The sequence below is a fragment of the Aricia agestis genome, chromosome 1, assembly GCF_905147365.1.
Source record: "Aricia agestis chromosome 1, ilAriAges1.1, whole genome shotgun sequence".
NCBI classification, from domain to species: Eukaryota; Metazoa; Arthropoda; class Insecta; order Lepidoptera; family Lycaenidae; genus Aricia; species Aricia agestis.
In genome coordinates, this window is record NC_056406.1 from 22,490,799 (window position 1) to 22,541,628 (window position 50,830).

General features: G+C 35.3%; 1 protein-coding gene across 1 annotated transcript; it reads right to left on the reverse strand.

Moving 5' to 3' along the window:
* Nucleotides 1-1,862: 1,862 nt before the first annotated feature.
* Nucleotides 1,863-35,681, reverse strand: LOC121725888 (homeobox protein aristaless-like). The gene is made up of 6 exons (XM_042113054.1): nucleotides 35,537-35,681; nucleotides 21,703-21,860; nucleotides 21,532-21,577; nucleotides 16,654-16,829; nucleotides 16,027-16,395; nucleotides 1,863-1,873 (listed from the first exon to the last, which is right to left on the reverse strand). The coding sequence occupies exons 2-5, from the start codon at nucleotides 21,858-21,860 to the stop codon at nucleotides 16,047-16,049; spliced, it is 729 nt and encodes a 242-aa protein (XP_041968988.1). The 5' UTR covers nucleotides 35,537-35,681; the 3' UTR covers nucleotides 1,863-1,873; nucleotides 16,027-16,046.
* Nucleotides 35,682-50,830: the final 15,149 nt, after the last annotated feature.

Below are 50,830 nucleotides of genomic sequence, written 5' to 3' on the forward strand. Positions count from 1 at the left end.
CTAATAAATTGAATGAAACCTCTGTTAGTTTTCTTGATTTTAATTAATGTATACCGCATACATTACGATAGTACATCTACACAGCGCTAATTAAAGTGTAACAAACGGGGGCTACTTTGCATAATCTGCTAATACGCGTTATAAAATTCAATTTAAACAAGGCGTTCGGTGGGGAAATTGTACGTTGAGTTGGCGCGGACGGGCTACAAGTGGCCGCGATTTAAGCTGTTGTCGCTTTTTAGAGTGAGTGTGTGTGCGTTTGTTCACAGAGTGCTCTCAAGATTTTTAATATGAAGGGCACCATAAGGATACTTAACATGCACTGACGACGTAGTACAATTTTATATACGTAAAATAACTAAACAAAAAAATCCGCTAAATTGCTAACCTCTTCAGAAACGCTACCTGAAAAATGCATTCGATTCAGCCACTTAGTAAAATTTTATACATTTATATTATATTGCTTGCCGTGTACCTTACCTGTTAACAATAGGGAAGATGCGATATTATTATTCTTGTGTTATTTTTAAAAAACTCCATGTCGAATAGACCGCAAGTATATTGAAAAATTAAAACACTGGAATTTACTTCAAAAAATGCGGATTAAAATTGACAATCTAAATTTTGGCGCCAAAACGGATCTATAGTCTGTATAACATCACTACTGTCCTGCCCCGCATTCCATTTAGCGTTAAAAACGATCAAAACGCTCGAAACAGGAGGCATTTTGAGCGCTTTGATCGTTTTTAACGCTAAATGAAACGCGGGGATAGCAGATATGATGTCACTGAATGTTGATTAGTGTTTTGAAATCCGTTCTGTTTCAAGTTACTTTTAATTCGTAATTTTTGTAAAAAAAACCACAATATTTTATAAAATATAAACCTTGCAGTCTTTAACATTTTGATAGCAAAATTTTCATAAATAATTAAATATTATATTATTTGCATGTTCCCTATTAAAAACATCTGTCAACAGTTTGTTGCTCGTGTGCGCTGTCATTATAATAATACACATTTCTGGTTGTACTGCGCAGTTTCGCTGTTGGCGCGCATGTCGTGTATTTAACGTTATGAAGCTAATTACGATTTATTTAATTTGATATTTTCATATTACTAATGGAGTTAACTGTTTTTGCGAAACTTTCGCGTTTGTTGCCATGCCAATTTGAAATTATTTTTAAACTAGATTACGCCCGCAACTCCGTTGCGCCAAAATTCGTTTATCACGCGGGAACCGTACATTTTTCCGGGATCGAAATTATCCTATGTCTTTTCCCGGGACTCAAAGTAGCTCCATACTAAATTTCATCAAAATCGGTTCAATAGTTTGGGTGTGAAGAGGTAATAGACAGACAGACACACTTCACATTTATAAAATTAGTAAGTACACGTGTAAAACAGTTACCACAAAGATTTTACATTGTGTTTGGTTTGAGTCCATTTTAATATCCCAAAGGTTTGTAATTATAACCTAGGTGAGCTACGGCCTACGAGTTACTTTTTTTTTGTAATATACCTCATTTTTAGGGTTCCGTATCCAAAGGGTAAAAACGGGACCCTATTACTAAGACTTCGATGTCTGTCCATCAGTCTTTCCGTGTGTCTGTCTCCAGGCTGCATCTCAAGAACCGCTATAGCTAGACTTCTGAAATTTTCACAGATTGTGTATATCTGTCGCTGCTATAAGAACAAATTTTAAAAACAAAATAAACTAAACAATTAAGGATGGCTCCCATACAAAAAACACAATTTTTGCCTATTTTTGCTCTATTATGGTACGGAACCCTTCGTGCGCGAGTCCAACTTGCACTTGGCTGATTATAATTATTTTTGAAGTATTAGCTCATCAACGATGAGAATAATTTATAATCCTTACAGTGATTTCGTAGAGGCTCTACGAAAGAGTTCAACGCGCGATAATACAGTTCTCATATTATTATCTGAAAACAATATTATTGAAACTAATTTTTAGGGTTCCATACCCAAAGGGTAAAAACGGGACCCTATTACTGAGACTTCGATGTCTGTCCATCAGTCTATCCGTCTGTCTGTCTCCAGGCTGTATCTCAAGAACCGCTATAGCTAGACTTCTGAAATTTTCACTGAGTGTATATTTCTGGTAACAAATACTTACTAAAAACTAAATAAAGTTATTTTTTTTTCCCATACAACAAACGTGATTTTTTGTCCTTTTTGGCTCGTGATCCATAATGGCAACATGCAGACACTTGTAATTTTCACAAAATCTTTACTTATACTTACATTTAATAAAAAAATTAATTAAAATAAATAATAAAGGGGGCTCACATACAAAAAAACACTATTTTTCCCTACTTTCGCTTCATAAAGGTACGGAACCTTTCGTGCGCGAGTCCTTGCACGCACTTGGCCGTTTTTTTTAAGTTACGATGATCTAAATAAATTTTACCGTAAACAAGAGCCTAATAAAATTAAAATTCACTTTGAAAACAATCTGTTATCGCTTATCGGGCTCAGACCAGACGCCATTATTGTCCAGACGTTCCAAATTCAAACAAATTCGAATCATGTTCTTTTTAAACGTCACTTTGTTCCTGGCGCGTGCCTGCTAATGGAAAGCCTTACCCTATCTGTAAAAAAAAAATAACGCGCGCACGGCATAATCTCGCTTTACGAAATTTAACATTAACGCGTAACTATAAGGTTGCATTTTGCTTGAAACCGTGAATCCATAAGATAAATCGATTTAGGATAACCTTATCAATATTTTTTGCTGGTTATAAACTTTTATCGAGTTTTCGAGTTTATGGAATTGAAACATTAAGTCACGGTCTAGTTTTTTAGCTATTAGTATTCATATAAATATAACTCGAACATAAATTGATTTTAATTACCCATAATTACGACTTGACGATCGATTTCTGTAAATTGTAACTAATATTTTATGTTGGTTTTATTTGTCCTTGTCAATAAATAACATAAGGTGGATGTTACGATATCGGCACATTAATATTACTTAAACACATTTAATACCTATTAAATTAAAATCATCGATGTACTTTTATATTACTTTATAAGTCCAAAAAAGGAAGATCATGTGGATTGAGCATTAAAAAAATTGCCAGGAAATACTAGTACGAGCTACTATAAAAATACCTATATTATAGTGAATCAGATAGTTTAAATGAGCAAAGCATTGCAGTATCATGATGCTACAGGTACAAAACCTCTATCCGTGCTTGATTTACAGAAACCCTTGTTACTCTACTGCGTGGTTACCTTCGCATCGTCGCGTCGCCGCATCGGTTGCGTTGCGTCTTCTTAAACTATTTTTTAAATACTAAGCAAGATTTTTAGCGACAAATGACAAAAACTTTCGAAGAAAGCTGTTAAATGGTATTCAGTAGACACTAGACCAGTGTTTTGCAACCGACTTTTTTTTTGACGCGACCCCGGCTCTGGTATGAAAAATAAATACTTATCACGCACCTTTTGTTTTTTATCATGCGTGTAGGTTTAATATGAATTTATTATATTTTATTTATTTAATAATTTTTTCAGTAGTTCTCTGTTCTCTCGATCTCTGACATCACCCTACAGAAGCTTCGCGACCCATAGGTTGAGAAACACTGCACTAGACAATCAAAGAAAGTGTACTTCAGCTGGGCGACCTTTGGCGACACAATAATATGTGGGGCACACTGATGAATTTTAATTTTTAATAGCTAAATTGCATGTCTATCGCACGTGTATCTTGAATGTAATTAATTATATTATACGTTTATCTCGTCAGCCTTATTTAAATTTTTATCTTGATGAAAGTATTTAAAAATAGAAACATGCTTATTGTCAAGACAGTTTGACTATGTCATTTTATCAACCCTGTGGCACAATAGATATAACTACTGCGGGCTGTGTGGCATTTGTGCATGACTCAGTGTAGAAAGAAATTAAAAAAAAACTTGAATAAAAAAATTAAAATATTGTCATAGAAATAATGTTAAAATTTATACCATTGAATTTACAATTGTAATAAACGGACCAGTGGCCGTAGCCAAAGACCCTTTTCGTTATTGAAAACGATGACGAAATTCGTTATAAATGTATGGGATTTCACATTAGTCTTCGAAAGCGAAATGTCATTTAGCGATGACTTATGTCAAACGGCATACATTTTGATAACGAATTTCATCATCGTTTTTAACGAAAGGCTTTTGGCTACGGCCACTGATCTGTATAATATTTCAATGCCAAAAAAATTTATTCATCGTTTATAACAAAAGATACTTTGTCTAAGGGGGCTGAATACGAAATAGGTACTTTATATTATAAAATACCTACGTCCTTATTATAAATTTATAATACCTGTGATTATAAAATTATTAAAAGTTCAAAATATAAAAAACGCAAGAAAAAGTACTCAAAAATAATTTTTAGCGCTGCAGTCCGCAGAAATCATTCGTATGACGCATGAAACAAATTTATGTTTAATTTTATTACTATACAGATACATTGTTAATACAATAGAGCTCGTTATCTAACTATATTCCTGCAATCATTTTATTGCATTTAATTGCCTCGCATTAACATAATAAACTCGTTAACGAAAACATTCAATATTTTAGTTAATATTTTGTAATTAGCGTTTAATCTATATAATAATTGGTATAATATTATAACATTATATCTACGTGCTACTAGTTGTAACTAGTTTTATATTTTGGATTCAGTCAATCGACTTCCTATTATTTCGACAGCTTTGTTGATTATGACGTTATTTAAGTAAAAAGTTGTATCCTGTTAATAATAATATAATTATTATAATAATTAACAAAGAATTCGAGAGTGTGGATGAATCGAAAGTATAAAGGTACAAGTTGGAACCGAGCGACACGACAACTGCAACGACGTGTCGTCGCGACAAGTCGTCGCAGTCATCGTCGGTTTCTATGTATTTCTATGAAATAATACGGTTCGTCGTCGGTTTGTATGTATTTCTATGAAATACCCTCCGCAGCTGGCGACAAGAAGCTAGCGACAATTTTCATAAAAATACATAAGAACTAGTAGTGTCGCGACGACATGCCGTCTGTTACCGTTGCATGTAGCGGGCTTCCAAATTGTACCTTAATTTTGATAGACATTGATATAAAGGTCAAATCACATTGCACCGTCGCGAGATGTTGCGCTGTATTTTGAAATGAGCCATTTAAATTTCGAACAGCGGTCTGTCAATTCAATGTATAAAGCAGGCGCCAGATATAGCTTCACTTGTTTGAACACTTATTTGATTGCTATGTGTGGCACGAGACTTTGAACAAAGATTTGCACTTTGCCATGCGGAGTCGGTTTTTTAGCGCACATCAAAGCGTTCAAAGTTGACTGTGTTCAAATGTTTGCGTAGCCTGCCACACTTGCGCAAACTCCATTTGCCAAGCAGTGTTGAGCAGAACGGTTGTCTGTGTCTATGCGCGTAAACACGTCCCAGATTTTCGAAATGGACTGAATTTTTGAATTTTCGAAATGGACAAGTGTGTCATTGAATTTGTAGAGTTGCTACAAGTTGCTGCTGTTGCTCACGCCTTCTTCTCAGACGTTTCCTCAAAATTTTTAAAAGCACTTAAATAATATAGGTATATCGCATCCACAAATCCGTCGTCCATCTTGTTTGTCGTTCTTGCAACAACTGTGAAGTGAAAATGTCTGTGAAACATGTCTGGCAGGTAAAACATACAAGTGTTCAAATGTGTCAGCAAAGTCTTCAAAGTCTTTGTTCAAACATTTATCTGTGTCTGGCGCCGGCATAAAAATAAGCAATTATGGTTCAGAACTTAAGATTATAATGGCTCAATTAAGAATGCATTGAGTTTTAACGACACATCACGTTGCCATGTGAAAAAAATATGTTTTCCTCTAAAGGACCTATGCTAGATAGATATATTTTACTCTAAACAAGCACGGTGGAAGGCAGTCTTCCACCGTGCGTTTTTCGCGTAACTTTCTGCCGCGCACTGTAAAACTGTGGAACGAACTGTCACCAGCAGTATTTTCGGACCTATACGACCTGCAAACCTCGAAGAAGAGAACGTATTCCCTCTTAAAAGGCCGGCAACGCACCTGCAGCTCTTCTGAGGTTGCCGGTGTCCATGGGCGGCGGTAGTTGCTTTCCATCAGGTGACCCGTTTGCTCGTTTGCTGCCTTATTTCATAAAATAAATAAGCGATTATCAAAGTGTGCTCCGCGCAGTCATTGTATCTACTCCACAAAGCCCTCGTAGGTGCTTCGCGAACGATACATAAATTGTTTTTAGAAATGACATCAGCCTCTACCATGGAGACAATTCATTTGAAGACAATTCTTTTTTTGGGGAGGCGTCCTTCAAAATTCACTTCGCAAAAGGATTCCGCCATCAAAAAAATTTAAGAACCGCTGCTCTAAACCTAAATAAGGCAAATAACTTTAATTTACTCGGCAAATAACTATTAATTTACACGTTATACTTGTTTATATTTTTCGGGTATTGCAAAAGATATCTATAATTTATTAAAAATATTCAAAAAATATAATATTAAGTACTCAAGTAATATTATTTTACATACACGTAACACGTTTTTTTTTAAATTATACATTGTAATAAATATGCGTGCATTTTAAGTGTTTAACAGTAAAATATTGTAATTTTTTATTGTTATAATAATTTAACTCTTAAATATTGTTTTCTTGTTTTTTACTGAAATAAATACAAATGAACATTTAAAATTATATTCTTGTAGTCGTTAACAAAATAAAAATTTTAACGAAAAAATTAGGAAGTTCTTGTTAATACATTAATGGATGAAGTGGCTAACTAACAATTTGAAAACTGTCGTTTTTGTGCATAAATGGAGGCTTTAGAACCGTGAAAATAAAAAAAAAATATATTCTATGTTACATGCAATGATGCAAACACTCAAAGCAGATATGTTACCACCGCGCGCGTTGTGAAGATTCAAATACGGCCCAATTGGGCCGTCTGTTGTTTAGTCTGCATCGAGCGCAGTCACGAACGTGCCGCGTCTTGTCTTACCTAAATAAATTGAAAATGACGTCGTGCGTGTTTCGAAAATGTTCCAATTATGACTCGAAAGTAAACAAAACACATGGAATCTCTTACCACATGTCTTGTATGCAATAAATACCTCGTTTATTTACATTTTCAATTATTTTTTCCAACAATCTGGAAAAAATCGATTTTTCGTCATAGCTCAGGCAAAGAAAGAGACAGCGATACGATTCGACGTTTAAAAATAGAACTGTCTCTTTTATGTACATGGTTTTTCGTATCTTTTGTTTCACTTATCTGTCAAATTTGTCAATGTTTGCAATTTTGAATTTGAAAATTGTTCGGAAGAGATTTAAGCCGGAAAATAGTATGGACGTAACATATCTGTATAAGTAGAACATCATTGGTGACGAAGTATGTGAGTTACAAGGCTTGTTTAAATTACATTAGGTTAGGTTAAGGAAAAAAATTCTTCGCATTTTATATAAAAACTAGCTTTTGCCCGCGGCTTCGCTCGCGTTAAGAAATATTATTATATACAAACTTTCACCCTCTATTTTAACCCCTTGGGGGTAGAATTCATCAAAATCCTTTCTTAGCGGATGCCTCAGTCATAACAGCTACCTGCATGCCAAATTTCAGCCCTATCCGTCCAGTGGTTTGGGCTGTGCGTTGATAGATCACCATGTCAGTCAGTCACCTTTGAGTTTTATATATTTAGATTCAAAAGGTTTTGTATAAAGTTTATTTACAATTGACTAAAGTATATAGGTGCCATTTTGTTCAATAACTTTTTGGCATCTTGTTGGTAGGGACATGATCATTGCTATAAAAATTTTGGGGCTTGTGATGAAAAAACTGCGAGAAGTTTGACGACCTCTGTGGCTCAGTGGTGAGCGCGTTAGTAGCTCAAGCCGGGGGTCGCGGGTTCGAATCCCTCCGACGGAACAAAAAGTTTTCAATGTTCCCGGGTCTGGATGTGTATTAAATGTGTATGATATAATAAAAATCTTAAATATATGTATAGTATAAAAGTATTAAATATATTTCCGTTGTCTGGTACCTGTAACACAAGTCCATCAGGTACTTACCACGGGGCCAGACTGACGTGGTGTGAAGCGTCCATATTATTTAACAGAGCGACCAAAGCGACGTGCATCTTTGATATCAAAATTTCCGGATTGAAAACGCTTAAACCAATTTTGCGCTACTCTCACAGATACTGCATTAGGTCCATAAACATCACAAATTTTTTTCGCGGCTTGTGTTGTAATTTTATCGTTTTTTGGAATAAAATTTTAAAATGTATCGAATTTCTTCATTCGAATCACTCATTTTAATAATAAGAAAAACAAATGAAAATCCCACATGTAAGTACCTTATTTGAAATTGGAATTGTCTTCTGTAAAACTAAAACATTTTAATGATACCAAATTCAGCCAGATACATTAATTGATATAGTCCCATGAGATTTTATGCCAAGTTCATACATACTATAATTCGAAAAGACTTTTTTCCCAACCTATTAAATGAAAAAGAAAACCAGCCAAGTGCGTGTCGGGCCACGCGCAATATAGGGTTCCGTAGTACCGCAATTTTTTGACAATATATTTTCAATGAATGTTTGTGAAAAATGAAATTATTGTCAATGAATGTACATTTATAACGTGCTTTACACTACTAACGTGCTTGTCGACCTCCGTGGCTCAATGGTTAGAGTGTGTGGCAACTCAAGCCGGGAGTCGCGGGTTCGAATCCCGCCGACGGAATAAAAAGTTTTTCAATGTTCCTGGGTGTGTATTAAATATGTGTATGATATAATAAAAATCTTTAATATATGTAAGTATAGTATAAAAGTATTAAATATATTTCCGTTGTCTGGTACCCGTAACACAAGTCCTTCAGGTACTTACCACGGGGCCAGACTGACGTGGTGTGGAGCGTCCATAGATATTATTATTATTACTCACAACATCATCTCGGTTACCTTTGAGGTATTACATCATAAAATTATAAAGGTAAGAAATGACAATGCCATTTCATAGGAACTTTACTTTTCATTTAACCTTTTTCTCTTATCAACCATAACCTCAGAATTAGTTTCTTCTGTTGAACCTTCAGCACTAATTTCAGTTGCATCAGTCATTTTGTATTTAAAGACACACTTTTCGATAACTTTTGGCACTGACAAATAGTTAGTGCCAAAAGTCCAACTGCAATTTCAAACACATTAAAATTTAAATATCAAAAACTGCCAAAAACTCGCTTACAAAAACAACCACAAACAAAACAATGCGTGACAATGAAATGAGTTGACATTTAAAACGTCAAGTCTTCAACCAATCAGAGAAGATGTTGTTGTGGGACGCTTAAACCGACCAATCAGTGATTTTTTTCGATAATAACTAACGATTCGTTTCGCAATCTTACTAAATCGACTCGCGTTTTCGCGAAAACACTACCTTTTGTCAGTAAGATTGAAAAATGTAATCACCATTGTCTAATTATGTGTTTTCTCGAAGTCCCTAGAATTTTCGCGATAATTCGATTTATCAAATCATCCTACGACATATACAATGATTAACTAAATCTCAATTTCATTTAAGTCTATCGTCTTCCAGCATCGTAAATTTACTTATTAGAAAACACAGCAAAATTTTACAGCCCGCTCTTAAGCTAAGCTTCTATTAAAAGTATTGAGTGCTAGCATGTGCTAGCGCCCAGTGGCTAACGGTTTGTGAAATCGATTATTAAATTGATTGAGACATCAAACGCGTGGCGACGACGTCACTTCGCCATTAGTTTACCAATAGAATATTAATCAAATGATTATTTTTTTTATAAACTGCCTAAATAATATCCAAACAAGAGAACATAAAACATAATGACTCTCTGATTTTGATAATAGATTTGTTAAAAATAGACAAATGCGTGGTTTGATAGCCTTTCTCTACTTCTACCTCCTTAAAATTAATACAAAGTGAAATTTTTAAATTTTAATAAATAAGTTTTAATTTTTCATTTGCTTTTAAATTTTTCTATTAGCAATTATTGTTATACTTACTGACATAAAAAATGTGCTTTTTGAAGTCGAAATTTTTTGAAAACCTTCATTTTTATGACGTTAAATTAAATTGAAATTCTATAATATATTTTACAATGTACAGTAGGTACTTATATGTAATTTTAGAAAAAAATATTTTAAAATTACCAATTTTAATACAAAGTTTGAGAAACGTAGTGCATAAAAAAAATTAAATAGGTTTTCTGTCGTGTTCATCAAGGTGTTGATTTGAAAATGAATAAAAGTTATAATCTAACACGATAATGTCAATCGCCGCTATTAATTTTGTTAGTATAGATAAAAAAGCGCAGACGAGACACTAAAGTGTCGTGAACTTTGCCACATCTTAATTTTTTTTAAATGGAAGAAACGGGGGCAAACGAGTAAACGGGTCACCTGATGGAAAGCAACTTCCGTCGCCCATGGACACTCGCAGCATCAGAAGAGCTACAGGTGCGTTGCCGGCCTTTTAAAAGGGGATTAGGTTAATAGGGAAGGGTAGGGAGGGAAGGGAAGGGAATAGGGGAGGATAGGGAAGGGAATTGGGCCTCCGGTAAACTCACTCACTCGGCGAAACACAGTGCAAGCGCTGTTTCACGCCGGTTTTCTGTGAGAACGTGGTATTTCTCCGGTCGAGCCGGCCCATTCGTGCCGAAGCATGGCTCTCCCACGTATAAAAATGTAATAAAAACTACAAATATGCTTTAAAAAATTTGCTTAGTTGTCTCCGAAAAATAGTTGCAAATTTTTAAGCTTACTATAAACAAGTTTGATCAATTAAAAATCGTTCTAGTATAACAGGTTCCCTAAAAAAAAATTTCCTTTTGATTATACTATACTTAAAGCTAATTTGTCGTGAGTAGCTTCATTTTGATATTTTTCTTCTTCGTTTCAATCTTGTTTTAAGGTTAGTCAACAAGGCCTTGTTGACTACTGAACCCTAAAAAAGATTACTAACCAGCAGACTTTTTGTATATTGATAGGTTAATATTTATATAATTTAACAGTAACATTGTCCTACAAATGGAACAATCCATATTTTAGGATCTTCAAATCGAAACATTTAATCCCTTCTATCTCTGTTAGCTACCACTTTCGAGAATTTTCGCAAAGGAAATTGTTGTTCGCCTTAACAAAATGAAGCAACTCACAAAAAATTAGCTTGATAGTAATAAAATGAAAAAAATCTAGGGAACCCGGACGCTTCAAATGAAATTATAATAAATGTGTAGAAAACAGCGCTTGCGCTGTGTTTCGCCGAGTGAGTGAGTTTACCGGAGGCCCAATCCCTACCCTATTCCCTTCCCTACCCTCAACTATTCCCTTCCCTTCCCTTCCCTACCCTCCCCTAATACCCTATTCCCTCTTAAAAGGCCGGCAACGCACTTGCAGCTCTTCTGATGCTGCGAGTTGCTTTCCATCAGGTGACCCGTTTGCTCGTTTGCCCCCTTATTTCATCGAAAAAAAAAAAAAAAATTATAAATGGAAGTAATTTTTATTTTTTATTTTAGACACATTCAGCTGCTTATATTGTTACAGCTAGTAAATTTTTAGTAAAGTTTACTAGCTGAAGCATGCTGATTGCTGAAGTCTGACCCAGAACAGTGCAATACAAGTCATAAAGTACAGTAACTAATATTATATTTTATTCTACCGATGCCGATGCTAGTGGAAGCAAAAAATGCATAATATAACAATTAATTTTACAGACTAGTCGCGGACACTTGTGTCCCGTCTGCGCCTAATATTGTGATGAACGTCCCAATTAGTTCAATATTAATATTTCATCGTTATTCAAGAAATTTATATTGCTTATTGAGCAGCTGTGGTCAAAAATAGACTCTGCAGTTTAATTTTAGAATTTTTAGGGCCTGTTTCACCACTTCCTGATAAGGCTATCCACCACTTAACTTGACAGATAGAGTATGGAGAATCTGTCAAATAAGCCTATCCGGCACCTTATCAGGAAGTGGTGAAACAGGCCCTTAGACTTCTTTTTGACGTCATTAATTAACTGTAATTAATTCGCAAATGGGGTATAAAGAGTGCGAAGTACACGACACCATCTCATCTAGTGAGTGTTTGTACAAAAAAATTCTAATATTTTTCATCTGCCAAGATTATCCATGGCACTTGGCGATTACCTTATAAAAAATATCTATGTTTATTTCGTAACTACATATAAATTTAGTTCATCATAACGATTACTTAAACAAAAATTGGTCCAGGCTTGTTGAAAGGTAGTTAACATCCATAATTAATACTATAAATTCTGCCTGTATCAAATAACAATCCGATGACATAAAAATCCAATTCCAATCCAATCTTCATCATAGTTTGATGGGGTATATTATTTATGGGGTCTTTAATTAAGTCAGGTCATTATCTACAGTCGTCATTTCCATCCCAAAGGGACCGTGTAATTGTTTGTCAAATAAATAAAATAAAATGTTTATTAAAATAATTTGAAAACTACATATTTGATGACTTTGGCCTTTGCCATGTGTTTTATTCTTTATGTTAATATTAGCATTCATCGTTTGAATTTTACTTTCTCCTTAATAACTAATTATTGAATAATTAATTAGGATATTATGCTCTATTTATAAAGAATTTCATGTTATTTTGTAAATAACATGAAATTCTTTATAAATATTTGTGCCGTTAGTATGTTATCGTGTTTATAAAAGCAAAATAGTGTTTGTCCATGCCTATTATGTAGAGTATGTGGCCAGAATGCCGCGTGTACGGTATTTAGGTATCGCAAGCACCGTATGTCACTTTTAATATTATATTATATTTGATAGCGTAGATATAAATCTACGCTGTCAAATATAATTTTAAAATAATATACCGTTAGACAAGTATCCTGCTCTCATTCGACTGACAGTTCGGTGTGAACGCAGGTTTAGGCTCAGCTGTTGCAGGTTGTTTGACGGAATTAGGATGGGCATAATGAGCCTGCGGTCGGGGGTCAGGGGACACGGCCCGCACGTAGCCCCTTCACCGACCTTGCCGGTCGAGGACTCAGCTGTTGGATGTGCGACGTGCGTACTTACCTCTACCTGCAAAATCATCATCATCATCAGCTTATCGCCTATCTACCATCCGTGCTAATATTATAAATGCGAAAGTGTGTCTGTCTGTCTGTTACCTCTTCTCACCCGAACGGCTGAAACGATTTTGCTGAAATTTTGTATAGAGATACTTTGAGACCCGGGATAGGACACAGAATACTTTTTATCCCGAAAAAACGTACGGTTCCCGCACGATAAACGAATTTTGGTGCAATAGAGTTGCGGGCATCATATTATAGTTGTTTAAATCTATAACTGCTAAACGTAAGCTCACAGTTCACATACGTGTAGTATTCTAATACTTTAGTGTAGAAACTGCAGCCATGTCCTTGAAATCAAACTGGCACAGATAATAGTTTTGCGTGTTGCTTTTTTTTGTTTCTAAATATAAGGGCTCCCACGCATAACTGCGAATTCTTGTTGCATCGCAAATATCTGCGACAAAATTCATAATAACAAAAATTTCGAAAATCGGTTCACAAACAGCGGAGTAATCGTTGAACATACAAAAATAAATAAAATAAAAAATTATAAAAATATCCACAGCCGAACACATCCACTCCTCGTTTTTGGGAAGTCGGTTAAAAACTACATTACGATGCGATTCCAATGCGATGCGAATTCGCAGTTATGTGTGGGAGCCCTAAGTAAGCTACCAGCACACAGCATCGCCAGAGTAGACAGAATTATAGAGTATGCCGGCTTAGAACTGATGTTGAAATTTTTAAATTAGACGTATTATGACAAAAATCGTCGCTAGGGTTGTTAACTTGTAACCTACGAATTTAAAACTATGAATATTCGCTGGACGTGTTCCTCTTTGGTCGTATTGTTGTTTGTGTTTTGGCACATGCGATGAAAATTGTCAGAATCCAATTTTGAAATCTTTATTTTAAATATTTAAAAATAAATTATTTCAGCCAGCGCGAGGCACATTCCGTTCATAATCCTAGTGAAACCCGACGAATTTGACAGATATTGAAACCTGTCCGTCTCTTTGCAGTCGAACTACTGGTAGTTATGTCTATTGTGGCATCGCTATCATATTCTGGCATTATGCATGGCTCGATTACTAGGCAGTTGACGCAGTCGACGAGTCTTCTAAGTTTTTAAAGAGTTTTTAAGACTTTTTAAAACTTTTACCAACATAATTTAATAAGCAATTATCTGATATTGTAGTTTGTAATAACTCGGTTAATTAAACTGAAATTCGATTAAATATTTAATAGCGTATTACCGTGACATAAGAAAGTTATTCCGAAGCATAAACTGCTCGTTGTCACGACAATAGGTGTAACTTGTAAGCTTTGGCGCATGCACCAAATGCAAGCCATCTAGGGCCTTATTCTCATGCCTCGAATTCCGTTTCGATAACCGGAAGTCGGAACTGATGGAAGCTCACTTTCGATTAAAATTAATAATTTGATTTTTTTGAAATTAATAATTTGCCATTATGGAATACGAGCTTAAATATTTACTTTATGTTGTTTTTAGTACTTGTTGTTATAGCGGCACCAGAAATACACAATCGGTGAAAATTTCAGAAGTCAGGCTATAGCGGTTCTTGAGTTACAGCCTGGAGAAAGACAGACGGACAGTCATCGAAGTCTCAGTAATATAATCAGTCCCGTTTTTACCCTTTGGGTACGGAACCTTAAAAAATGAACTAAAAGAAAAAACAACGTAAACTAGCTTACAAAAATAAATGAAATCCCATCAAAAACATTTTCATGTAAAAATCTTGCCAAGATGAGAACATAATATTATATAATATTATAGTAATATTATGTTCTCATCTTGGCAACATTTTTACATGAAAATGTTTTTGATGGGATCTATCTAGTCTTGTAGTGTTTTATTTATTCTAAGAGTAATAATTTGAACCAATTTTAAATAATAAGAATACAAAAACTAACAACACTTTTTCTAGTTATTAGATAGTAGGTAAATAGTCTTAGTAGGTAGCCTTTAATATGTAGTGACGCCGCTTATCAATTTTCATTAAATCACTATATTGTGATATATGAACGGACTCTAAGCTCTTCTGTATTATAAAGATAGAGCCTACCAAAGAGTATTTATTTTAATGTGTTAATCATTTATACCTGATCAGACAGAAGAAAGAAAACACGAAATCGGTGAAATATGTTTATTGTTAAATAATGTTCACTATATTTTAATATTAATTGGACGGTAAGTACAACCGTTAGTCCCTAGTATAAATAATTAACAAAATATATAACAACCTCCTTACACAGTAATTATTGTAAACATTTAAGGAACATTTTTCACATACTATCTACCTTACCATGAATATTCTAAATTCTGAAACTACTTTAGGTAATATAAGGTACGTTTATTATTATAATATTGTAATTTTCCTAACATAGCTTGCATAAGGTAGTATGAAGTTTTAATGCACGAATTATATTATCTTTTATGAAGGTAGATGGGTGAAATGTACATCTATTCATAATTTACTAAACAATAAATCTAATATTATTACTATTTACATAATACATTATTGTTATTTACAATGAAAATTAACAACCTTTACTAAATACTAAATAGTAAAGGTAGCGCACACCAATGATGAACTCAAAACTAAAATTATTTTCAATGAGATCCAAAATAAATATTGTATCTCCTTTCTCCAGTCTATGCTTAGGTACTAACACCAGGTCATCGAGTATCAATTGAATGGGGTAACAGGAACATTGCTTGCTGACCTCTTCTTCCAAAGGCTTCCTTATACCATCTGTTTGTACAGGTAGCAACTGGGATCAGATGGGGTAACAGTAACATGCTTAGATCAAGCTTTCTTCACCTATAGCCTATCTTACCCCATCAAGTCATTGAAACCATTAACAACAAAAGCACTATCAACAAATCAAGTCAGCTCTCTGTCTCAATATTTCGAGCTTCATCTCGTGCTCTCGCGCCGCCATTCTTAGAGCCGCGATGCTGGAACTCCTCATGTCCTCCGGTTGGGGGGGCAAAGACTCGCTTCCGGGGGAAATAGGGGGCGAGATAGACGGAGCTGGCGATCGGGTGACTTCGGGAGACACTCGGGTGGACTCGGGTGAGACTCGGGGTAACTCGGGTACGGCGAGGTTAGCGAAGAGCGAGTGGAAGTGCGCGTGCGACGCCGGGTAGAGAGGCGCGCCGAATAGTGGGGGGCGAGAAAGAGACGGCAGATACTGGGCGCCGAATAAGGGGGTGCCTGCGTACCTGTTGACAAAATATTTTATTAGCTTGGTCTCACAAAACTCGATAATTATGATGATTGTAGAGTGCTAAACATTGCAAATTACATATTTTTCATATACTATCGTGTAGATCATTGATCTCACCATTTACGACAAGTTTGAGGTAAGTGTTGAATTAAACAATTGTTGGGCGACAGATAGCCTACAGCTTCGGACACTTTACGTCCCTTTAAGTTATTTAAGCACAAATCAAAAGTAAAGTAAACGTATAGATAATCACCTAAAAGACGCTAGGGCGTTGTCAAACGGCTTCCTCAAGCCGAAACTAAGCTGGGTGAGCGGGGTGGACAGCGACGGCGCCGGCAGCGGCTGGCTCAGGTAGCCGCTGTACGGGTGCGCGTGGGGACCCACCTTCTCCTGCTTGCGCCACTTCGCGCGACGGTTCTGGAACCACACCTGCAAGAGAGGAGGTCGGTTAGAACCAATGACTAATGAGTGGCTCTGAAAATGTAAAAGTGGGCAGGTGTAAAATGGATTATGAAACGTCTTTGAGAAAAGTAAAAAGAAAGATGCAATAAAAAAAAAATGTGATCTCTTGATTAATTGTGAAATTCCTTACGACAATCACAGTTGATGGTTTATACGAAATTCTGCGCAAACTGTAGCTTGCGGGGGTTCTTAAATATCTCATTGTAATAATACAATTTGAACATAAATGTATATTTTGGTTTAGGTTGTCAATTGTCATGTAATAAAATTTGTAGGTTATTGTAAAAACACCCTTAACTACAAAACGGTCGTATAATGTAATTCGCGCAAACGGCACAGTTTACAACCTGCCGCTTACAACACTCACAACCTGCCGCTTACAACGCTCGTATAAATTGACACACTTTTTGTACTTTCCAATGTTAATTTATAGAGCTCGACTCTACTCGTCATTTACATAAATTTTTATTTAAAACCCCATATTCACTTACACCTTTTACTATAAAAACTTTATAAATAATGCCGGCCGTTTAGGCGGGACAGATATTTATAACTCTAGATATGAAAATAAAATTCGCGACGTTATGTTAATTTATAGTGCATGAACCTAAAAGCTTTCGATAAAATGACACGTAACAAATTGGATTTGCAAAACTTTGATTCATCGGTCGTTTTAGACTCCTAAATGTCGCCGGGTAGTGCGGATAAAGTGCAAAGACCAATCGCAGCTGCTGGAAATTGTACGCAAATACTTAGTTTTCGTTTCTGTGCGCTCTAGATTCGGGAGATTTATTACACAAACAAAAATATTGGTATCGTTTTCTAACGCTTGGCGCCTGGCGCTTACGATGTCGCGACGCGCGACGTTTCGAGATATTTTTTTTCTGAAAATGATATCTTATTAAAAATTAAGACATATTTCTAATAATATAAAAAAATCGGACAAGTGCGAGTCGGACTCCGTTATAGAGCAAAAATAGGCGAAAAATTGTATTTTTGTATGGGATTGCCCCCTTAAATTTTTATTTTATTTAAATATTATTATTAAATATTAAATACACATATTATATTGAAGGCCTTTGTGAAAATTTCAAGTGTCTACTTATTGCCATTATTGATTTCGAGCAAAAAAGGCTAAAAAAACATGTTTGTTGTATGAGAGCCCCCTTAAATATTAATATTATTTTGTTTTTAGTATTTGTTGTTATAGCGGCAACAGATATACACAATCTGTGAAAATTTCAGAAGTGTAGCTATAGCGGTTCCTGTGATACAGCCTGGCGACAGACGGACAGACAGACGGACAGACAACGAAGTCTTAGAAATAGGGTCCCGTTTTTACCCTTTGGGTACGGAAACCTAAAAAAATCTAAGCAACTTGTGCCACTTTATGACATACATTATGGGAGTAAAAAACCCATACAACTTAACACAGCGCGCAGCGGTACCCGCCAATCAAAACTACTACGTCCATAACTAAATGCTAATACATTTAGCTCTAATTACTTTGAACCGAGTAAAAATTTTTCTTGAGACATAAAATTTATTAATTTACATCGGCATCGACAAGAAAATGACTAAAAAGGGCAGATTGACTGACATAATTGTGCTACGTTCGGTGGGAGCTTTGAAAACTGACTTATATGGGATAAGTCGTCGTTTGTCGCTTGTTAAACGAGGGTTTTGCGTGTGTTTAGTGTTTTTATGAGATCAGGGTAGCGGCCCACCCGGGGACTGTGAGATTGCTAATAATACCTACCACAGTTATCTACTGTCAGAGAAAATTCATAGTGATAGCAGACCTACATTATTTGGTCGGGTTAAGTGAAGCGACTTACATTGATTCGATAAAACGGCACGAAATAACGTAGATCCGTCATATTCTGTCACTGAATCAATTTCTCTAATGGTACAATACTGTATGACTGTGGTGGGTACATAACCCTATTAATAGATAACAATACCGAGTTAAATAATTAGTTCCTTTTAATCAGTACTGTTTTTATTCTGAACTCGTTCTTAGGATTAATTATTATAAATAAAAAATAAAAATAAATTTAGTTATTGTAAATAGTAAATAACTAATAACTAATAAGTAATCCAGTAGATATAATCACAAGATACTGTATGTAATACACAATATAGTATACATATTTTAAGTTCCAAATTTTAGTTTTTCGCCACAATTTTACTGAAACTTATGATTTAATCATAAACGCTATTTACCATAATATTATCGCTGCATATTAAATTAGGAATTTAAAGAACACTGTAACATAACTTGTATGTAAATATAAGCCATAAAAGGAATGGCATTTAACGTTAACAAAACTAACGAGCTTAAACTTTTAAACCCAATTATCCAAAAATTTAATAATCCCTTCACTAGGTCAAAATATTATTATTTTATTCAAATTCCCTTCGACGATAAGGGCTACCCTTTCGTAGGGTCAGCGTACCTTTTAATTACTGAATCAAAAGTAAAGTTTACGCATATTAATATAATAATGTTATCTATGCACTTCTATCTAAACGGGGCGGCTTAAATGTACTGTGAAACTTAATAAATAATAATGTTTATTAATTTGGGCTACTGTAAATAAAATTATATGGCGTGGAACCTTCAAAAGTTGCGCGCAGACGAGACACCAGCGACCGCTACTTGGCGATCTTTTGACATACTCTTGCTGTCTCCAATATCATATAATTATTGTCATTGTAATATTTGACATTGTATCTTTACGAAGTGGTCAATAATGGCATATAATGGCCCGTCCTCGTCTAACAAATACAAATTCGAAAATTAAACAAATCATTTAAAATTATTCGGTTTTTACATCATGCCTGATAACAATTACATATTTAAAATGTTTAAGTAATAATAAACCAACAGGTTTTATATTTTAAGATCATTACTGAGATAAATTAAGATAAAATATTATTTAGTATTTAATATTTTAATTGTTATAACTAAAACAATAAAAATGTTTAAACTTAATGCGCTCCAAAACCTAGAGTAGTTGCGTACCTAAATAATTGTTAATTTAAAAAGTTTTTGTTTTAATCGTTCGTAATGGGTAAGGTAATTAAAATTGTTTTTTTTGTTTTAAATCATTATTAACGGTCTAACTGAATATATTATTACTACAATCAACGACTAAAGGTGATGAATTTTTTATTAAATCGTTAGGCCGTTTAAAGTATATTTCCTCGAATATTATTCAAATTTTATTGTTTATGATATAGTCTCAATGATTTAATGTGTAGAATAATATATTTGTTGCGTTAGGCTACGTATTAGTATTCAAGTGTTTCGATAATATCGTGACGACATAGGCTACTAAAGTAATCAGCTATTAATTGATAAAATCGTACATTCCTCGGCACATGTCCTTATATTTAAATATTCGCATTAAATTAATTATTAAATGTGTCCAAGTTTTGTAATCGTTATAAAAGCCTCAAATAATTGCGACATTGTGTTAAATACCGAATTATAGAAACGGCCTACTACATAATAATAATATGTAATGGTCTTCTTAAACTTAATTATGCTCTGTTACTTGTATTAATATTATATTGTAATCTGTGGCTCGGTGCAGACGCGCCACAGATTACAAGGCATCTCATCAAGTGACAAGTACCAATAACCCATGTAGTCTATGAAAAATATGTTAAATACAAAAAAAAGTGTCGTAGCTTTAGCATGATTGCTGGACGCGGCCTTATCTAAGTTTCAGAAAAGTTGTTCTATGATTAACTTTAAATGTTGTGCTTTAATAATGGTTACTGAGTTAGCTTGTTTAAATAAAATCTCATTTAGTTTAAATTATAACCACATTACACCAAACTTTGCCGTCGACAATGACGCTTCATACTACGCCATTAACCGCTCAAAAATTGTCGCGGCAACTCAAAGGAGCCGGTAATGTCTTCACTCCCTCATGTATAATTGCGTCAATGAAGTTTTACAACATGACATATCTGCACGTACTGTCGTCGAACAGTGTACCGCATTCCGACTCTATTTACATAGGGATAAGGCTCAAAAGTGGTACATAGGCTTGGCGACGACCGCACCGACTTATCACAAAGCCCGCGGAATATCTTCGCATCTTGTAAATAAGTCGTTAACTTTTTACCAGTTGACCTTTCGCGATAATAACGCCATATTTATTAATTATGGCGTGTTTCAACAAAAAATGATGGTAATTAGTCAATTAGTGTTTAAGGGAACCATCAAGGTGAAAGAAAGTGTAATTGAGGGGTTGGGTATTTGGCGAGAAAGGGACGGTGTCTCTGGTGATAAAAATGCTGCGGGGCTAAAATGGTCACATTTAGCAATTCTTCTCAATCAATTCAGCAAATAAATTGTCAAACTGACAAATGTCAAATCAGTACAAAAATATAGAAATGAATTGCAAGCAGAGTTGCATTTTGCAATTTTAGAAAAATGAATCATATCATGATTCTTCAAAGCGACCATTTTAGCCCCGCTGGTGTCTCTGTGTCTCTTTCTCTAACCGTAACTGCATAACGGAATATGGCTGAATTCTATATTTTTGTATTAGTGATAACGGATAATTTTTGTCAACAAATTAAGTTAAATGAATGTTGCATTCAAGTTATTTCGACAAAAATATTTAAAGTGGTTAGATTTGGGAATTACCTGAATTCTTGCTTCAGTTAGTCCTATTTTCAGCGCCAATTCCTCTCTGAAACAAAAAAAATATGATAAGATATTCCCAATTCATCAACACGTAATGCGTATGCAATGTTTCGAATTAATTAGACTTCTGGAGACAGGTAAAAATCGTAAAGCATGTTAATATGAAATTACCTGGTGAATACATCAGGGTAGTGGGTTCTGCCGAACGCCTTCTCCAGTTCGTCCAGCTGGTAGCTGGTGAAGGTGGTGCGGTAGCGGCGCTGCTTGCGGCGCGGCAGCTCCTCGTCCTCGTGCAGCTCGGGGGTCGATGAACCTTCCGATACACCCATCTGCGATAAGATGATAATATTGTGTTAAAGGTATGGTTGGGATGTAAAGAGCCGCCACGTGAAGGTGGAGTGAACAAAAGGTGGTTAGAAATATGCAGGCAAAAGTTGATAAAATTGAATATTTTGTACCGTCGTACAAATGGCGCGAAATTCATGTGGTGAATATCTATAGGCTGAATTTGACATAATGAGGTCCGCAATCAGCCTATAAATCAACTTTTCTGATAGTACCAAAAAAGTCTAAAAGTTTTTTTTTTCGAAAAATTGATATTTAGGCACTAGATTTTATAGTTATAAAGACCACTATTTACAAGTCTTTTTAAGAAGACAATATTACTTTTTATTTCAAAGGATAGTGAGTAAAATGTCTCGCAAAAGTTGATTAAACTTAACATCACGAATTGTCCGCCGCAAACAGACCGTGACCACGCCGAGTTAACAGTATATAAAATTGTTAAAATCAGAAATTGTAATTGTATGCATAACACGGCGATGTAACAGTAACATTTAGTGAAATTAACTAGCACGGTAATGCTGTAAATTTTTCTTAATTAACAAAAATCACATCGCATTGTATTTAAAAGATGTATTTATAAAAATGTATTTTGCGATTGGCGCACACGAGCTACTCTCGCCAAACATCTTGTGGTGTCGCGACCGCAAAGTTTTTTCCTTTATCGTTACTTAAGAAGACGTGCATTATTTATTCAGCGGTATCTAAGATAGTTAAATCCGTACTACCGTTACTCATCAACAAACAAATAATAGATAAACCGATAGGTAATATTATAAACCAAACAATCAATCCTTTATTTGCGATAAGATCAGTTATTATTAATAATTGGGGCAGCTGAACAATCGTCAGGCACAATTAACCGGCTATCGACTTCCTCATCTTAATTACTTCGGACAGTGGACACTCACCCTAACCCTTCAGTTAAAACGAGACACATTAATGTGATACTTAACCATCGACTATTATAACGTCATATAAATGTAAACACATGTTAATTTCAAACATTGATTTACCTACGCATTTCGAATATAAAGCTAGGAAAACCAACAATAAGAAAAAGAGTAACTATGGCGTTGTACAGTTTTCTTTTTATATACATTTGGTTCCTAAAAAATTGGATTGTATACTGGATTGGGTCTTTCTTAAAAAATTTTGCGATTTTTCATATTATTTAATTTTATCCCTGATAATACCTAATTTAGGTATATTAAACGTACAATAAAAGAAGGGCAGATTAATTATATTTAATATGGAATAAAATAATTAAATATAATAAACAATGGAATTATTTTTACAAGAATACATACGCAGCGAGGTAATTACGCCGTATCCACCAATAGCAGGCGTTCCAGCGCGTAGAGCCATTTTGAAATCATAATAAGTAATAACATTATACAGACGTAAAATTTAATAAGCTCATAAAATTAAAGAGAAATTCCAACCATTATTGTACTTTATTATTCAAATTAGAATTACGTATGGTAGGTGTTAATGAAAGGAGATATTGCAATTGCGGAGAATATTAGAAAACAAATTGTGTATGTAAGATGTGACTGATTTGAGCAGACTGGCTACATGCGTCTGATCGCTGTAGCAAGCTTAATCGTATTTAATTTCGGTAGCTACTTAATAATTATTATTTAGCTTCCGGAATTAGCTAACGACTATTGTATTGACTTCTGGCTGCCACATTTTGAGCTAGGCGGTATGTAAAGCAGTGACAATCGCTTAAGTTTACTCTATGCTAGTTTTCATGGTACTATAGGAGAAGTTTATTTAGAGGCAGATGGAGGACCTGCTTAATTTGGTCTCGTTATGTCAAACCCAGCTGACAAATCACAGCTAACATTGATTGACATAATCCGACCAAAAGACGTAGCCCGCGTTGGTCGACCGCCATCTGTACACTGCTTACGCAATGCAATAATTTGTGTTATATTCGGATAACAAAATATAATAAATAGGAGGAACACGATGGCCATTATACTTAATCCACAAATAAATATAGCTTTAACTTGTGCTAGTGTCGTTCAATTATTAAGATAGCAGGATAAACAACAATTTCGCAATAAAAGTATCATTACAACGCATAAAAGGCAATTATCAATCAAAAACGTATAAAACGTTTACAGTTAATAAGTTTAATTAAGAGTTAATGTGTTTATCGGAGAATCGTCGATTAGTTGAGTTCTAATCAAAGACTAATTACATTTGAGCCAATTTGCCGGTACAGTGGTTCAAGTTACAGTTAATTTTAACTAACAGCTCCATTAATACCGGGTTGAACTCGTCAGATGTGCTTTATGTTTTTTTTTCTAGAGAAAAAATTCGGCTTATTACTTACTACTAAATTTGGTCTAGTTATAGCAACATTCTTTATCAATTATCATACATGGACGTTTTAATTCACTGTTATTAACACTATGGAAATTGAATGCCGAATTGACTGACTTCACATTGATATTTGACGCAACATAAATCTTCAATTTTTAACTCTCTGAAAACAAGAGAGTGCCGCTTTCAGCGTTCTGTAGGGCATAATATAGGTATGCTCTCCCAGTCTTATCCACGTTGGTCCAGATTCCTAAAAGTATGGAACTACTTTCAGTCAGACCTTTTTTCAACTTTATAGTATCAGTACAGAGTTCCTCTTTCGGCGCTCTAAATTTTAAACGTATTATGCTCTGACTGCCATTCCTGCTGTCCTGGTCTTAGGTATTTATTCCGCACTGTTTCAGTACTGGAAGTTTCATAGCTCTATCCTAGACATCCTGTAGTCGGCTCATCAAAGCGTCTGGCAGCCGGCGTGTGCGATCAGGCGCTATGGAGCGCGACCCACCTGTTTGTTCCACGCGGCTACCCCGATACTTTCTACCCACTATTGGACTATTTACGACCCAATAAATACTAATTATCATCTAAATTAACTCATAACTGGTGTCGATAATGAGATTTTTCAGATTCCAGGTAGGCTAGAAACTTAATTGACCTAGCGTTTTATGTGTATCCAATTAACTGAAGAATAACAAGACTTTGTATCTACTTTTATATTTAGACGTGGGAGACCCATGCTTTGGCACGAATGGGCCGGCTCGATCGGAGAAATACCACGTTCTCACAGAAAACCGGCATGAAACAGCGCTTGCGCTGTGTTTCGTCGAGTGAGTGAGTTTACCGGAGGCCCAATCCCCTACCCTATTCCCCTCTCTACCCTCCCCTATTCCCTTCCCGTCCCTACCTCCCCTATTCTCTTCCCTTCCTTACTATATTAACCTATTCCCTCTTAAAAGGTCGGCAACGCACTTGCAGCTCTTCTGACGCTCCGAGCATGGGCGACGGAAGTTGCTTTCCATCAGGTGACCCGTTTGCTCGTTTGCCCCCTTATTTCATTTAAAAAAATATATTTCACCACGTCGCATGTTTTTAGAATCAGTACCCTACCTACCATCCTACTTATCTACTACCATCTTAGCAGGTTAACTAATAACTTCATGAGCTTATGAAATCATGTTATTGAGATTTGTTTCAGCTACAAAAATGTCTCTTTCCATTCATCTGCTGGACGTTTACCTAATCAAACTATATATTTACATGTAGATAAGTATATCTATGATCTTATAAAGAAGTAATAATTAATCACAGAATCTGCAGAACACAATATATTAAGTACGTATGTGGTCGACGATCAACAGTGTTATGAGATACCATCGACTGTTAACGATGTGGACGCTCATTATCCATCATTTAATTACACGATTAACATAATAATAGTGTATAATAACTTTAATTTAATATGCTGAAAACTCATTCCAAGGTTAGCGGTGGAACAGAATAATAACTGCCTCGTAAATGTATTCGAAACTCCGTGTACAAAATAGCGTTTTAAAGTTAAGGAGTAATTAAATGTTAATTGTTCACGACCTCAATATCGTCGGTAATGAAATAATTAAATTTTGGGGCTACTTGTTAGTTCTAAACGATATTGTAGACTTTAAATTTTGGCACAAAATATTGTTATATATTTTGTTAAATTCAATGTTTTCAATTTTTTGATCATTTTATGCCAATTATATTTATAACGTGGGTAAATGATTTAATATAAGGCTCAAAAACTGTATTGATTACAAATAAATAATAATTACTCTCAAATTGGTTTCATTTAACTTGCTAAATTGCCTATTGGTGATTAAAACTTAAACTTAAGTTGTACTTATTTAAGTAGATAATTACGGTAATTAACCTTATAGTTAGCTATATTTAGTATTTTAATACTTAATTAAGTTTTAAGGTTGTAATTTTCTTAATAACATAAAAAAGTTACATGGGTAACACCTTATTCCGTCTAGGAAGCCCACAATGATGTTCGCATGATATAAAATGTTTTTTTTTTTATGAAATAAGGGGGCAAACGAGCAAACGGGTCACCTGATGGAAAGCAACTTCCGTCGCCCATGGACACTCGCAGCATCAGAAGAGCTGCAGGTGCGTTGACAGCCTTTTAAGAGGGAATAGGGTAATAGGGGAGGGTAGGGATGGGAAGCGAATAGGGGAGGGTAGGGAAAGGAATAGGGTAGGGGATTGGGCCTCCGGTAAACTCACTCACTCGGCGAAACACAGCGCTAGCGCTGTTTCACGCCGGTTTTCTGTGAGAACGTGGTATTTCTCCGGTCGAGCCGGCCCATTCGTGCCGAAGCATGGCTCTCCCACGTATAAGCTAATAAAATGTAATTACTTCTAAGAAATATTGCATACTATTTTCAAGACTTTCCTTAAAATCCTTTTAATTGAATTTGGAATTATAAACTTGTTAATATTATAATATTATATTCTTTTGTTGTTCAGCAACATACTACGCTCTGTTAAGTCAATCATATTATGCCAAGTGTTATTCAAATATATATTTTAATTTAGAGATAATTATGAAATTAACATGATACAAAAGGCAGAATTAATATTTTTTTCACACCAATTAATACAAGTAAAAGATGTTAATTTTTTATTTATACTATATTTTATTATGTAGATTTCTCTCCGAAAGGCGTAGTAGTTACAAATGGTGGAAGCTACCGCATTATTGTATATTTATTGTAATTAATGTGTATATAATGTATGGTACTACGCTTCTAAATAAAATACATTGTATAGGTTTTAACAATATAATATTTTTAGAGCGAAAAATACTGTTAAAATTAGGAAAGTTAACTAAAATGAAAATCGCTTTAGATACCTAACTCCAAAGATTAATACGCTATTCGCCAATACCCACAACCTCCCCCTGTTTTGACGAGGGTTAAAAATAAAATATTCGTGGCATTCTGTAGGTACTTAAATGCTTCGATAAGCAATACAAACTTCAACCGAAATGCTCTAATTCTGATGTTTCACTTTTAAACGGTGTTGTTATACACAAAGGGTTTGTGTAGCACCAACTGTTAAATAAATAAAGAACATAATTATTGGCTGACTTCACACCGCTGCCTCACGTACTTTCTTCAAAATTAGATTACAAAAAAAAACTATTCAATTTAAACAGAAAAAGAAGTGTTCGGTTGAGTGATCAGATATTAGAATATTTGCCACTGATTGGGTCTACAGATGAAAAGGCCCGATCATACTCAATCGATTTGCAAAACCTCAGTTGATGATTAAGTATAATATAAACTTGAAGGTAGAGTTAATGCGCAGATAAATAATGTTGATTGTTAAATAATGAGTTTTCTTAGTAATATAGAAATTAAATAAATTACATAAATATTTAATATGCAATTATATGTTTAAAGTGTATAATGTCAATGTTTATAAATGAAGGATTTTTATAAGAAACTGTCATAAACTATAATTATATTTTAAAACAGGTTCTTATAAAATATATGTATAAAGAGTGCCCAATTTGGTCATGCAGAGGTAGAAGCTTATATAGCAATTTTTCATAGCAAATGGTGATGTAAAAAGCGTGCCCACAGCCGCTACTCAGCAATTTTGTGCTACCTGAGAAGTATTTAATGCCTCGAATAAGTATTAAGATCTTCTGTAAGTATTGTGTAATTTTGGTACTTTCTTTGGTTTTGCTATGAATATAATATTTTTTTACTATTTTATTTAAAATTGGGTTAAATTATTTTACATCTACAGCAAGTCGTTCTCGTATAACGAAGGCTTAAGGCGCGTTGACAGTTTTTGCGGTGTTTAGCGGTGCGTCCACTCGGCAGTCGGCCATCGCTTGCCGCGCCATTACTTCGCGGCAACTTTCCAACACAAAAAACAATTAAAACGAAATTGAAATTTCTACAACAATAGTTTTGTAGAGTCTTGCTTGTTGGTAGTGCTAATGGAGGCAAAATATTGACAACAATGATGGCTCTATCAATACTTGATTATGAGTTTAAATATTATAATTTAGTATAGTAGCAGAGTCTACCGATTACTTACTAATATAATTAAGTATTATAATATTATATTATGCGCTTAAACTTTTGGTTTAAAGTATTTATAAATCATTATTAAAATGCACCAAAGCACGTTTTATATAATAATTTATAAGCTCTATCGTCTAGAGGTTAGACTCTAGCTATTTATAGCAAAGAGGCTGTAAAATTGTTAATTATAATAAGGAAAAGTTATGTTATTTAACCGATATTTCTAACTTAGTCTTACTTAAAATACTCGTATTATGAAAAATGCGATGAGCGTTCTAAAATGCACTTATACATACTTTTCTTCACCTGAGTCCTTAAGGTCAGATCAAATGAACATGCAATCATAAATAGCTGCTATTTATTATATTTCTTACAATGCTTTTAAATTGCAATGTCTAAATATTACCTGTAAATGTTTAATTATTGTCTATGTTGTCGTTAAAAGTAATTTATTTTTTACCTTAAACGCTACCTTATTAGCTATCGATTTTTTTATTTTTTTGTTGACTTTGTAATTGATATTATTGGTTATTGAATTTTAATTCACCTCATGGTCGTTGGAAATGATACTATAACTAGTTCCAGTCACGACTGGGCACATGATATTTTTTTTTGTCAACGTAATTTTATTTAATCAGCGTTTCATTTTTTTATGAATTTTTTTTTGTATGTTCCATTATGACGTATCTTTTTTGCTTTATAAAATGTTGTCCTTCCTAGGCCTCCAACTGCATCCGCGCTTTGTGAAAGTTTCATCAGGTTTCATCATCGGCTTAAGCTTGAATTATTCATTACACTTTTAGGATATTCCATACCTTTTATCGCGGACTTTGAGCGTGGCCACCGAATCAAGAAATTTCGTAACGAAAAAAAACCTAACACCCGCACTCCGGTCCGTGCAGCGTTGCCGTGCATCGTCTATTACTTAGACGTATGCGAATGCGTTATTACAAAATTATTACATAAGTTGATAAAAAATGCGATGCAATAGCTTTATCGCGTTCGTCCTCGAGTGCCACAAGTATTTTATTTATATAATATAAAATAGTATAAATGCCTACTTTTGCTTTATAAATATTTAAAACGAGAGTGATATTTTTAATCCACGATTAACCTTAACCCAGACTGGCGCTATGAGGTAATAATGTGGAGCCCTAGGAGGCCGGCTGAGCCCCCCCGCGGGCCGCAGGTGCTAACGCGCTGTTACCCTAATTACGTGTAGGGTAAGCCACGGATAGTTGTCAGTGTTATTTTTTATTTTTTTTTTATTTGGGACAACACGACATAAGTAAACAATGAAATTAAGGTAATTACGCAACCAACACCATTATCCACAATATAACTTATTTTATGAACAATATAACAATAACGATTACAAGCAAATTGGCATACCGGTAACGTTTACATGTAGTCGATCAACTCACAAACATAATATGAATTTTGTAGTAAGTACCTATAAAAAAGAATCTTTAACAAATTTCAATGAATGTTTTTTAATAGCTGTTCTTTGAACTGAAACAAAGATAATACAAACATATCGATGTTCGCGAAATTATCGTTGTAGCTTTTGGTGCCCTATCACCAGCATTCGTCCTGCTCGGTGTAGGAGCAAGCAGCTTATGTGTGTACTAGTCATGGATTCGTTGTGAGCGACTAGGTATGCGAAGGTAGATTTGGTTTATCAAATCATTACAGTCAATTAAATTGTGACAAATCTAATAGAGAAACATTTGATCAAAGCATATACGTCTTTGTGTAAGAGTTTGAAGAGAAAAAAAATCCAGAAGTGTGTTGTATGATAATGTTAATATATGGAATTTTGTGGATGCTTACATATTATATAGGTCTATATTTAGAAAAAAAAACTTCCGTATCTTATATTATGTGTAACAGACATACAAAAGAAGAGTGTGAAATCATTATCCTTTCTTTTAATGTTGCCTAAGTCGGATAAAAGGAATAAGGAATGACCCCGAAGTGAAAGACATCAACGCGCGTGCGCCTTTTACGTACTTTTTACAGATTGTAAAGTATTATGTGAAATTGTGTCTGTCTATATTATGTTTACACAAACCGCCGAAATAAACTTGATGATTTGGTATATAGCGATATTTAGAATTGTAAGAAAGCACCTGAGTGTCTAAACACACTAAACCGAAGTTACGCGGCGGAAATTCCGCATGATTACGCCCGCAATGTCAAACGCATACAATACACGGACGGAACGCGACGGAATAGTGTGTCATCGGTAATTTAAAATACATTGCAGGTGGAATCAAGTCGAACTTCCGCCGCGGAAATTCGGCATAGTGTGTTTAGACACTAACATACTTTTTGCAGATTGTAAAGTAGGTATTATGTGAAAGTGTGCCTTTAACATACTGAGAGTGGTTTGTATGTAAGGACCCCTTTAACATACAGACTCTAACATACTTATTGTCTGTATGTTTTAAGGGGTCCGTACATACAAACCACTGAAGTGAATTTGATGATTTGGTATATTATAGCGATATTAAGAATCCCTGAAACCCCTAGGATCACGAAAAAACCCACTGACATACTTTATTTTTTATTCTTTTTATGGAATACGAATTTCTAAGCATACGAAGATGGGGGGAACAACTAGTTATTTATTTTCCTTTCTTTAGTTATTTGCAAGGTATTTTTATCAACACAGAAGTGGTGGATTAGAGGTTTTTGTCCATTAGGCTTAAGTGTTAATGGTGCCCCGGATTACTCTAAACCCGCTGATAAGCTCAAAGTGTCTGACTCATCTTACCTGGGACGTAACGCCCTTAAGTCAATATCACAAGGTTGAAAATCCCATAACGACAGCAAGGAATGTTCATAGAAAACAAATGAACGCATTTAAATTAAACATCCACAAACATTATTTTAAGGCCTACTTATACTACTGGTGAGTTAGGGGTTAGAAGTTAGTTGTAAAATGTTAATAACTGGCCAAGCGCGTGTTAGAACACATAGAAAGGTTCCGAAATCATCTGTAATGACATACTTATCGATTTATATGTCAAATTATTTTTAAAATATCTTTACAACATGCGACCGGGATGTCCGCATATCCGTGAAAACTTTCATTCCTGCACTAAGCTTTTGGATGGTAAACCAAAAATGGACTTGTCGAAATTATAAGGGTTCCGAGAATCCATATCCATACTAATACTAAAGTGTGTCTGTCTGTCTGTTACCTCTTCACGCTCAAACCGCTGCGCCGATTTTGCTGAAATTTGGTATGGAGATATATTTAAGCCGGAAAAATGTACGGTTCCCGCGCGATAAACTATTTTTGGCGTAACGGAGTTGCGGGCATCAACTAGAGCTAGTTGACAATAATGGAATCCTGAAATTAACTTAATACCCAATAAAAATAGGAAATTGTGTTTCGAATCCGTTTCTATGAGTACTAGCATCGTAATGTCGTAATCTATAAATATGGTAGTAAATTAATTAATTTTCATGGTAGAAAATTAATTGATTTAAGATGGAAATTTTTAAAGTCGCTATAATATTTTAAATTAGTACAATAGCTATGCACAATATTATGCTTACGAAAAATTAACTCACATTACGGAAAATATAAAATATATTGTAATTAGTTAATAGTTATAAGTAATAAAATCAGTAAAGAGGAGCAATTAAAAATAATTTAGTGTCAGTGATAAGTACCTAAAGTAATACAAATGGTAGAAACTGTTACATAATTTGTACCAGCATGAACGAAGGTAGCACAATTTGGTAGAAAAATAAGGAATGTGGTAGAAAAATGGCTGAAAAGCCACAGAAGACTGTGCCATGTCAATCATCTGCTGTATCGTTACAAAATATAAAGCGTGATGTTGCAATAAAACTACCAAAAGATAATTGATACTGTAAATTGCAGTCTAGGCTCAAATAAGCTGCGAGCCATTGCACATAAAAACGATTTAGATTTGCATATTATACTGAATCAAAATTCATAATATTATTCAGAATCAACTTAATGTAATTTAACTATGATATAATAATATGCCATATTTGAAAGCCAGTAATGTTAAAAATTAACGCCCCATAATATACCCGACTGGCAAAAGGTGTATTAGCGGTTTACCCCCCGGGGAAATATCAACAAATTAACGAGCTTAATTCAAAAGGCGCAATGATATTATCATATTATTATATTAAAGGTGTTTTGTGACACATTACTATTTGAAGAGTCCGGGTCGGGAGCCATCGCAATTCTCATACAAACGGAATACCAAGATCATTTCCCATACGAGAATATTTACCAACCTAGGTAATTTCTATGTTAAGCTGAATAATAACTCAAATATGGTAAATATTCTAGTATGGGAAATGATCTTGGTAACGTTTGTATAAGAATTTCTTAATAGACATTAACGGCAATTTCATTCTCGCAATAAACTTGTTTCAACGGGAACCGTACAATTTTCAGCAATACATCTTTGATGATCATGATCTTCCTCGGGCCTCTTCCATTTCTAATGTTACCTAAATCAGCGGAAAAACTAACGCACAGACAGATATACTTCTGCAGTCATTATACTAAAATTAAGGTCTTAAAAGACCAATGTACATATTTTAACAAACCAAGAGATCAGTTAAGAAAAGAAGATTATCGCAATTAGTAGAAGTTGGTAAGCAACCTACTTTAACATAATCAGATTAACCTTCTTAAATGAATAATCTTAGTTAAGAGATAAGTATGTAGGTATAAGAGATTTTTAAGATTATTTACTAAGTGGAAGTTATTTTTTTTTTAATAGCGTACATTAGGTATAACTATTAAGTACCTAAGTACTATACAAGCTTTAAGTACCTAGTCTACTTAAATTATAATCCTTAGGACTTACACAAACCAAAAAATAAAATAATATCCATCAATTTAAGCAAAATAGTAGGTATTTTTGTTATCTAAAATGTCTAAAAGATAAGCTAAATAAATTCAACATTTATTAATGACAGACAAAAACAGAATACTGTAAAAAAAATCCCAATATCGGAAAGAGGTAATACATAAAATAGGAAAAGCAAACGCATGATTTAGCAAAAGCTAGTCAAGGAACCATTATCAGATGTTAATCGAATTCAGATTGAACCCAAACCCTTCCAATAAAAAACTATAGAACCTTCTCCTTTGTCATGTGAAGACTCAATCACGGTACAATACGGGGTTTCCTTTTCAGATATATAATTAACATGTTTAGATTTTATAAGCTTTTTAAGGAACTGTAATTTCTAAATTGAGTTTGAGATTTTCAAAATGAAGATGTAGATTAGAAAAAGTAGTTTTTACGATATTATTTGTAGTACTAACTATCTGGAAAATGCCATTGAATTTCCTTCTCAGTCAGTCCTTGAGTAGTTTGAAAGGGCCCCAAGGAAAAAAAGTACTTAAAAGTAGGACTTTAGACACTGTACAGTAAATTGCTAAAACATATAAATATGTATTATAATATGAAACTAATTATAATACCTATATACGTGGGAGAGCCATGCTTCGGCATGAATGGGCCGGCTCGGCCGGAGAAATACCACGTTCTCACAGAAAACTGGCGTGAAACAGCGCTTGCGCTGTTTCACGCCGAGTGAGTGAGTTATCGGAGGCCCAATTCCCTTCCCTGTCCTCCCCTTTTCCCTTCCCTTCCCATCCCTACCCTCCGCTATTATCCTATTCCCTCTTAAAAGGCCGGCAACGCACCTGCAGCTCTTCTGATGCTGCGAGTGTCCATGGGCGACGGAAGTTGCTTTCCATCAGGTGACCCGTTTGCTCGTTTGCCACCTTATTTTATTAAAAAAAAATTGTAATGTTTAAAAAAATATATTATTTAAAATATTTTAGTTTGCCTTTTGTTTTGTTTGTTTTAAGAGCCTATGCTGTCCCACTGCTGGGCAAAGGCCTCCCCCAAGTCCTTCCATTCATCCCGATCCATCGCCACCGTCGGCCAACCTGGCTTGTATGTGTCAAGTTCATCGCGCCATCTTTTGCGAGGTCGACCGCGGCGGCGTCGTCCATCATCAGGTACCCATTGCCTTTTATCTCTTTATATTTTAAACATGCCCATTGCATAATTTTAATTTGAAATTATAAAGCAGTTAAACAAAACTTTAAATTGCTATAAAACTTTTAGTTTATGACAGTGGCAATTTATTGTTGCGTTCTTAAGTCTTTTACTGTCTTAAATTAATTTTCGTTTTGCCCTGTGATTCCTGATAGCTTGTTATGATATGATTTTAATATTTTAGATGTTAGAGATAAGCGGTAGGTATCCTAAAAGTTTTGAGTTAATGTAGTTTTGATTAAAACCTTGTTGGGTAAGGACTAAGGACCGGGTAAAATATAAAAGTATATTTATGTTACAAAGTACATATGTATTTTAATTTATTTTTAAAGTCAATAAATAATTTCTAACACCTCCAGTTAAAGTCATTAAAGGAATAACGTTTAATCGTAATAAAATCCATAAAACTGACAAGTTACAAAAATTATAAAACTCACAAAATCAATGATTTACACCTCAAAGTGTATCAGAGCCGCGAGCAGTTTAAGGGCCGTGTAGCGTATTAAAATCACCTTTAAAGTGATCGGGAGTATAAAAAAGTCAATAAAATGTTTTCAATAAAAAGTCTATTGTTATCATCTGCAGCCTGAGGTATGGGGATAACCTTTGAGGCCGTAATACAGGCGATAAACAATATTAACAAGAGGGACCCCGCTGCGTCCAATTTTGGACCTGACATCGGCTTTAATTCAATAAAGCTATAAAATTTACCTAATTATGCAAATGCATTTGAAACGTCAGGTATTTTGAGCGAAAATTATTTTTTGATTAATTTATTTGCTGCAGTTTTATTAAGCCAAAAGGTTATTTTATTCATTTAAAATATTATAAATTACAATAAAAATGATAAATTACTAAATAATCCTTCGTGAACGGAATCGTAGCTCTTAATAATAATTGACGTAATTAGAAAATTAAAGCACCTCATTAATTAATTAAATTAAAGTTACTTATTCACTCTTAATCCATTTTTTAAATCAATATAATATGATTTAATTACTATACTTACTTTGCATTTTTCTCATAAGGATATGAACATTTTAAAATTATAATTAAATTTCTTAGGTATAATTCAAACAAGTAGCTCATGATAAGGATACACGTGCAAGAGTAATAATAATTGTGAGCTTCAAATATAAATTTAAAAAATAAAAACAAACTTACCACAACAAAAATATTTATTTTCTGGATAAAAATAAACTCCAAACAAACTCAATGTTCTTAATCACAAAACCTGACGAGATCACAGACGATAATGTCACAGATTAATCGCAACGTGAACGCGGCAATAAACTACGACACACCAACGCCTTCGATCGACTGATGGTGAATAAAGTTGACTTCGCGACGCGTGGTTCAAAAAAGTACGACAAAAAACGTGGCGGACCGAAGCCACTCCCCTGTGGCACGCCCGACCAATGGCGCGCCGGGGCTCCGCGACGGGCGCGAGGGTGGGCCCGCGTCACCGATACGGGGCCCCGCTTCGATACCGCTAATTGACTTTATCAACAAACTGACTTTACTGGCCAAAGTCACGATATATGCGTTTGTCTGTCGTGTCAAAAGCCTAACTGCGGTCCACGATGTAATGAACGCAAACTAATGGATGATTTGATCTCTTGTACCGGCTATCTCATTAAAAGCTGTTCTCTTTGATTTTAAATTAACTATTTTCAATATAACCTTTTTCATTTAATGAAAATATTTGATTTAAATCTTTAGTAGCTTGAATTATGTTAGATTGATGAAGACAGGAAATCATAGTTAATAGTATTTATTTTTTATTAACGTAGAATATTTCTATAAGAATGCCTAGATGTTAGACACACGAGCCGTTTTTAAATAAATATTTTTATTTTGACTATGTAAGGTATATAGCAATGAAGCTAAATTAAATAATAAGGTATTATTAATACATTTTACATATCAACTAAGAAAATGAATACAAATAATACCTATTTTGCACAAAACTTTATAAAAAATATATTAAGGTGGTACGAAAGATTGTAAAATAGCTTAACTCGGCAAGAACATAAATATTCTTTTCGCACATAATGCAATATTGTATGATGTCATGATATTACTTACATTTTAATAGATTACATCAGATCACAATTTTATTATTAAAGCAAGTAATGAGGAAAATAAAAGCAATTAAACAACAAAGTTGCGAGATGTAATGACTAATTAGAGGAACAGAGGTGTAATTTAAACAATTACTGCGACATTTGACATCCACCCAGCCCCCATAAAATGTATTGTTTCAGGTGCGATATGCTGACAACAGTGTTGCTGTCATAGACTTAATAACAGAAGATATTATATTAGCCTCTAGATATTTTTTCATCCAAAATCTTTAGTTTTTTAACATTTTAGGATCACAGTCTTATAAAAGTTATGAGTATATTTTATAGACTGCCTGTTATTCTTTAAATGAGTTATTTTACAACCACATCGGTTGTAAAAAAAAATTGATATCCACTTTTAGGAATGCTATTTGTTTATAAACGGTTGTAGGATGCCATAATTTTAAATGTTCGATTATAAATTGTTTTAAAGCATAAAATATTGTGGCGATTGGTACATCTGTGAATTGTTGCATCTGTAGTCACCACTGCAGCAGTCACCGACTCAAACTCATACTTTGAAACACACACTGTCATTACTTTCTGATTCTTTATTAAATAACCGTACAATGTTGCGAAAATAATGTTCCCTCGATATTAATAAATCATAGAAGGTATTTTCCAGTACATTCTGAAACATATCCATATATTGTATCTGTATTCTGTATATAGCTGACCTACTTTATTATTATTAGTATAAAACTAATCTAATATTTATTTTTTATTTCCTAAAAATTACAGTATATTCTGGCGAAATCAAATATTATCATAATATTATGTCCTGTTGCGGGACTCAGAGTACGAACATAGTTAATTCCGAATTTTATGTACAGGTGGAGAAGCCTGAACGTGAGGAGGTACACAGACACACTTTCGTATTTATAATATAAGTATGGATTATTAGTAGATACGAAATATTGTTTGCCAGAACAAACATTAATCAAAATATCCAGTTAGATAAATCTTCATCAGCTACTGATGGTCGTGATGAGACTCATGCTCCATTTTGTGACGATTAAAGAGGAATTATAAATAACAATCAGTGAGAAAGTTGCTTAATGACAATATGAACATTTTTTATAACAAAGTTAGAATAATTTATATACTTAGTCAAAAATATGATAACTGATATAGATATTAATAATAATAATAATAATAATAGCTCCCACACCGGTCTCGGTGACGGTGGCCGGTTTCATTGAAAGCAGGCCTGCTACGCAGGAGTAATTTTATAGTGCCCAAGTGTATGCGCAGTACACAAGAGCACTCTCTATTCCTTTGCTATATATACCCAATGGGACGGAAGACCGACACGACCGGCGAAAGATCAGGCGCAGGACCGACTTTTTTACATGCCCATCTGACGCACGGATCATCTTACTTGTCAGACAATCAGGTGATCAGCCTGCATTGTCCTAACCAATCTTGGAAATAACATGTTTCCAACGCGGGAATCGAACCCACGACCTCCGAGTCAAGAGCCGCGCTCTATACCACTAGACCACGGAGGTGAGAGGTGGTATAGATATTATACTTGTATTGATAGAAGAAAGAGTCTTAAATGATCTAATCAAAGATAATAATATACTGTAACTTTTTTGATTAGACTATTTGGGTTGTACTCAAAGTTCTGTTAAAACTCGTGACCGCACTTCCCACAAAGTCGTTCAGGCCACATTAGCCTCAACGACCTCAATTACAAATACAAATAAGCCAGAAATAGGCTGAGAATAAACGACTAATTTAAAATAATCACAACAATTATAAAAACCGACACAAAACGAAATTATGGCTATTAAAAATAACTTAATTCTTGATTATACAATAATTGCGCTGTGAACAAGCTGGTGTTAAAATATTGTCCTCGTTCGTAATGTACTGCCAACGATGTTAAATAGATGTAGATGTGTCGTAGATCTCAAATTCATTATTCAACACTCGGTAAAGGTAAACTTTCAATCAAAGTTTTGTTAAGAGGTTTTATGTTTTAGAATTTAGAGTATAATAATATTATTGTAAACAGAACGTCTCTCCCAAACAGATAAACCTTTTAGGTTTCACATGGGAAATCATTTTCATATTGTTTTCTGTACAATCATCGTAACGTCTTGAATAAATAAATAAATTATAATAATGATAACAATAAAATAATAATTTTTCTACGACGACCAGCATTATAAGTCTCAGCCTCTCCACGTTGCGATTACATAGTAAATAACCGGTGCCGATTTTTTATGAGAGTAGGCCACTTTATTTCCGACGCCCTATGCATGTAATCTGTAAGGTACTGAAATGAACGCTACCGCCCCTAGGCTGTGGCCTACTATGGCCTATTTATCCGAGGCTGTCTATGACGCATTGTGCATGCAGTAGATAACTTCAAAGGCATGAAAGGAATCATGGTCCAACGTGGAAAGGGGACTAAGTATATAAACATATGAAAATATTAGACGGATCTACTTTTAAATAAATCATTGACAATGATGGTGCCGCGACTGATATACGCGCCTCAAATTACAGTAACAAGGACTTCCCCGCAATTACTCAAATTGTACTCAACACACTATTGAACTGATAATACGCATATAGCGATAGGTTTTAAGTAAATAATATTTTAGACAGAAGTAATATATACGAAAGATTGATGCAATTTAAAATGAAATCAGGATTTTCTCTGAAATACAACCGCTGAATATTTAACTTATGAAAATATATCTTAACAGTAAATTACTAAAAAGCAAATCTTATATTGTACTAGTAGCAGTTGAGGTTTTTACTTGAGTTGTGTTTTTATTTTCGATTCGAGTTTGAACTTCTGCAAAATTTATATCTCAGTCAGTATTTATATCTCACTATGTTAACATCGCCTTGATACAATATGTGTATTTCATTGATTTTTTAAATACGAATACCTAACTACTACTTACTTTTACGGTTGTATGAATAGAAATAAATTTATTCGTACAAGAAGATGTAAATTTTTACAACTTAACTTCATTTAATATACTTTGTAATATTCCATAGTATTAATATTCATTTTTCCAATTAATTTAAAATATTCTGCAAAATTTAAGACATTTTAAATATAACATATTTCAAGTACATTAAAACTCTCTAAGGTATTCAACTAAAACATGATACAAATTTAAAATATAATAAATATGTATTAGAAAATATAATAATATTGTTCTGACCTACCCAATAGCTTATACTTTTGCTACCTTCCATATCTAATAATATTTTTAGGTTGGGAATTCCAATTAATTATTATGTATTGTGATAAATAATTCAATTCAAAAGCAAAGGCCGGCAAGTATCCTAAATAATTTTTTTATGAAAACAGGGGGGTAATCCAAGATCTTTTCTTTATCGCTTCTTTATAGAATCGCCAATCAAAATGTATGGAATTAACATAAGACGAGTCGAACGTCAACGTCATATTAACGAACGATAATGTCAATTCCATACATTTTGATCGACGAAAAAGTCTTGACTAAATGGCCTGGTGAAACAAACAAATGACAATAAACAAGTTTAAAGACAAGAAAAACCAACCCGCCCAAGGAAAATTAGTCTAACGCTGATAAAGATCTCTAATGTCCGCAATACGTGAAACAGTCATAGATTTGGCTAAGCTGGCTCGATCGAATAAATAAGAAAACATCACAGAAAACGTGCATGAAATAAAGCCTAGATACATAGAGTTTCACTAAATATGGTTTTTTTTATGAGATAAGGCGGCAAACGAGCAAACGGGTCACCTGATGGAAAGCAACTTCCGTCGCCCATGGACACTCGCAGCATCAGAAGAGCTGCAGGTGCGTTGCCGACCTTTTAAGAGGGAATAGGGTAATAGGGGAGGGAAGGGAATAGGGAAGGGTAGGGAAGGGAATAGGGTAGGGGATTGGGCCTCCGGTAAACTCACTCACTCGGCGAAACACAGCGCAAGCGCTGTTTCACGCCGGTTTTCTGTGAGAACGTGGTATTTCTCCGGTCGAGCCGGCCCATTCGTGCCGAAGCATGGCTCTCCCACGTATGGGCTTGATTACACCCACCGAGTAGAGTGGCGAGACAGTGCTCTTAGCCAATCAAATTGTCTGTTTACACAATACTGTCGCCACTGTCTCGCTACAGTCTACTACTAGGCTTGAGGAGGTGGGGTGAGGACCTGGCGCAGGCCCAGTACGGTCAACGTACTGCTCAGGCTCTGCATCCAATTCTTGCGGCGTGGACGCGTCGCAAGAAAAAACCCCTCACCTTCCGCCTTACACAGGTACCTACTCACCGGACAAGGATTTTTCGGTGCGTACCTACTTTTGTGAGGTCACCAGGAGGGAGCCTACGTCAGCCTTTTTTTTAATGAAATAAGAGGGCAAACGAGCAAACGGGTCACCTGATGGAAAGCAACTTCCGTCGCCGAGCTGCAGGTGCGTTGCCGGCCTTTTAAGAGGGAATAGGTTAATAGGGGAGGGTAAGGATGGGATGGGAAGGGAATAGGGTAGGGGATTGGGCCTCCGGTAAACTCACTCACTCGGCGAAACACAGCGCAAGCGCTGTTTCACGCCGGTTTTCTGTGAGAACGTGGTATTTCTCCGGTCGAGCCGGCCCATTCGTGCCGAAACATGGCTCTCCCACGTATAATGCAAATAAACGCCTGCCATGAGTGCGGTGCTGCGGAGGACACGGCCCAGCACACCCTCGGAGGTGTGCGATCGTTGGGCCGTGCAGCGCATGGCGGATGATCTCATGGCGGTGCTTGGGCGGGACCTCTTGCTCTCGAGCATGGTTCGCTGCATGCTCGAGAGCGATGAGGCCTGGCAGGTGGCGGTCTCTTTCTGCGAAACCGTAATTTCGCAGAAAGAGGCTGCGGAGCGGAACAGAGAGGATGATCCATCCTCCGTTCCGCTTTGCCGGCGTAGGGCGAGAGTGCGGGGACATCGCTACACGAACCTCCAAACTTCCGTCTAATCATGGGCTCCGGGCAAGGATGGGAACCAGCCCGGCCTAGCTAGTCCCAGCGCCGAGAGGAACACTTCAGTTTGCCGGAAAGTTCCCTTACTTTGGTGGAAGTCCGGTCCCTTTTGAGGTAGACCGGCCAGTCGTGGAGAGAGTCCTGTATTAGACATTCCAGGACATCCCTCCGTATACGACTGAGGGGAAACCGCAGGTGGTTTTAGTGGGTAAGCCACGCCGGCGCCTCTCGTCGGGAGTCCCACATGCCCCCGGTGTGCTTCAACTTAACTGAGGCACACCCCCAACCCGGGGCACTCATAAAGGGTTTCCCTTGCGCAAAAAAAGGCATAAGTGAGGCTAATAAGAGAATTAGGATTATAGTATCAGGTCGCTTTCGACATGCATGATGCAACATTCGCTTCTAAAGCGTTGAGTCCACAGTCAGCAATCGCTTACCATTAAACCAGTCTCATTCACAAAAAATATAAATTCATAAATAATATTCGCGTAAGTATTTCATTTGTGTCACAATGAGCTCGCACGGTAAAGCGAATTACGAAGATAGCATCTATGTCGCCGTAATGATAACATGTCGTTATGAGATAGTGTAAACTCAGTTAGGGGCTTTTTATAATTTCATACATTTAGGGATCAATAGGAAATTATAAAACCAACAAACGCGCGGTCTGTGAGATCGCGCACTTTGTACAGTTTTTTTTTTTCAACTATAACCGATTGAGGATTGTTCTTTCTGATATTTTTTACTGAAATAAAATCACTAAAATAATGATAAAAGTTTACTAAAAGATTGCTATAAGTATAGTCTGTCAAAAAAGTGAAGAAATTAAAAAGTGGCAACATCGTAGTATCATCCCTTTTTTGTTAGATTGATTTGAAAGGGATGACACTACGATGTTGCCACTTTTTGATTTCTTCACTTTTTTGTCAGACTATAATATGTTGTAAATTCTCTACGAATAATAAATTTTATTATTCGTATAGTAATTTCTACAACAATTCTACACAGAGCTACAACAGCTTTATTATTATTAAACAAGATGATGTTCGCAACCACATTGCGGTTAATTTAGTTTATTAAGTACGAGAGAACCGTACATTTTTCCAGGTTAAAAGTATCCTATCTCTATATCCTCTTGTATAGTCTTGGTATGGAGATACTCATTTAAGTATCTTCATACCATTAAGTTTCAGCAAAATCGGTGCAGTGGCTTGAGTATGAAGGGGTAACAGACAGACAGCTGATAGACAGACGCACTTTCGCATTTAGGAGACTAATAAACAAAGTTATGAAATTCAGGTTAATATGAATTAAAATTGAGATTGGAGTTAAAGTAGAGTTTGCTTGTAGAACAATTATTCAAAGGTGAAAAATCGTTTTTTTTAAACAGTTTTAGTACAAAACATGCCTGCTAATAAAATCACAGTTAATGTGTCTTATTTTTAGTTTTCTAATTCCGATTCCGATTTCCGATTTCCATGATTGTGATGAATTAGCAAAGAATACGGTCACAAAAAACTAAGGTTGACACTTCAGTTCAAACCACAAGTATCTAGTGCGTTTAATGTTCTTTAAATATAGTTGTAGACGGAACCCGCATCATTGCGTAATTACGCTAACGACTGTCCGCACCGGAAGCGGACGTGTCGGGCGAAATTACGCACATCCGGTCCCCCGCCCCCGCTCCCCCCCACCCCCGGGTGGCGCAATAATTAGTGGTGACATAAAAGTGTCGCGTATGCAATTTGCTATTTTATTACCCCGACTTCAAAATGGAGGTTATTCGACCCGTGGTGTCTTTATACAGTAATAGTTAAAACTCCGTTGAGCCAATATAAAAGTATTCTATGTCCTTTCCTCAAAGTATAATGGTTTAAGCGCAATAAGGTGATAGACAGACAGACATACTTTCACAATTATAATATTAGTATAGATATTAGATACCAAGGACTAACGGCGTCAGTTTCAGAACAGCAAGGTAGGAAATAGGAATCCGTTGAATAGCTCTCTGTGAAGAAGCAGATATGTCACAAGTAAAAGTTGTACAGGCAATTTCAGTATTCCTTAAACCTGAAAACTACTGCTTTAAACATTAAACTTAAAAGTTTATTGTGATGAATCGTTATATATCGGGGAAATGCAGCGGACATTAATTCAATATTCGTGCTGCAGAAGCGAGCCATACGTTCTATTTATAAGATGTCATCGTGTGAATCCTTAAGAGAAAAGTTTAAGGAAATAAATATTCTGACCGTCGCATCTCAATATGTCTTGGATAACGTACTGTATGTAAGAAAGAACTTAAATAATTTCAAAAAGAAAAGCGACAATCATTGTTTTAACACTAGAAATAAGAACAAATTAGAAATACCAGTGATCAGACTTGGCAAAGTCAGCAAATCTTTTAAAGGCCAGTGTATACGCCTGTACAATAGAATCCCAGAAAACGTTCAAAATCTCTCTATCAATAAATTTAAAAATGTAGTAAAAGAACGTTTGTGTACTAAAGCTTATTATAAAATCAATGATTTCATCGACGACAACACACCTTGGGAATAGGGTGGTTCTTATAGGCTACTAGAATATTTTTCATAATTCCTATTGTAAATAGCTCTTAGTGATAATATTGTTATATAACACAGTCAAATTAACTAGACGCATGGTGATGACGTCATTACGAAGCTTGCATATACATTCCAGTGGTGCGTCAGGTTAATGTGACCGTGTTGTACTGTATATGTTTTAAATTGTAATTTTCCATCTTTTTAGTAAAAGATGGCCCCGTGCGAGTTTCTTACGCCGGTTCTTCTCGCCGGGTTAGTTCCCGAACCGGTGGTAGGCACCGTAGTATCGACGTTCGGTAAAGTTTTTGTAAAAAAATTACTCCGAATAAAAATATTTTTGATTTTGATTTTGATTTTTACTCATTTACAATACTCTCCTTCTCTGCTCTATGCTGTTTAAAATAATTAATTTACACGCAGTTCACTTCAAAAAAAGAACATAATGCACCTAATTTCTGAACTATCCGCTACTTTTTAGTAATAGAGACAAGACTCTTTCTTATTGTACGTAAGGTTAACTTTACATTGCCAGCTTGGTCTTGGTTTCAGAACCAATCGAGTTTTTTACCGGGTTTAGTCCGGATGTGACCAACTATTAAAGTTATCAGGTTTTTGCTTAATTTAAAATAAATTGTCCATAGACCTTGACTAGTAAATAGGTGATAAATTGTAATGTGATAATTCATAATATTAAGTATACATTAGTGATTAGTAGGTAAGATCAATTTTGGTAATACATACTTATAATACAGTGTTCTTCTACAGTATAAATAAAATGTTATATATTAAGAACATCTTATTAAAAACATATTTTGTAGAGAATAGCCGTTCCAGCAATCTGTTACTAGATAATTCAGAAGTTCATAAGAAAAGTAACCACAATATTATGCTTTTCCGAGACCGTCCTCTTCAAATTGTCAACGACAATAATTTAGACAAGTTTCTCAAAAACCAGAAGAGAAAAGCTGTTAAGTGTTATAGCAATTACACACTCATTGCAACAGCCGAAATGTTTGCTTTTCAGAGATCTTAACTGCGAAAGATTGTTACAATGCAGTGCTAAAGATTCGGCGTTCTTGTCAAATATTTCGGATCAAAGACCTCGCACCGCAAAAAGTGCACTAATCTTCCACGAGTCACGACTAAATCCGTCGAGACTCGCCCTAATCTTATATATTTAGGTAAATAAGTGAAACCGGCCAAACGAGCGTAAACCACGCTCGCGGACCGTACAAATTCTAACTCAATATTTGTTTTAATGGCGTCGTAATCGATCCTCTCCGCCACCGTGGCTTCACGAAGACGGGTAACGAAATTTACCCGCTTTTGTGTGGACGGACAAAAACCAAATCGAGTTACGGAGCAAAACAGACAACAAACACATTACGGGCACCGGTACCGCGCTCGTGAACGTTTTTCATACTGCCTCCGTACTGTGAAGTGTTGAGCCTTGTGAGGTTATCTTGTAGGAGTGGTCCATTGCGGTATTGCGTGGCTCACCAGAATACACTTATCACAATTCACAATACTTATACGTCAGGATCCAGCGTAGCCTGTATTATTTTTTCCCGATGTTGTCATAAAAGTCTGAACTAGTTATAAAGAATACAATTATCGCATAATTACAGTAAAATTATTTATGTACTTTTAGTGTAGCACAATCAATAATATTAATCGATACCGCGTGTATCGATTATTTTCATCTAGGCAAACTCTCACACCGCGCAGTGCGATATTTCATACACACAACAAAATTACAATATGTCATGTGTAAGCGTTTTCATGGGTGAAATATAAGCCATTTCATACAATTCGTCGCCGCGACCAATAGGTGTAGAAAATTTTTTATTGAACCTGATTCCTCTGAAATTTTCTCGACACCGGCAAAGCGTAGGCCGTCCTGTACCTAACTAAAATAATATAGTTTTGCTTCAGATCATATCAAAACAAAAGCAGCAATGTACACTGCATTCAAAATACTTCACTTCAAAATTCAATATAGACTCCTCTTTTTGGGCGGATTCGGCCTAAACAAACTCCGGCCCAGAATCGATTGGTCTCGCGCGATCTGAGGTGGGAAACTTCACGGAGTACGATCCCTCGATAAATGGATGGATGGATGAAATGTATGTATCGGACACGCATGGATGAAGTTGCTGAGGATGCGTTGTTTCTATTTGTTTAATTTTTTGCTTACCTGCGTACACTCTTGGTGTTAGATAAATTACTTCTTTCAAACTTAAACAGAGTTATTCCTAACTGCATAAGGCTTTGCTGGTATATCAAAAGAGAAAATACTTTTACGATGTTCTTATATATTATATCTCTACCTACGTTATAGTAATAGGTCATTTGATGTAAAGTCCGCCCGCTTTTGAAGTGACCATAATATTCATCATCGGGGAAAATATTGGACAATTTATGTGCAGTAATAATAATCCCACATAATCCTATAAAGCACAAACATTTTTAAGTGGACATTTTCGAAATTTTATCGTTAAATAAATAAGTTTAATAGTTTCTCCTCTTTATAACTGGCGAGGCCATAAATATTATGAAAATTAAAAGTCGTTAAATGGTTTAAAGGCTCTGTAGGAACAAAATCATAATAAATGTTGCGGTCGAAATATACCATAAATTGAATAATTTAAAACGGATAAATTAAAAATGAGAAACTTTTATGTCGGTCGTCAATTTTTGTGTTTGATGCGCGGCTCACTCCGTTAAGGTTGCTTTGAGTAAATGTTGAACTTTCCATAATGGAAGACTAAAAAAGTACATCGACTTTAATAATTTTATTGTAACCAGTACTATCGCAGGATGAAGACATGGTTGTCAATTAGATATTATCTAATTGACAACCTCCTTTGGTATAATTTTCCCTGCCTATAAGTTTCAAAGACTTCTATTATAAGTTTAACAGTCAACTTTAAACTCCAGAATATAGAGGGTGAAAGGAACACAACATATACGACGTTAAATAAGCAACTAATTGTTCTATAGTAATTATTATATATATATTCAAAAAACATAACAGCCTTTAGGTGCAGTTGGATAAAAAGACAATGTATTTAACCAATAACTAAACCCAATTTGTCCTATCTCACGTTTCATTTACGCAAGCGCTCGTGACTACATATCTCATTGTTTCAGAACTTTTTACCGTCATTCTGCATTATCGGCGATTAAGTTTACAAAGTAAACAGTAATGAGTGCTAAATGAAGTTATAGTTAGTTTACGAGCAGTAAACCGAACTCACGAAATAGATCTTAAACCAACTATAAAGTTTATGACTTCATCGGCGGAGCGAACTTGGATGTGCTGAACTCATTTTGTACTTAATGTCAGTGCAAACTTAATAAGAGCTTTCCTAACGTTATGGGAGATACTTTGACATATGAATAGATTGACCGGGGAAATGACTTTATTAGACAATGTTACCTACGGAGTAGTCTCGGAGTCTGAGTTTTTTCGACACGATATCTCTTTCCAACAGCGTTTTTGATTGGCGAGCGTCAAAAAGTTAACCAACCAAAAACACTTCAAAATATTATATCATTTATACAGCTCTCAAAAACCTCAGGCAAAAGTGTACCAGCCGCCAGAGTCACATGAGGGTTGATAGTTCTCCAATGTTTAGTGGCGGTGGATAACCACCGCCACTAAACAAGGTATGAAAAAATAAGATTTATTAATTTTCGAATTAATCGACGAATCTCCTGATTTCAAGTAATAATACTTGAAATCAGGAGATTCGTCGATTAATTCGAAAATTAATAAATCTTATTTTTGATACCTTCGATTATATTATTAGGTCACGATTACTTGCATCTTCTTCAAATTGTATTTAAGGTACCATCGAAGAAATTTATACGTAGGCAGTTGACGGACATACGTCATTTGGTTGATTTATGTCAATTCAATATTAGTAGCAATCTGTCGGCTGGGTTTGACATAACGCGACCAAATTATGTAGTTCTGCCATCTGCCTATGAATCAACTTCTCTGATAGTACATTTATATTCTAGGCCATATATTTGGCATCAATCAGCGATTCTACAGATTTGTACTCGTACTTCTACGAAGGTATGAAAAATTCAGTCTGCATTAGGAACAATCATCAAAAATGATAATGGAGTTACGCCCGAAACGTCGCACTTCCAACAATCGTAAACTGTAATTATATTAATTGCCGTTGTCTCGACGGCCAATTCATCATGCTGTCACAATATAGTTAACGATTAAACAACGTTAAACGTCGCGTTAACAATTACCAACTGTCACGTTAGGCGGTGGAGCCGGCCCGCGATGTAGGATAACTGGTAGAAAGCTAAATCGACTTTTAATTATCCCGATAAGGCTCTCATTACAGAGGCATTAGTTGTGCCAACTAGTTTTTATGAAATGGTTTGGGGTTCCGCAAACGAAATATAAAAATCGTTTATTGGGAAAAAATATTTGATTCTATTATATTTTTGCCAACACTTTCTTACAGCCTGTACCCAAATCGGCAGTAGGCATCATGTAGGAGTTCCGAAAGAGTGTGAACCGATTTGGAAATAAAATATATTCAATTTGAAATAGAAACAGCAAGGCAGCTGTTGTTAACTGTAGATCTTTTCAAAGCTTTCAGGCAAAGGCCAAAGCTCTTGTGTGAAGGATAATATATTTTTAAAACAACATAAAGCTCTTACGCAGATCTGAGTTAAAGTAACGCATGGGTCGTATCGTCTCATTTTAAGTGTGGTTCGTGGGTCAAAGAATCGTGTGCATCTGAAGTAAGCACTACCTTATCTATATCCATATATTACCCTTCCTTACAAGTTACACCCCAAAGAAACGCTATTTCTAAGTTTTCGAAAAAAAAATCCGAAAATATACAGAACACCAAATAAAACACAAATTATGCACAGAGCAGGTAAATGACAGAAAGTGGGTAATGCTGGGAGCCCGAGCGCGGAGCGTGGTCTAATGGGGTTTTAACTGACGCTAATGCCCGCTGGAAATGCTTACACAATGTATAATAGAGACATAATATGTTTATACAGATTTCATTTCCTCAGAGCAGGTCAAATACCTGCTGAAAAAACGGGAGGGTTGATGAGTAAATGTTTTCTGACATAATATTAGTATCTTGGTGTAGAATGATAGGCCTTAAAAGACACAAGATTAACTCTAATATTTATTACCTACGTATGGATTAGATGAGTTAAGCTTCAGCATTTCTCAATCAATAAGATCTTTTGAGTTATATCTCGAACATTAATTGTACAGGTTACAACATGTTACTATCAGAAATAAATGATAGCACCTTGGTTTATATATCTGAGGTAGTGATTTGTATACATTAGCAAACAATATAATAATTGATTTACAGACCGAACCGATACTAATCCAATAATGAGGCAGCCATTATCGATGCAATACGAAATGGAGCGGCAAATGATACGTTCGCGCACTCCCACGCCGCGCCGCCAATCTGGCCGACACATTACGACACGATTTTCACGGCTAGCTATAATTTAATATAATCCAAAGAAATAGCACTCGACATATCGACACATCGATATAACATTGACATCACTACACCTCCATGACTTTACCAAACGCAACCCTAGCGCGTCGCCATAAGGTGCGTTTGAAAACGGAACGAGTGATGTGCCGTATGGTATCGAGCAGTCGATGTGATTCGTTGTACACAAATAATCGTGATTTCGATACCGAGGATGGTACGTTATCGATCACGATGCTAAAATCGATTAGTTTCGATTGTGGACGGTTGTTTTGATTTCCAATTTGCGCCTGCGCCGTTTGAGCGCTAAATAGCGGCACGTAGGCCATCTCGCGTTTCCAATCTGTGGCGAGATCTCGGGCAATTCTAATATTTGATTGACACGAGTTTATCCCGGGAATATAGTCACTTATGGTAAATCTAGTTCGATTACGGTCTAGGTGGCAAGTCGCATGGGAAACTTGGCCACTTTATTGCCACGTTATAAGATGTCCATCTATTTAGGATGAATTTAACGAGGTGTACGTGGTAAGTACTACTTCTGCCAGTCTACGGTACATTGATATTATATCTGCCACACCTACACCAAAATATTTCATTGGGAAGGATAAAGAAAACGACAATATCTTTATCTTTTAGGGGAGTGAACTTTAAAAGAAGGCCAACAGCGCTTGATTGTACAGAAATAACGTTACATACATACCACAAAAAACCGAAAAATAAACTCACCTTTATTAAAATATTTGATTAAAAATAAATAACGTAAATAAAGCGAATTAAGGAAATCCAATTAGGATTCGCAATCAACGGAGAGAGAATGTCAACATTAAATATACACATAATACATTTCGAAAATTAACTTTTTGTTGCCTCGCTTAATGGCGGCGGTGCCAGATTAAGTAAATGACACAAAATGGCCGATAAACATAATAAAAAATATTTATCGCGGTCCTCTCTTATTACTTTTCGAAATTTCAATTTCATTTCCACATCTCGGCCGTCATTTTTTTTCTTTTCTTCATTTTTATGGCTTTAGGAAACGTCTGTAGTCAATTTAGTTTTTTGGTGGTACGTGCCGACGGACCGGGGCGACGACACACGTCATTATTTCATCGTAATTTGATTGACTAAACGTATCAACTGCGCCGCTTCCTAATTGTGAGATCATGCCGATGCCTGCCGATGTCGGTTAGGAAATTGTCAGATGATTCATGGAAATTGGAAAATCCTGAGAAGGTTAATGGATGAAGGAATATATGGTACAAATACACACCACTATATGC

Coding starts and splice junctions, on each gene's coding strand:
- LOC121725888 (XM_042113054.1), bottom strand. CDS start 21,860: ATGGGTGTATCGGAAGGTTCATCGACCCCCGAGCTGCACGAGGACGAG. Junction 16,830..21,531: donor TAACTGAAGCAAGAATTCAG/GTAATTCCCAAA, acceptor CCTCTCTTGCAG/GTGTGGTTCCAGAACCGTCG. Junction 16,396..16,653: donor AACGCCCTAGCGTCTTTTAG/GTGATTATCTAT, acceptor TTTTGTCAACAG/GTACGCAGGCACCCCCTTAT.